This window comes from Oncorhynchus kisutch, linkage group LG15, assembly GCF_002021735.2.
Source record: "Oncorhynchus kisutch isolate 150728-3 linkage group LG15, Okis_V2, whole genome shotgun sequence".
Taxonomy (NCBI): Eukaryota; Metazoa; Chordata; class Actinopteri; order Salmoniformes; family Salmonidae; genus Oncorhynchus; species Oncorhynchus kisutch.
Window position 1 is genome coordinate 60,520,839 of NC_034188.2, and position 72,089 is coordinate 60,592,927.

At 43.3% G+C, this 72,089-nt stretch overlaps 4 protein-coding genes and 1 pseudogene across 4 annotated transcripts in view; all 5 read right to left on the minus strand.

Annotated features, from left to right (window-relative positions):
* LOC116353733 (olfactory receptor 11A1-like) overlaps positions 1 to 579 on the minus strand; it is a 1,173-nt gene extending 594 nt beyond the window's left edge. Inside the window, exon 1 of the mRNA XM_031791471.1 lies at positions 1 to 579. This exon is cut by the window's left edge and continues 594 nt beyond it. Coding sequence (XP_031647331.1) covers positions 1 to 463 — 463 coding nt within the window. The 5' untranslated portion in view covers positions 464 to 579.
* A 16,519-nt stretch (positions 580 to 17,098) lies between these two features.
* On the minus strand, positions 17,099 to 25,397 carry LOC116353705 (olfactory receptor 6N1-like; annotated as a pseudogene).
* Positions 25,398 to 35,366: 9,969 nt separating this feature from the next.
* LOC109904808 (olfactory receptor 11A1-like) lies at positions 35,367 to 36,969 on the minus strand. Its single transcript, XM_031791472.1, has one exon. The coding sequence runs from the start codon at positions 36,325 to 36,327 to the stop codon at positions 35,377 to 35,379; it is 951 nt and encodes a 316-aa protein (XP_031647332.1). The 5' UTR covers positions 36,328 to 36,969; the 3' UTR covers positions 35,367 to 35,376.
* Positions 36,970 to 43,159: 6,190 nt separating this feature from the next.
* LOC116353734 (olfactory receptor 11A1-like) lies at positions 43,160 to 44,332 on the minus strand. Its single transcript, XM_031791473.1, has one exon. The coding sequence runs from the start codon at positions 44,214 to 44,216 to the stop codon at positions 43,266 to 43,268; it is 951 nt and encodes a 316-aa protein (XP_031647333.1). The 5' UTR covers positions 44,217 to 44,332; the 3' UTR covers positions 43,160 to 43,265.
* Positions 44,333 to 64,079: 19,747 nt separating this feature from the next.
* LOC116353735 (olfactory receptor 6N1-like) lies at positions 64,080 to 65,752 on the minus strand. The gene has a single exon (XM_031791474.1). The coding sequence runs from the start codon at positions 65,482 to 65,484 to the stop codon at positions 64,549 to 64,551; it is 936 nt and encodes a 311-aa protein (XP_031647334.1). The 5' UTR covers positions 65,485 to 65,752; the 3' UTR covers positions 64,080 to 64,548.
* Between the last annotated feature and the right edge of the window lie 6,337 nt (positions 65,753 to 72,089).

A 72,089-nucleotide genomic window follows, 5' to 3' on the forward strand; every position in this document is an offset into this window, starting at 1 on the left:
TGAATTTGACAAAAGAGTACAACCATATTACACAAATTAAAATACACACCCTGCTGGGTGTCATGATGACGTTATACTGTAGTGGATAACATATAGCAAGGTACCTGTCGTAGGACATGACTGCTAAATTGCTGAATTCAGTAGATCCATATGTGTACAAGACAAATATCTGTATGTAACAGCACACAGTGGAAACTGTATGGTCATCTGAAACCAAATGAGTCATGAGAGCAGGAAACAAACCAGTGGTACCATACAAGTCATTTACAAACAAACTGCACAGAAACAGATACATGGGTTCATGAAGGCTCCTCTCCATACATATTACCACAATAAGCACTGTGTTCGCAAAAACTATGGAGACGTATAAGACAGTTAATATAATGAAATACAAGTACTTTAAGTGTCCAATGTCACTATATCCAGCTAGGATAAATGACGTGAGTTGTGTTGAGTTCATCATTTTCCCAATAGTACCTATAGATGTATTTGGAGATATAGTTAGTTCACAATACAAGTACAACAGTGTCTATCAGGTGAAACAATCTATCTCTTATTGACATCTCATAATTGCTTCATTCTTATAATTACCACTGATTATCAAGATTCATTGCATCATTGCCACAGCATTACTCTTCAAAGGGATTCCATGGAAAAAACATTGTTACCTGTGGTTGTAATGGACATTGAGTAGAACATACGGCAAACGTCATTCATCGTGTAAGTTCAATAATATTCACATTTTGTATAACAAATACAATTGACACACTCTCAGCTTACAATTTGTTGCTTTACTATTAAACTTGCATACACTCCAACTATAATGTGAGAATGAAACAGGATGCTAGTCTTGCAGAGCTGTGGTGCGGTAATTCTCCCTGGCAAAAGTCACATATAACTCACCAGACACCAGGATTCAATCCCTGTGCCCACCTTTCTCACTGATTCTCCCACTTGCCTGTCTCCTCCTCTGAATGAAGAGTCAAAACATCAATAAAGATACGTACATATATATCTTTAAAACAGGATTTAAGTCTAGATCACCTTGTATCTTTCTCCAGACTGCCGTTGTGTGGACATAGATCTACTGTATGTTCTGTGTCAGTGGACTATTCCACACTAAACTACTGTCACATCACTGACCTTTTATACCTTTTAAAGCAAAAAAACAAACAGTATACAGCAGTGTGTTTACTTGAACTCCAATGACACAAATAATTTAATTGTCATGGTGTGACTCTCAGTGTCCCATGGGTGGTTAGGTCAGTGCAGTGCCAGCTCAGCCAATAAGAAAAATAAGTAGCCTGCAAGATTTTCTCTCCGCTGCCAAATCCCGCTTAGGGCCCACTAAAGGCAAGAGCTGACCCTGGACCAAGTTATGTTGGAAGGTCCACCCTCATTTTCATTTAATCTGGAACAGTTAAATTGATAATAGAGTGTGTGTGAGTGTATATGTGTGTGTGTGTGTGTGTGTGTGTGTGTGTGTGTGTGTGTGTGTGTGTGTGTGTGTGTGTGTGTGTGTTAGTGATGTGCGGGTTGACTCATTCGCTGTGGTTATATCAGTGGGACAGGCGGGTTTAAAGTGAGGAAATAGAAAACAATAGCATTAAACATGTATAATTCCTGTGCAATTTATATCTATCTATAGGTGACATTTTTTTTTTTTTTTTTTTTTACTAGGCAAGTCAGTTAAGAACAAATTCTTATTTTCAATGACGGCCTAGGAACAGTGGGTTAACTGCCTGTTCAGGAGCAGAACGACAGATTTGTACCTTGTCAGCTCGGGGATTTGAACACTTGCAACCTTTCGGTTACTAGTCCTACGCTCTAACCGCTAGGCTACCCTGCCGCCCCACATTGAGGTTTTCCATTCCTTATTTTAGGCTACATCGCATGTATGTAAGCCTAAGCTTTAGGGCCAAACATTAGGTACACCAAATAGGCTACAAGCCAATCACCAAATGCTTTTGGGAACGGGCAGAGAAAGTAAAGAGAAAATAAAGAGAAGTGAGGGCCAGAAAATTAATGTTTGGGAAATATTTGGTGAAGTGGTAAAAGAGGATTATAGCAGTATTAGCTATGTTATGTGTAAGGATTGTGAGGTGATATACAAATTTGACAGTCACAAGATGGGGAATTGTAGCCTACTGTTCAGATGGGTTAAATGAAAACTGGAATCTATTACCTCTCACATAGCCTTAATATTAACTTAACCCTTGTGTGGTTTTCGGGTCTGTGGGACCCATTTTCAATGTTTACTAAAATTTAAAAAAAGAAACATTTCATCCTGATACTCACTGGCCTTGGCTCATTTTCTGTGAAGAACATGTCAAATAACACATTTCCATTGAGTGTACACTGTACACCCCCCTACACATTTATATTGAGTGTACACTGTGCACCCCCCTACACATTTCCATTGAGTGTACACTGTGCACCCCCCTACACATTTATATTGCATATGTGGTGTTCGGGTCCACCCGAGGGTAATAAAAGTGTGGGAAAGTATGTGTGTAGGTGAAAACAAGTAAAAAATTTAACAAAAAGGTTTGCTGTGTGCCTTCACTCTGTCTTCCTCCTCCCTGGGCCTGCTGTTTCAACAAAGCACTTGTCTGTCTCCCTCCCTGTCTGTCTGTCTCCCTCCCTGTCTGTCTGTCTCCCTCCCTGTCTGCCAGACTCCCGCTTTTCTCCCACTCTTTACCCTTTGTAGTGTGTGAAACAACATTATTTCGATACGATCTGTATTTTCCCACACTCTACCCCAGACACCAGACACCATCCAGAAAATCATTCTGGACTGAACTCATTTGGAGGGCGTGTTTTTGGAGAGTGATGGAAGGTGATGGACAAAACTAGGTTTCATGCATACTTTGGGGTTTGCATCCATCAGTAGCACACTACGCCGCCAGGGACTCAAATCCTGCAGTGCCAGACGTGTCCCCCTGCTTAAGCCAGTACATGTCCAGGACCGTCTGAAGTTTGCTAGAGAGCATTTGGATGATCCAGAAGAAGATTGGGAGAATGTCATATGGTCAGATGAAACCAAAATATAACTTTTTGGTAAAAACTCAACTCGTCGTGTTTGGAGGACAAAGAATGCTGAGTTCCATCCTAAGAACACCATACCTACTGTGAAGCATGGGGGTGGAAACATCATGCTTTAGGGCTGTTTTTCTGCAAAGGGACCAGGACGACTGATCCGTGTAAAGGAAAGAATGAATGGGGCCATGTATTGTGAGATTTTGAGTGAAAACCTCCTTCCATCAGCAAGGGCATTGAAGATGAAACGTGGCTGGGACTTTCAGCATGACAATGATCCCAAACACACCGCCCGGGTAACGAAGGAGTGGCTTCGTAAGAAGCATTTCAAGGTCCTGGAGTGGCCTAGCCAGTCTCCAGATCTCAACCCCATAGAAAATCTTTGGAGGGAGTTGAAAGTCCGTGTTGCCCAGCAACAGCCCCAAAACATCACTGCTCTAGAGGAGATCTGCATGGAGGAATGGGCCAAAATACCAGCAACAGTGTGTGAAAACCTTGTGAAGACTTACAGAAAACGTTTGACCTCTGTCATTGCCAACAAAGTATTGAGATAAACTTGTGTTATTGACCAAATACTTATTTTCCACCATAATTTGCAAATAAATTCCTTAAAAATCCTACACTGTGATTTTCTGGATTTTTTTTCTCATTTTGTCTGTCATAGTTGAAGTGTACCTGTGATGAAAATGACAGGCCTCTCTCATCTTTTTAAGAGGGAGAACTTGCACAATTGGTGGCTGACTAAATACTTTTTTGCCCCACTGTACCTACACGTACGCTACGGTCACAAGACGCAGGCCTCCTAATTGTCCCTAGAATTTCTAAGCAAACAGCTGGAGGCAGGGCTTTCTCCTATAGAGCTCAATTTTTATGGAATGGTCTGCCTACCCATGTGAGAGACGCAAACTCGGTCTCAACCTTTAAGTCTTTACTGAAGACTCATCTCTTCAGTGGGTCATATGATTGAGTGTAGTCTGGCCTAGGAGTGTGAAGGTGAACGGAAAGACTCTGGAGCAACGAACCGCTCTTGCTGTCTCTGCCTGGCCGGTTCCCCTCTTTCCACTAGGATTCTCTGCCTCTAACCCTATTACAGGGGCTGAGTCACTGGCTTACTGGTGCTCTTTCATGCCGTCCCTAGGAGGGGTGCATCACTTTAGTGGGTTGAGTCACTGATGTGATCTTCCTGTCTGGGTTGGCGCCCCCCCTTGGGTTGTGCCATGGCGGAGATCTTTGTGGGCTATACTCGGCCTTGTCTCAGGATGGTAAGTTGGTGGTTGAAGATATCCCTCTAGTGGTGTGGGTGCTGTGCTTTGGCAAAGTGGGTGGGGTTTTATCCTTCCTGTTTGGCCCTGTCCGGGGGTATCATCAAATGGGGCCACAGTGTCTCCTGACCCCTCCTGTCTCAGCCTCCAGTATTTATGCTGCAGTAGTTTATGTGTCGGGGGGCTAGGGTCAGTTTGTTATATCTGGAGTACTTCTCCTGTCTTATCCGGTGTCCTGTGTGAATTTAAGTATGCTCTCTCTAATTCTCTCTTTCTCTCTTTCTTTCTCTCTCTCAGGGGACCTGAGCCCTAGGACCATGCCTCAGGTCTACCTGGCATGATGACCCCTTGCTGTCCCCAGTCCACCTGGCCGTGCTGCTGCTCCAGTTTCAACTGTTCTGCCTTATTATTATTCGACCATGCTGGTCATTTATGAACATTTGAACATCTTGGCCATGTTCTGTTATAATCTCCACCCGGCACAGCCAGAAGAGGACTGGCCACCCCACATATGCTCTCTCTAATTCTCTCTTTCTTTCTCTCTCTCGGAGGACCTGAGCCCTAGGACCGTGCCCCAGGACTACCTGACATGATGACTCCTTGCTGTCCCCAGTCCACCTGACTGTGCTGCTGCTCCAGTTTCAACTGTTCTGCCTTATTATTATTATTTATGAACATTTGAACATCTTGGCCATGTTCTGTTATAATCTCCACCCGGCACAGCCAGAAGAGGACTGGCCACCCCACATAGCCTGGTTCCTCTCTAGGTTTCTAGGGAGTTTTTCCTAGCCACCGTGCTTCTACACCTGCATTGCTTGCTGTTTGGGGTTTTAGGCTGGGTTTCTGTACAGCACTTTGAGATATCAGCTGATGTACGAAGGGCTATATAAATACATTTGATTTGATTTGATTTGTACAGACAGATTATTTCACTTTTATTCACTATCACAATTCCAGTGTGTCAGAAGTGTACATACACTAAGTTGACTGTGCCTTTAAACAGCTTGTAAAATTCCAGAAAATGATGTCATGCTTTAGAAGCTTCTGATAGCCTAATTTACATAATTTGAGTCAATTGGAGGTGTACCTGTGGATGTATTTCAAGGCCTACCTTCAAACTCAGTGCCTCTTTGCTTGACATCATGGGAAAATCAAAAGAAAACAGCCAAGACCTCAGAAAAACCATTGTAGACCTCCAACAGCAAAGGACCTTGTGAAGATGCTGGAGGAAACAAGTACAAAAGTATCTATATCCAAAGTAAAACGAGTCCTATATCGACATAACCTGAAAGGCCGCTCAGAAAGGAAGAAGCCACTGCTCCAAAACCGCCATAAAAAAGACAGACTTCGGTTTGCAATTGCACATTAGGACAAAGATCACACTTTTTTGAGAAATATCCTCTGTTCTGATGAAACAAAAATAGAATTGTTTGGCCATAATGACCATTGTTATGTTTGAAGGAAAAAGGGGGAGGCTTGCAATCCGAAAAACACCATCCCAACCGTGAAGCACGGGGCTGGCAGCATCATGTTGTGTGGGTGCTTTGCTGCAGGAGGCACTGGTGCACTTCACAAAATAGATGGCTTCATGAGGGAGGAAAATTGTATTGATATATTGAAGCAACGTCTCAAGACATCAGTTAAAGCTTGGTCGCAAATGGGTCTTCCAAAAGGACAATGACCCCAAGCATACTTCCAAAGTTGTGGCAAAATGGCTTAAGGATAACAAAGTCAAGGTATTGGAGTGGTCATCACAAAGCCCTGACCTCAATCATATGGAAAATTTGTGGGAAAAACTGAAAAAGCGTGTTTGAGCAAGGAAGCCTACAAACATGACTCAGTTACACCAGCTCTGTAAGGAGGAATGTGCCAAAATTCACCCAACTTATTGTGTGGATGCTTGTGGAAGGCTACCCGAAATGTTTGACCCAAGTTAAACAATTCTTAGGCAATGCTACCAAATACTAATTGAGTGTATGTAAACTTCTGACCCACTGGGAATGTGATGAAAGAAATAAAAGCTGAAAGAAATAATTCTCTCTACTATTATTCTAACATTTCACATTCTTAAAATAAAGTGGTTATGTCACACCCTGGCAATAGAGAGGCTTTTATTCTCTATTTTGGTTAGGCCAGGGTGTGACTAGGGTGGGCATTCAATGTTCCTTTTTCTATGTTTTTGTATTTCTTTGTTTTTGGCTGGGTATGGTTCTCAATCAGGGACAGCTGTCTATCGTTGTCTCTGATTGAGAACCATACTTAGGTGGCTCTTGCCCACATGGGTTTTGTGGGTAGTTGTTTTCTGTTGAGTGTTTGTATTGAACTATTTCGGTTTTGTTCGTTCACTGTTGTTTTTTTTTGTATTTTCAGTGTTCTATTCCTATTAAACAATATGAACACGTACCACGCTGCACCTTGGTCCTCACCTTCTTCCACCAACAGCCGTTACAGGTGATCCTAACTGACCTAAAACAGGGAATTTTTACTAGGATTAAATGTCAGGAATTGTGAAAAACTGAGTTCAAATGTATTTGGCAAAGGTGTATGTAAACTTCCGACTTCAACTGTACATTAGGTTAGGGTGACACAAATGAGAGAACACCTCACTCGGGCCATTTTATTCCCCGTGGCAGAGCTGTTTAGACTAGTTTTCAAGTTATCTAGACAGGTTAGTGACTATAACCGTTTTACTGTTTTGTATGTACAAACGCTTCCAATTTGCAAAGACACGCACAAGAAACACCCACACCAAAGCACGCCTCCAATACACTAACCTCTTTGGCTGTTAACTAACATGCTATTTGACATTCACAAATAACTTTGTGGTTGAAAGTATTTTCTCAAAGCCACACTGCCCCCACAAGACAAAGTTACACTTTCAAAATTGGTGAACTTGGTAACCATGCATGGCAGGTGAGCATTTTACATATAGAATGAAGTCTTTGATGGAGGATCTTGCCATTCAAGGTTAGATCCTCCAGTGGAGGCTGAATACAGGTGAATTACTACAAAATGTTAAACTTTAACAACAAACTCAATGCAGAGAACTGGCAACCTTTTTCTTGCACTTGTACTGTATTTGCTACTCTAATTGTTGCAAAACAAACATAGCTATCCCTGCCACTGAAATAAAATGCTTGTGCAAAATGTAGATCTGTATAGTAGGATATTTTTTGTCCTCCTAACCTAATAGAAAAATCATAACACTTCCACAGAGGGAAGGAACAGAAAAGCTACAATCTATGGTTGGCTAGTCAATATGTCAATCCAACTCAAAATGCAAGGTATATCCAATCACAAGTGTAAATCATTTGACTCTGCCTATTTTGAGGTTAGTCCCTCATATTTGGAAGTTCCTCTGTTTCTGTTTCTGTTACTGCCTGAAGCTATACACGGTCTATAAGACAGTACAAATACACATTTTGAATTGTCAGAATGTTATTATAGACAATCCTTTTGTCAGAATATGAATAGAGAATATATCTTCAAATTTGAGAAACATTTGTGTGGTGATTCAATTAAATTGAAATTCTGAATAAGATATTTCTATTCAGTATTCCTGTATCTTCTTTATGTAATTTATATCACAAAAAATGTGTAGGCTACATTCAACCATACTTTCTTGTTACATACATATTCTTGTTTTTGCATCAATGAAATAATGAATTGCCTTCAAATGCGATTGTGATGATCCATTTATTTTGAGAAATGCACTAAGGAAGAGGCCTGCTTAAGAACATAGATGCGTTATAACTCTATAACCCCCTAAAATGTAAATGCTTTTACAGTACTGTAACCAAAAGCATTATTGACATCATTTTATTTTCAGAGTATTTAGAATAAAGCACCCAGTGGGGGAAAATACAATATATATACATAAGTATGTGGACACCCCTTCAAATTAGTGTATTGGGCTTATTTCAGCCACACCCTTTGCTGACAGGTGTATAAAATTGAGCACACAGCCATTCAATCTCCATATACAAAAATTGGCAGTAGAATGGCCTTACTGAAGAGCTCAGTAACTTCAACGTTGAACCATCATAGGATGGTTCCAACACGTCAGTTTGTCAAATTTCTGCCCTGCTAGAGCTTCCCTGGTCAGCTGTAAGTGCTGTTATTGTGAAGTGGAAACGTCTAGGAACAACAACGGCTCCGCTGTAAAGTGGTCGGTCACTAAAGCTCACAGAACGAGACCAGCCCTTAGCGAGTAAAAATCGCCTGTCCTCGGTTGCAACACTCACTACCGAGATTCTAACTGCCTCTGGAAGCAACGTCAGCACAATTACTGTTAGTTGGGAGCTTCACTAAATGGGTTTCCATGGCCGAGCAGCCGCACACAAGCTTAACATTACACTGCGCAATGGATTGAGTTGTGTTAAGCTCTCTAACATTGGAATCTGGAGCAGTGGAAACGCACTCTTTGGAGTGATGAATCATGCTTCACCATCTGTCAGTCCGACGGACAAATGTGGGTTGGTGGGTGCCAGGAGAACGCTACCTGCCCGAATGCAGAGTGCCAACTGTAAAGTTTGGTGGAGGAGGAATAATGGTCTGGGGCTGTTTTTCATGGTTCAGGCTAGGCCCCTTAGTTCCAGTGAAGGGAAATATTAACGCTACAGCATACAATGAAATTCTAGATTATTCTTTGCTTCTATCTTTGTGACAACAGTTTGGGGAAGGCCCTTTCCTAATTCAGCATGACAAGTTTTTAAATAAAAAAATATTTTTATTTTATTTAACTAGGCAAGTCAGTTAAGACCAAATTATTATTTACAATGACGGCATACCCCGGCCAAACCCAGACGATGCTGGGCCAACTGTGCACCACCCTATGGGACTCCCAATCACAGCCGGATGTAAAGCAGCCTGGATTTTAACCAGATACTGCAGTGACACCCCTTGCACTGAGATGCCGTGTCTTAGACCACTGCGCCAAACGGGAGAACAACGCCCCTCGCACAACATAATGTCCATACTAAAATTGTTTGGCGAGATCGGTGTGGAAGAACTTGACTGGCCTGCATAGAGCCCTGACCTCAGCCCCATCGAACAACTTTGTGATGAATTGGAACGCCGACTGTGAGCCAGGCCTAATCACCCAACATCAGTGCCCGACCTCACTAATGCTCTTGTGGCTGAATGGAAGCAAGTCCCCGCAGCAATGTTCCAACAGCTAGTGGAAAGCCTTCCCAGAAGGCTGGAGGCTGTTATAGAAGAAAAGAGATGAGAAACTCCATGTTAATGTCCTTGATTTTGAATGAGATGTTCGACGAGCAGATGTCCACATACTTTTGATTATGTAGTGCGTATATTGAAGAGGAGCGTTGCATATTGCTGTTCTTCATTGGAAAGTAAATACCTCCATAAGGAGTCACAAAATTGCACTATTGACTACACCCTTTTCCCTTTACAGTATAGTGCACTACTGGCTCTGGTCAGAAATAGTGCACTAAATAGGGAATATGGTGCAATTTGGGATGTTCCCAAGCATTTTTTTGCTCAAGAAGTGTGCTACAATTAATCTATTCTTGATATATTTGTGAATCACTTTACCAGAAGAGGGTGATATACAAAAGTTTGGACGCACCTACTCATTCAAGGGTTTTATTTATTTTCACTATTTTATACATATTTGAACAGAAAAGTGTTAAACAAATCAAAATATAATTTAGATTTTAGATTTTCAAAGTTGCCACCCTTTGCCTTGATGACAATCACTTTACCAGAAGAGGGTGATATACAAAAGTATATCACCCTCTTTGCACACTCTTGGCATTCTCTTAACCAGTTTAACCTGGAATGCTTTTACCAAAAGTCTTGAAGGAGTTCCCACATATGCTGAGCACTTGTTGGCTGCTTTCCCTTCTCTGCAGTCCAACTCAGCCAAAACCTTCTCAATTGGGTTGAGGTCAAGTGATTGTGGAGGCCAGGTTATCTGATGCAGCACTCCATCACTCTCCTTCTTGGTCAAATAGCCCTTACACTGCCTGGAGGTGTGTTGGGTCATTGTCCTGTTGAAAAACAAACGATAGTCCTACTAAGTGATAACAGGATGGGATGGTGTATCGCTGCAGAATACTGTGGTAACCATACTGGATAAGTGTGCCTTGAATTCTATATAAATCACAGACACCAGCAAAGCACCCTCACACCATCACACCTCTTCCTCATCATCCATTAATTCTGCATCTCACAAAGACGGTTGGAACCAAAAATCTCAAATTTGGACCAAAGGACAGATTTCCACCGGTCTCATGTCCATTGCTCATGTTTCTTGACCCAAGCAAGTCTCTTCTTCTTTTAGGTGTCCTTTAGTAGTAGTTTATTTGCAGCATAAAGGTCTCCTCTGAACAGTGTATGTTGAGATGTCTGTTGAACTCTGTGAAGCATTTATTTTGGCTGCAATATGAGGTGCAGTTAACTCTAATGAACGTATCCTCTGCAGCAGAGGTAACTCTGGGTCATCCTTTACTGTGGCGGTCCTCATGAGAGCCAGTTTCATCATCGTGCTTGATAGTGCTTCTGGGAAATTTTCCATATTGTCTGACATTCACATCTTGCGGCGGCAGGTAGCCAGTGGTTAGATCGTTGGGTAACCTGTAACTGAAAGATTGCTAGATCAAATCCCCAAGCTGACAAGACAAAAATCTGTTGTTCTTCCCCTGAACAAGGTAGTTAACCCATTGTTCCCCGGTAATAAGAATTAGTTATTAACTGACATGCCTAGTTAAAAAAATATAATGTTTTTTTTGTTTAAAAAAAAGAAATGATGGACTGTCGCTTCTCTTTGCTTATTTGGGCTAACATGGACTTGGTCTTTTACCAAATCTTCTGTATACCACCCCTACCTTGTCACAACACAACTGATTAGCTCAAACGCATTAAGAAGAAAAGAAATCCTGGCACACCTGTTAATTGAAATACATTCCAAGTGACTACTTCATGAAACTGGTTGAGAGAATGCCAAGAGATTGCAAAGCTGTCATCAAGGCAAAGGTTGGCTACTTTGAAGAATCTCTCTTTGATTTGTTTAACACTTTTTTGTTTACTACATGATTGTCACGAACCTCGCTGAAGAGGGTGCCTCTTCCTGTTCGGTCGGGGCTCGGCGGTCGTCGTCGCCGGCCTATTAGCTGCCATCGATTCCCTTTCCGTTTGTTTTGGTTATTGGTTAATTGGGTACACCTGTTTTGTATTAGGGTTTGTTTGTAGGGTATTTACGGGCACTAGGCCCGCTGGGTATTTGTGCTGGCTTGTTAATTGTTACTCTGTGTTTGAGGGTGTGATTTATTTTTGTGTCTTTATTCTCCGGTCTATTTTGTCCTGTTGTTTTGGACTGGCAACTTATATGCGCCCTGTGTGTTGGCGTGATCGTTTTGTTGCACCGGTGAAGACAGAACCCTGCTCTCTGCGCCTGATTCCACCCACCACTCCTAGTTAATCGTAACAGAAGCCCGCACCGAAGAAATGGAGTCAGCAGGAGCAGCGACCACCCCTCTCCCCACTATGGAGGAGCGTGTCCATCACCACACAGCTGTCCTCCATCGGATTGGTACGGCGATGGACCAGATGATGGAGAGGATGGAACGATGGGAGAGGAGTGGTCTACCGACGTCTACCTCAGCTCTCCCACTGGCGACACCACCTACACCACCTACTCCACCTACGTCGTCCTCTGGGTCCGGCGCACTGCGTCTCTCCCCCCCGAGGGAGTACGATGGAGCGGCGGCTGGGTGCCAGGGATTTTTGCTCCAGCTAGAGCTCTACCTGGCTACCGTGCGTCCGGCTCCCTCGGGTGAGGAGAGTGTGAGCCTCCTCGTCTCCTGTTTAACGGGCAGGGCCCTGGACTGGGCTAACGCGGTCTGGAACAGTCCAGACTCGGCTCGGGACAACTACCTGGAGTTCACCCGCCGTTTCCGAGCTGTGTTCGATCATCCACCAGAGGGTAAAGCGGCGGGTGAGCGACTGTTCCACCTCAGACAGGAGATGAGGAGCGCGCAGGACTTCGCGTTGGAGTTTAGGACCCTAGCTGCTGGTGCTGGGTGGAATGACAGGGCCCTGATGGACCATTACCGGTGTAGTCTCCGGGAGGATGTCCGCCGGGAGCTAGCTTGCAGAGACACAACTCTCTCCCTGGATGAACTAATAGACATGTCTATTCGATTGGACAACCTGCTAGCTGCCCGCGGGCGTTCAGAAGGGGTCCTGTTAATTCCACCTTCCAGCTCTCCCACTCCCACTCCGATGGAGTTGGGAGGAGCTGCATCTAGGGGGACCAGAGGGGGCTCCTCCTGCTCCTATTGTGGACAGAGAGGACACACTTCGGACCGGTGTTGGAGGAGTCCCTCTGGGAGTCGAGATGGTCGGCGGAACACTCCTCGGCCACCCCAGGTGAGTAAGCACCAAACTTACTCAGAGCTCCCTGTTGGTCACATGTTTTGTAAAAAAAAAATCCCTGCGTTTTTCCCCTCTCTTCAGCACAAGGCGCTAGTCGATTCAGGCGCAGCTGGGAGTTTTATGGATCGTGGACTCGCCCGTAAATTGGGTATTCCGTTAGTGCAGATAGACCCACCTGTCCCCGTGCACTCCTTAGATAGCCGACCGTTAGGGTCAGGGCTGGTCAGGGAGGCCACGATTCCGCTGGACATGGTAACGCAGGTGAATCATAGGGAGAGGATCAGTTTCTACCTTATTGATTCACCTGGGTTCCCGGTGGTGTTGGGGGTTCCCTGGCTGGCTATTCACAATCCCTTTATTTCCTGGAAACAGGGGGCTCTTAAGGGGTGGTCAGACGAGTGTTCAGAGAGGTGTAGCGGAGTTTCCATCGGTGCCACGACGGTGGAGAGTCCAGACCAGGTTTCCACCGTGCGCATTCCCCCAGAATATGCCGATTTGGCTATCGCTTTTAGTAAGAAGAAAGCGACCAAATTACCACCCCCATCGACGGTGGGATTGCGTGATAAACCTCCAGGAGAACGCTGCACTTCCCCGGAGTCATGTGTACCCACTGTCACAGGAGGAGACGTTGGCTATGGAGACATATGTCACGGAAGCTCTGAGACAGGGGTACATTCGGCCCTCCATGTCACCCGTCTCCTCGAGTTTCTTTTTTGTGATGAAAAAGGAGGGAGGTCTGCGTCCGTGCATTGATTATCGAGGTCTCAATTCGATCACAGTGGGTTTTAGTTATCCGCTACCTCTCACCGCTACGGCGGTGGAATCATTCCACTGAGCGTGTTTCTTCACAAAACTGGACCTCAGGAGCGCGTATAATCTGGTGCGTATTCGGGGAGGAGACGAGTGGAAAACAGCATTTAGTACCACATCAGGCCACTATGAGTACCTCGTCATGCCGTATGGGTTGAAGAATGCTCCAGCCATTTTCCAATCCTTTGTAGATGAGATTCTCAGGGACTTGCACGGGCAGGGTGTGGTAGTCTATATTAATGACATCTTGATTTATTCTACCACACGTGCCGCGCATGTTTCCCTGGTGCGCAAGGTTCTTGGGCGACTGCTGGAGCATGACCTATATGTCAAGGCTGAGAAATGTGTGTTCTCCAAACCAGCCGTTTCCTTCCTGGGTTATCGCATTTCCAGCTCGGGGATGATGATGGAGTGTGACCGCGTTAACGCCGTGCGTAATTGGCCGACTCCGACCACGTTAAAGGAGGTGCAGCGGTTTTTAGGGTTTGCCAATTACTACCGGAGGTTTATCCGGGGTTTTGGCCAAGTAGCGGCGCCCATTACCTCACTGCTGAAGGGGGGGCCGGTGCGTCTGCGGTGGTCAGCAAAGGCTGATGGAGACTTCAACCAGTTGAAGGTACTGTTCACTGGAGTTCCCGTGTTGGCGCATCTGGACCCTTCGTTAGCATTCATAGTGGAGGTGGATGCGTCCGAGGCTGGGGTTGGAGCCGTGCTGTCTCAGCGAAGCTCCGTCCCTGCGCTTTTTTTTCTAAGAAGCTGGGTCCGGCGGAGCGGAACTATGATGTGGGGGACCGGGAGTTACTAGCTATGGTAAAGGCCCTGAAGGTGTGGAGACACTGGCTAGAGGGGGCTAAACACCCTTTTCTCATCTGGATTGACCACCGTAATCTGGAGTATATTCGAGAAGCGAGGAGACTGAATCCGCGTCAGGCTAGGTGGGCCATGTTCTTTACACGTTTTAGATTTACGATCTCTTACAGACCAGGTTCCCTCAACACTAAGGCCGACGCGGTGTCCCGTCTCTATGACACCGAGGACCGGTCCATCGAACCCACTCCCATCCGTCCAGCCTCTCGGCTGGTGGCCCCAGTGGTATGGGAGGTGGACGCGGACATCGAGCGGGCGTTGAGGGTTGAACCTGCGCCTATACAGTGTCCGACTGGTCGAAGTTACGTACCGCTTGGTGTCCGTGATAAATTGATTCGGTGGGCTCACACACTACCGTCTGCGGGTCATCCGGGGATTGATAGGACAGTGCGGGGTCTTAGGGGGAAATACTGGTGGCCCACCTTAGCTAGGGATGTGAGGCTGTATGTCTCCTCCTGTTCGGTATGCACCCAGAGTAAGGCTCCTAGGCACCTTCCTAGAGGGAAGTTACAGCCCCTCCCGGTTCCACAACGGCCATGGTCCCATCTCTCGGTAGATTTCCTTACTGATCTTCCCCCATCTCAGGGGAACACTACCGTTCTGGTCGTTGTGGATCGGTTCTCTAAGTCCTGCCATCTCCTCCCATTGCCTGGTCTTCCTACGGCCCTACAGACTGCAGAGGCTCTATTTACCCACGTCTTCCGGCACTATGGGGTTCCAGAGGATATAGTCTCCGATCGGGGTCCCCATTTCACGTCCCGGGTTTGGAAGGCGTTTATGGAGCGTCTGGGGACCTCGGTCAGCCTTACCTCTGGTTATCACCCCGAAAGTAATGGGCAGGTGGAGAGAGTAAACCAGGAAGTGGGTAGGTTTCTGAGGTCGTATTGCCAGGAGCGGCCAGGAGAATGGGCGAGGTACGGCCTGTTCGGCAGAATTGGCCCAGAACTCTCTTCGGCATTCGTCCACGAATATGTCGTGAGTGAGGCCCCGGTGTTCGCACCAGGGGACAGGGTCTGGCTCTCGACCCGAAACCTGCCTCTCCGCCTGCCCTGCCGGAAGCTGGGGCCGCAGTGTGTGGGGCCATTTATAGTCCTGAGGAGGATAAACAAGGTTTGTTATAGATTGCAACTTCCCTCTTATTATCGCATTAACCCCTCGTTTCATGTGTCTCTCCTCAGGCCGGTGGTAGCTGGTCCCCTACAAGACAGTGAGGTACCGGAGGTCCCTCCAGCCCCCTCTGGACATCGAGGGGTCCCCGGCGTACACATTACGAGCTATTCTGGACTCGAGACGCCGGGTGAGGGGCCTGCAGTAGCTTGTGGACTTGGAGGGGTACGGTCCGGAGGAGAGGTGCTGGGTACCGGGGAGGGACATTTTAGATCCTTCCCTCTTGAGGGTTTTCCACCGCCTCCACACGGATCGCCCCGCGCCTCGTCCTCCGGGTCGTCCTCGAGGCCGGGGTCGGCGCGCTGCGGGAGCCGCGCGTCAGGGGGGGGGGGGGGTACTGTCACGAACCTCGCCGAAGAGGGTGCCTCTTCCTGTTCGGGCGGGGCTTGGCGGTCGTCGTCGCCGGCCTATTAGCTGCCATCGATTCCCTTTCCGTTTGTTTTGGTTATTGGTTAATTGGGTACACCTGTTTTGTATTAGGGTTTGTTTGTAGGGTATTTAAGGGCACTAGGCTTGATGTCTTCACTATTATTATACAATATGGTGGTGAAATAAATGGTAAAACAATTGTAAAAATAAAGTAAAAACACTTGAATGAGTAGGTGTTCTAAAACTTTTGACCAGAAGTGTAAATATACATTAAAAAAATTACGGAAATATCACATTCACATAAGTATTCAGACCGTTTACTCAGTACTTTGTTGAAACACATTTGGCAGCGATTACAGCCTCGAGTCTTCTTTGGTATGACGCTACATGCGTTGCACAGCTGTATTTGGGGAGATTCTCCCATTCTTCTCAGGTTGGATGGGGAGCATCGCTGCACAGGTACTTTCAGGTCTCTCCAGAGATGTTCGATCGGGTTCAAGTCCCGGCTCTGGCTGGGTCACTCAATGACATTCAGAGACTTGTCCCGAAGCCACTCCTGCGTTGTCTTGCCTGTGTGCTTAGGGTCGTTGTCCTGTTGAAAGGTGAACCTTTGCCCAAGTCTGAGTAGGTTTTCATCAAGGATCCTTTGTTATTATGGAGAATTGTGTGTAGATTGAGGACATTTAAAAAGAAAAATCCATTTTAGAATTTGGCTGTAACGTAACAAAACGTGGAAAAAGGGAAGGGGTCTGAATACTTTCCTAATGCACTGTATAAATCATATTTATGCTCCAGACACCGACATTGCTCGTCCTAATATTTCTGTATTTCTTAATTCCATTATTTTACTATTTTAGATTTGTGTGTATTGTTAGATATTACTGCACTGTTGGAGCTAGGAACACAAGCATTTTTCTACACCAGCAATAACATCTGCTAAATATGTGTATGTGAGCAATACATTTTGATTTGCTACAATTACTCTATTCTTGGAATATTTGTAAATCATTTTCACAGAAGAGTGTGATAGATTAAACAAATGAGGGGCCATTTAACCTTGCAACAGTTTTGCCAGGTTTTAACTTGATTTTTGTTGACTTCTGATATCAATCAGGAAGTCTCCCTGTTGTGTAAGATCATGTAACTAACCTCTCATATCAATGCTTTTATGTGTATTTCACTTTCTAAAAACTGCCCACTCCAATCTGATTAAGTCCGCATGTGACAGGGTTAAAGACAGGTGGTATATATAACAAGGAATTGTACAGCCATTACACTACGCTTATTGAGAGTAATATTTACATTACTAATCCATCCTTGCAAAGTGTCACAAAGGGTCACTGTGATGAAAATAACCATTGTCAATAAATGTGGCACACATGTCTGTGTGAACTTAATCCTTCCCTTAGCTGACTTTATACAAGTCCTTACAATCTGACAATAAGAAAATGTAACGAGAAGTATCTGTAAAACATGAACCACTATTATACAAAAGCTCAAATTCTGATTGATGGTAATGGGTAAACATGCATGTTTCAGTATAGACGGAATGTCACAGAAGATCTTATCAATGCGAGATCCACACAGGGATCGGCAGGGTAGCCTAGTGGTTAGTGTGTTGGACTAGTAACTGAAAGGTTGCAAGTTCAAATCCCAGAGCTGACAAGGTACAAATCTGTCGTTCTGCCCCCGAACAACCCACTGTTCCTAGGCCGTCATTGAAAACAAGAATTTGTTCTTAACTGACTTGCCTAGTTAAATAAAGGTTAAAAAAATATATACAAAAATAAACAAAGGAAGTCTGACTGTTAAACTAACTACTATGAGTGCTATAAATAAAGGATAACAGCAAGAAAATAAGAGTAAATTTCTAACAGTTAAAGATGTCACTATGATATAGTAGTGGTCTGCATATTGCCACATACCTGTCGTATGACATCACTGTTAGAGTAGACATTTCATACAGGACAGATGTGTATATGACATAGGTTTGAGTCAAACATCCACCATAAGATATCACCTGAACTTCTGACTGAAGGTCCAGTAACAACTTGGGGTAGAAACCAGCAGTTCCATACAATCCATTGACACATAGACTACACAGAAAGATATACATGGGCTCATGGAGACCTTTCTCCTGAATTATTGTTATGATCAGAGTTAGATTCACAGTGATGATGAGAAGGTATGTGATAAGAGACAAGGTAAAATAGACCGATTTGTTGTTAAATGTCTCTTGTAAACCAAATGATGAATTAACTTGACTTGGGTTGAGTTCTCCATAGATTTTGTTGATTTGCTTTCTCTGGTCAATGCAGCAATTCTTAGTCCTTAAATGGCTTGAGTGTGTATGGAGGTGAATGAATGTGTGTGAATTATTTGATTATGTGTCCACAATAGTTTTAACAAAACAAATTCATATCATCCATCAAACTCTTATTTTTTAAAATAAAATAAAAGATCCCGATAATATATATTCTCAGATTTCTGAGGTGTGAAAGATATAAAGAAACGTGTGCCTGTGAAATGTGTTCTTGCTTGACACAGAGATACAGCTCCAATAACTTGTATATTAATACCACCACAGGACAGTCAAATTACATGATTTGAAATTGTCCGAAAATTAATATAGAATATGTATACGCTGGAGAAAAATCTACGTCTAGCAAATAAATTCAATGGGAATTCAGAATGTGATATTTCTGTTCACTATTTATTGTATCTTGTTAATGCCATTTATAATCACTCCAAATGTGTAGCCTACATTCATCCTTACTTTCTAGTTTCATGCATATTTGTGTTATTACACCAATTAAACAATGAATTGCCTTCCAAAGTGGTTGTGAACACACATTTATTTTGAGAGATACACTGTGGACGCCTGTTTATAAGCACATATATACATTATCACAACTCAAGAACCTAAAAAAAAGCTATATATTTACTGTGTTGTAACCACAACCATTAATGACATAATTTATTTTTGTTAACAGTATTATGAATAAAGCACCCAGTGGGGAAAATATAGATCGAAGGAGTAGCTTTGCATATTGCTGTTCTTTAAAAAAAAGTTCTTAACTGTATAAGGAGTCACATATTGTGCTATCCATTGGACCCCATTTCCTAAATAGTGCACTACTTTGGTTCTGGTCAAAAGCAGTGCACCATAAAGGGAATAGGGTGCCATGTGGGACCCAGACAAGCATTTTCATGCTCAGGAGGTGTGCTACAATTACTTTATTCTTTTAATATTTGTAAATCACTTTCCCAGAAGAGGGCGATAGACATCAACAAATTAGGGGCCATTTAACCTTGCAGCAGTTTTGGTAGATTTTACCTTCATTTTGTTGACTTCTGATATCAGTAAGTCTCCCTGTTGTTTAAGATGTAACTAACGTCTAATATCAATGATTTTATGCGTATTACACTTTCTAAAAACTGCTCTTCGAATCTGCTGGAGATTAAGTCCATATATGAGAGGGTTTAAGACAGGTGGTATAATAAGGAATTGTACGGCCATTGCATTACGCATATTTAGTGTAATATTTACATTATTCCACCCTTGCAAATTGTCAAACAGGGTCACTGTGATGAAAATAACAATTGTTATTAAATGTGGCACACATGTCTGTGTGAACTTAATCCTTCCCTTAGACGACTTTACACAAGTCCTGATAATCATACAGTAAGAAAATACAATGTAAAGTAACTGTAAAACATGAACCACTATTAAACATCGGCTCCAATTCTGATTAATGGTTATGGGTAAACATGCATGTTTCAGTATAGATGGATTGTCACAGAAGATCTTATCAATGCGAGATCCACACAAAGGAAGTCTGACTGTTAAACTAAGTGCTATTAGTGATATGAATAAAGGATAACACCAAGACAATAAGAGTAACTTTCTAACAGTTAAAGATGTCACAATGGTATGATATAGTAGTGGTCTACATATTGCCACATACCTGTCGTAAGACATCACTGTTAGAATAGACATTTCACACGTGACAGATGTGTATATGACATAGGCTTGAGTGAAACATCCACCATAAGATATCACCTGAACATCTGACTGAAGGTCCAGTAAGAACTTGGGGTAGAAACCAGCAGTTCCATACAATCCATTGATACATAAACTACACAGAAAGATATACATGGGCTCATGGAGACCTTTCTCCTGAATGATTGTTATGATCAGAGTCAAATTCACAGTGATGATGAGAAGGTATGTGATAAGAGACAAGGTAAAATAGACCGATTTGTTGTTAAATGTCTCTTGTAAGCCAAAGAGATAAAAGAACTTGACTTGGGTTGAGTTCTCCATAGCTTTTGTTAATTTTCTTCCTCTGGTCAATGCAGCAATTCTTAGTCCTTACAAGGCTTGAGTGTGTATGGAGGTGAATGAATTCAAGAGTGAATCATATGATTCTGTTTAGGCTCAGACTAAACACAATAGTTTTAACAAAACATATTCTCATCCTCCCTCAAACTCGTACAATTTTTATTTTTTAAATATCCCGATAATATCTGTACCTTATCAGACTTCGGAGGTGTGAAAGAAATAAAGAAACTTGTGTCCATAAAATGTCTTCTTGTTTGATAGAGGAGACTGCTCCAATATCTTGTCCTGGTAGCCTCTAAATATACCATAGTGTATGCTCACATGGGATTGTAGTTTCAGTGTCAACATGTAACTACTCCATAGAGATGGAACTACAGTATATAGAGTGTATGACAAGCAACTCATTTAATTATATTTACTCAGTCTATTTATGTTTTAACCAGGAAAACTGAGGATGTCCTAAGGACATTCAGTGATGTTCTCATCAGGTCCCTTTAAGACAGCATTTCCCAAACTCGGTCCTGGGGACCCCAAGGCTGCATGTTTTATTTCTTGCCCTAGACTTAGATAGCTGATTCAAATAATCAAAGGTTGATGATTAGTTGATGATTTGAATCACCTGTGCAATGCTAGGGCAAAAACGAAAATGTGCAACCATTGGGGTCCCCAGGACCGAGTTTGGGAAATGCTGTCTTAAAGGGACCTGATGAGAACATCACAGAATGTCCCCAGGACTGATGTTCTGAGACTACTCTACAAACATTAAAACATAATGTTAACCTTGGGACCATAAGAGGACATTCAGTACAGATTCCAGTTTGGTCCGAGTATAACGATATAATAAGGTATTTTAATGTCCCTTAGGGAACATTATGAAAAGGTTCCTATTTGTGTCATACCCTGATCTATTTCACCTGTCTTTGTGCTTGTCTCCACCCACCTCCAGGTGTCGCCCGTCTTCCCCATTATCCCCAGTGTATTTATACCTGTGTTCTCTTTTTGTCTGTTCCAGTTCGTTTTGTTCGTGAAGCCTACCAGCGTTTTCCCCCTTGCTCCTGTCTTTTTCTTGTTCCTGTTTTCTAGGTTTCCCGGTTTTGACCATTCTGCCTGCCCTGACCCTGAGCCTGCCTACCGTTCTGTACCTTGTCACACCACCCTGGATTATTGACCTCTGCCTTCCCTGACCGCGAGACTGCCTGCCGTTCTGTACAGTGTGGCCAAAAAGTATTTAGTCAGCCACCAATTGTGCAAGTTCTCCCACTTAAAAAGATGAGAGAGGCCTGTAATTTTCATCATAGGTACACTTCAACTATGACAGACAAAATGAGGAAAAAAAATCCAGAAATAACATTGTAGGATTTTTTATGAATTGATTTGCATATTATGGTGGGAAATAAGTATTTATTGTACGTCCAATGTTCTGGCAAAATTACTATCATGGCATTGTCTCTAATGCCATATCTGGGGGTTTCCTACTTGGTGTGTTGCTTAGGCACTATCCTAAGTTGATAACTATATGATAAGTCAACAGCTGTAAGGCACTAGTTTTGGGCATTCTACAGGGATGACCTATGGACTTCTGGGAAGAAAACTGGTGAGTGCTGTAAAGTCAAAGGCCTAGAAGTAAATGTTCAACTTTACTAAGGCTGATATTTTGCTTGGACCCTTAAGTGATCCTAGCATAAATCCTAATTGGATGTTCCGTTGTGCATGTGCGTTTATGCTTACACAAGCGCGCATGTCAAGGGAAGAAAACCAAGTATCCTGGCAGATTACAACTTGTTCAGAATGAGTTTGATGTAGTCAGGTAATTTTCAGGTCAATGCCTGGAGGTCAGTCAGAATTGGTGTCGAGGGAGTCTGTAGTAGTTTTTTCCTACAAGTCACTGTGTCTTCCACTATTGTAGTGGTGATAGGTATGAAGTCTATTTCACGGACGAGTTAACCTCACGACGGAAGTACTCTTTAAGTAATGGACCAGTCGTACGTGGTGTGATCATGGTTCATGACTTCTAATTTCATGACTTTTCATGACTTCTAATTTCCCTCCTGAATGGAGGATTCTATTTATTATTAACATGAGTGTTAACCATTGGAAGAGAGCACTGGAGATTCCATTCCACGTGTTGCACTCTGCGTGACTCCTATGTCGCTGTTGTCAAGGGTAATTTGATTGGTTAGGTCTCTAACCTTCTTACTGATTGTAGCTGGTATTGTACTGGTGCTCAAAGGGACCAGTTATCTTACCGATTTATTCTGAAATATTATACTACCGGAACACATGATTGGAGCATTTTACTAGTTGTATTGTAGTTGAACCTACACATGGCAAGGACTGATTATTGTTGCCATTTGTTTTGGAGGTGGACAAGTCCACTGGACTTCCTTTACGACCAGTGTGGTACACCTCAGTACTATCTTAGATGTGTTCTAAGATAATCCCCGTCTAGAGGCCTGTCTGCTCCTCACTGTTCTCATAGGGGAGTTTACAACTAGATTTGATTTATGCTCTGGCGGCCTCGTATGGTGTTGTCCGTAGTCTCGACCCCCCCACCGGCCCCGATGAGGCTCATCATGGGTCTGGGCTACTATTCCCCCCTTTGTTTCTCGGGACCCCCCCACCAGCGGGTGGTGTTGGTGTCCGAGGCGCAAACGAAAAGGTCAGACCCTATGTACGAGTTGTCAGTGGCTGCGTTGTTATGAGAATGGCTGTAACCTTTCAATCAAATCTCCTGGTGTTTGTGCTTCAAAACACTCAGTGGCTGTCGAGGCATGTCAGTTTAAGCTTAGCAGAGGTAGACATGCTAATGTTATTTATGTTAGTGCAGGGTGAGCTGCACACAGTGGACTTCCTACTAGGGCTCACCGCCTACTAGGATATCTGAATATTGCTGTATAACTGAACATGCACAATGTAATCATGTACTGTATGCCAAAGCATGTCAAATATGTACGTTGAAAAAATTGTATGGTAAAAGCAAAGTGTTTGGGTGTCCCTAACATTGCCAAAAAACAAAGAGCTGTGAATGGACCAGTGGTTCACTAATCAGGGACTTGATGAGCTTGGCAACAGTAACAAGGGTTGATGTGTAATGCTACTAGGGTATGCGTGCCCTGTGTAGAAAACGTTTCTTTGCGACTATCAAGTGACATCCCCATGACAAACCAGGAACTACAAAAAAACATCCAAGGGACCATGAAACAACGTCCCAGGATTGTCCTAAAACTGTCCTCTGGGACATCCTGGGACAAAAATGGAACTAGTCAAAACATCCAGGGGACCATAACGCAACATCTGAAGAATGTGCTAAAAACTCAGTGGCAAGCCATGACTATCAAACGTAGGCCTTAAGAGAGACCAAAAACCTTCAATAGCCTCAAACTAAAAAAGTCACAAAAAGAACAGAACCGGCACAGACACAACATGTGACACAAAGCATTTAATAATAAGACCAGCAAAACAAAAACGCTATTTACACAATAACCAAATGAGGCAGTCTGGGTATTGTGATCACGGCGCCCTGCCTAGTGACTATCCCCTTTCCCAGCCGTAAGCACACAGTGTGCTATACTGGGAGCAGTGACATTCAAGTAATAAACCCTCACAAAAGTGTGTGGTGATGCCCAACTCGCCGCAGAACAAATATCTCCTATAGTCAACCCTTTAAACAAGACACCGCCAGACCCCTGGTGGAGTGGACGCATACACCGCTAGGTAACCCCTGCCCCTTGCTGCTACACGCCAGGGAGATAAGTCTCTACAATCCAGTTGGAGAGACGCTGCTTAGAGAGCGCCCTGCCACGAGCTGGATTAGCAAAACAGACAAAAAGCTGTTCACATAACCGGATATCAAGGGTCCATTCAATGTATGTGCGTAAAGCTTGCACCGGACACAAGGTATTTAACCTCTGTTGCTCCTCAGAAGCAAATGGACGAGGTGAAAAGGGAAATAGCTCAAAAGCTAAGGACCTGTAGGACATAGCCATGACTTTCGGGGAGAAGGCCGCATTTGGACGCAATGTTGCCCGGGGAAAACTGAATACAGGAATACAGGAAGGGTGAACTCTTGAAGGTCCACAACATGTTTAGCCGAGGCCATAGCTGCACACAGCTCTTCAAAAACCAGCGCCAAGTCCCATGTGGGCACAATAGGTTTAGATACTGGTCTGAGACAATGTAATCCTTTCAGGAACCGCACCACCAGAGGGCGAGCCCCCAGGGAGGCTCCATTAATCCCCACATGACATGCTGAGCTAGCGGCCATGTATACTTTTAACGTGGAGAATGCGTGTTCCTGCTATAAAAGCTCCTGTAAAAACATAAGGATGTCACAGAGCACTGAAAAGGAACAAGTCCTTTATCTTGGCACCAAAGCTCAAACGGTTATCACTTATACGCATACAGCCCTTTCGTGGAGGGCATCCTTGCAGACTGAATGGTAGCAATAACATTCAGAAGTAAACCCCTAGCCAGCAGATTGGCCCTCTCAGGGGCCAGGCCAATAGGAACCAAATCTCCGGCCTCTCGTGCCAAACCTGTCCATGCACCTTGGTCAACAGGGTGCTGTGCAATGGGAGTTGCCACGGGCCCTACCTAAAAGGCGAATGATCTCCACTAACCAAGGCTACTTGAGCCAACGGAGCCACAATAATTAATGATAATGAGTCAGAGCGACTGGCGCAAACGCGTAAAAGAGTGTCAGAGGACACTGTTGCACCAAAGCTTCCATTCCCATCGGGGCAATCGGGACACTCATCGAGAAAAATAGATGACAGTGTGTGTTTTCGCGCGATGGGTAAAGATCTACGTCGGCCCTTCTGAACCTCTCCCATATCTGGGCTACCACCCAGGGGTGTAGTCTCCAATCCTGTGGAAGAGGGCCCCTCTGGATAGCATCTCTGCACCAGAGTTGAGGCAACTGTGAACATGCACCGCCCAAAGTGAGAACGAATGTGTATGGCTCCACAGTAGAAGGGAGAGTGTCCCCCTTTCTGTTGATGTATGCCACCGTCGTCATGTTGTTGGATCTGACCAGCACATGCCGGCCCGACAAATGCGAGAGGAGGAGCCTGAGCGCTAAGTACACGGTCATGAGTTCCAGGCAATTGATATTCTAGGGACCCTGTGACATCGTCCATACTCCCCAAACTCAGATAAGAGGACCCACCTGGTCACAAAGTATGCCACTGTCTTGATAATTGACACAGATAACACACCACATCATTGCGGACACCCACTCCACTTTGTTGGTGATATGACGAGAAAAAAACTACTCAAACAGGCCATACCTCAAAAAAGTCTTAGAGGACTGATTAACCTGTGATGCGCTGAACGATTCAGGCTCGACAATCTCCCTCTTATCTCAAACTTTCTCAAAAGGGCAGTGGACCCAGTTGGTTAAAAATGGAACAATACGACACTAAACTTTGAGGTTTCACTCAGGCTACCTCGCCTCTCACCAGGCATCTCCTCCAACTTCCAGAGTATGTCACTTATCCACCCTGTGTACGTGAATAGCATTGACACCCAGCAGATGCTGATTGGGATATATTTAATAGACCTTTTGGTACCACTAATGGATTGGAAAAACAACCAAGTATCAGAACTCAGGATGAGACCCAGATGCAGACAGCTAGAGTCACAGATGTTTATTATCTCAGGGCAAGAGGAGTGGGAGGTTCCTGGTAGAGAGCCAGACGCGGTTCCCAGGATGGAACACAGGGTCTCACTGTGATAGATTTTTTTTACGTTTAATAAAATAACAAAACCAGGAACGATACAAATCCATGTGGCTAAACGCCGGTACACAAGGACAATACCAACTGGTGAGAAAACATAAGAGAGTGACATATAAAGGCGAGGAAATTATGAAGGTAATGAAGTCCAGGTGTAAATCATAATGATTGACAGGTGCGCGTAATGACGAATCCCAGGACCGGAGGTTAGTATTCTGTTAGTATTCTGGCGACATCGTACACCGGAGGGAAGGAGCAGGAAAAGATGTAACATGTAGGCCATCTATCTGATGCTGTCCGGTCCAAACTAGTATGACATTGTTGCCACCCGCAGCAGGGATTGCAAGGGATGCCAGCAAGCATTTGGCCTCCCTTGATAAAAAAATTGCCAATCAGCATTGAGCTAAACTGAGTGAACTTAACTGTGAATGGTCCTGGCGCACCAAAAAAAGTGTCAATGGAAGCCAGCTTGTATTTTGGCATCACTCCTGTCAAATTGCATTGAAAGCATATGTCATTGACACAAACAACTGGAATTGTTGCATCTCTTTGTGTAGTTGTCCACCGGTGGCTAGCTAGGTAGCTAAAATTGTACCTTTCCTAAATTAGCCGTGGATGGAGATAGGGATTTGGACTTCTGGTTTTACTTAGTTATCCATACTGGTCAATGATTATAACGGGGATTCTGATCCAACCATTAATTCATACATTGTTTTGCTCCTGGCCTTAGAGGATGGAAGTTAAACATGTACAGTTGAAGTCGGAAGTTTACATAAAACTTAGCCAAATACATTTAAACTCAGTTTTTCACAATTCCTGACATTTAATCCCAGTAAAAATTCCCTGTTTTAGGTCAGTTAGGATCATCACTTTATTTTAAAATGTGAAATGTCAGAATAATAGCAGAGAGAATTATTTATTTCAGCTTTTATTTCTTTCATCACATTCCCAGTGGGTCAGAAGTTTACATACACTCAATTAGTATTTGGTAGCATTGCCTTTAAATTGTTTAACTTGGGTCAAACGTGTCGGGTAGCCTTCCACAAGCTTCCCACAATAAGTTGGGTGATTTTTGGCACATTTGTCCTTACTGAGCAGGTGTATCTGAGTCAAGTTTGTGGGTCTCTTTGCTCACACACGCCTTTTCAGTTCTGCCTACAAATTGTCTATGGGATTTGGGTCAGGGCTTTGTGATGGCCACTCCAATACCTTGACTTTGTTGTCCTTAAGCCATTTTGCCACAACTTTGGAAGTATGCTTGGGGTCATTCTCCATTTGGAAGTCCCATTTGCAACCAGGCTTTAACTTCCTTACTGATGTTTTGAGATGTTGCGACCCTCCCACTCTGGAGGGTGACGACCCTCCCACTCTGTCTGCCTAATTCTTTCTCTTTGCTCTTGTTTTCCTTAATAGGATGTCGGTGGGAGGAGCCGGGAGGGTCGCCAGCGAAATGGGACACACCTGGGCTCGTGTGTGTCCCGGGATAAATACACCTCTTTCTCATTCATTGAGGAGACTATAGTTCTGGGCTGATCCCTCACCTTCCTCATGATCATTGATGCCCCACGAGGTGAGATCTTGCATGGAGCCCCAGACCGAGGGTGATTGACCGTCATCTTGAACTTCTTCCATTTTCTAATAATTGCGCCAACAGTTGTTGCCTTCTCACCAAGCTGCTTGCCTATTGTCCTGTAGCCCATCCCAGCATTGTGCAGGTCTACAATTTAACCCTGATGTCCTTACACAGCTCTCTGGTCTTGGCCATTGTGGAGAGGTTGGAGTCTGTTCGATTGAGTGTGTGGACAGGTGCCTTTCATACAGGTAACGAGGTCAAACAGGTGCAGTTAATACAGGTAATGAGTGGAGAACAGGAGGGCTTCTTAAAGAAAAACTAACAGGTCTGTGAGAGCCGGAATTCTTACTGGTTGGTAGGTGATCAAATACTTATGTATCAAATACTTATGTCTCGAAACAGGGGCAGCGGGAAAAAATACATGTCATCTGTGCACTTAAATAGAAAATGGAGGACGCTTTTCCTTTGGTTCATTTCACTCCTGTTGTAAAGTTAAGCAATGTGCTAAATATTATAATATAATATAAAATAATATATTGCGCCTAGCCTATAGAAAGGTGATGGGATCCTCCTCTTTTTAGTAGAGGCCATCACTCTGTTTTCTCCCGCAATTCCATAGCCTATAGCAATGTTGCGCAACATGAGCTCATGGGCTCTCATTAAATTTTTGATTAAATTTTTGATTACATTTGCATTGATGTCAGAGTGATTAGAGGGACAATATATTGGTACCAGGCAGATAGCAAGTTTGGTAGGCTACTAATGACCATCAACAGCATCAGAGCTTGGAGAAGCCAAATTACCGTGACTCGTGACCTCCAGTGTGGTGGTAATAAGTTCACTGCAACAGCCCTAACGATGGCGTTGATGAAAAATAATACAACCAGGACAACAGAATTAAGCCACAAATGATTTTAGGTGTCATAATATTGTTATACCGTAGAGGATAACAAATATAAATGTACCTGTCACAGGACAAAACTGCTGAATTACTCAATTCTGTTATAGCGTTTGTGTACAACACATAAATCTGGAGATAACAATAAAGAAGGGAAATCAGAGAGTAAGAGATCAGAGAGTAAGTAAAGAGAGTGTGTCAGAGAGTAAGTAAAACATGAGAGCAGGAAACAAACCAGTGCTCCCATTAAACTGTTTAACAAACAAAGCACATACGGCTGGCCCTTAAATGTACACGGAGAGCTAATGTTAATAATATGCATGTCAATCTTTCATGGCTCAAAGTGGAAGAGAGATTGACTTCATCACAACTTGTTTTTGTAAGAAGTGTTGACATGCTGAATGCACCAAGGTGTTTGTATAAACCACTAGCAGACAGCTTGGACACCCATGCATACCCCACAACACATGCCACCAAAGGTCTCTTCACAATCCCCAAGTCAAGAACAGACTATGGGAGACGCACAGTACTACATAGAGCCAATGGGTACGTGAAACTCAATTTCACATCAGGTAACTGATGCAAGCAGTAGAATCAGATTTTAAAAACAGATACAAATGTTATGGAACAGCGGGGACTGTGAAGAGACACAGGCACAGACACACATACACATGATAAGACACACTCTACACACACGTACACATGGATGTGGTATTGAAAATATGTGGTAGTGGAGTAGAGGCCTGAGGGAACACACCTAATATATTGGGTAAAGTGTTATAGAATTTAATGTCATTTAACATTTTAAATTGTATATAACTCATTTAATTTTGCAGGACCCAGGGAAGAGTAGCTTATGCCTTGGTCTTGGGAGTTGGTAAAGATGTGCTGTCCATTTTTGAAGAGTAGCCAATCCTCTATAGTAATGTAGCTTACATATACTGTAAATTAAAACGATATCACAAGGCCAACATAAATTGATAATTCCTTAACTTGTTCTTGATTCAGTGATAGATTTGCCCACATCTATACTCACTAATATAGATGCCTTTACATTTCTCCTTATAACATAATTCATAGCCTAAATCAAACAATATTATACTTTGCATCCTGCAGTCATATGATTTATTACTTTCAAATGCAAAATAATTGATTACATGTAAAGTATGTTAAATCCAAAATGAAGACTGACCATTTCTAATACATGATGACCTGCTTAGACTAAGCTCCTCACTTGATTATTATACTTGTGAGATTGAATTTAAAAATTGCCTACCATGGTGTGATATGCGAATGGTCACCTATACATGTCAAGGAAACAATATAGAGAAAAACAGATACCATTTTTGTAACAGGCCCTCCAGGGGGTTGAAATGCCTTTCTTATGTTCTATAGAAATACAGTAATTAATAGAGAAGAGTAGATTAAACAGAGCATGTCTAGCCAATGTTAAATGGCTAGCTATTTGGCAGCTAGGAACATACTCTTAGGGAGTGCGTAACTGGCGGCAGGGAAGTCAGGCGCAGGAGAGAAAACTGGGTAATCAACAGAGCAGTTTTATTCATAAAACCACCTGTAACCAGAACCACAAACAAATGGGTACGAAACCTGTCGCGCACCAGAGAAAACGTGCACATGCACTTACAATAAACAATTCCGCACAAAGACATGGGGGGAACAGAGGGTTAAATATACAGCATGTAATGAGGGAAATTGAGACCAGGTGTGTGAGAAGACAAGACAAAACAAATGGAAAATGAAAAGTGGATCGATGATGGCTAGAAGACCGGCGACGACGAGTGCCGAGCGCCGCTCGAACAAGGTGAGAAACCGACTTCGGCGGAAGTCGTGACACATACAGAGACGCATCATAATAGCATGGAAGTAACACCGCACTGGAGCCGAATTGTAAATGGAATACATTGAACACATGGAACAGGGTGGATCTTTTTTGCATTAAAACACAATTTAAATGTATTTTCGGAAGGACTGTAATACATTAAATATACACTGAGCACAAAACGTTAAGAACAACTTACTGATATTGAGTTGCACCCCCTTTTGCCCTCAGAACAGCTTAAATTTGTCAGGGCATGGACTCTACAAGGTAAAAAGCGTTCCACATAGATGCTGGCCCATGTTGACTCCAACGCTTCCCACAATTGTGTCTTTGCCACTTTGTCAAGTTGGATGGATGTTCTTTGGGTGGTGGACCATTCTTGACTGTTATGGGCAGAGCAGACCATTCGATATGCCCTTAAATACTTTGATATGCAACCTGGAATTAAAATTGAAGAGGACCAGTGCAATATAGCGAACACATCTGTGCCATTTGTGAGTGATGTTGTTAGGCTACTTTGCATGTTGTTTCCTCATCAGAGAGCACTGGTGAACAACAAAGAAATTTCACTTCACTGAGACAACCACAAGTTCTTCAAGATGATGACTAGGCCTATATCCACACGCTTGAATGATCTGAATGATGATGATAATGATGGTGGTAGTGGTGGTGAAGGGTGTGATTTAATTTACAATATACAACAGGGGTTGGCAACTAGGTTTGGCCTCCAGCAAATTTGTTCCTCAGCTTGTAGCTAGTCGGCGTGCCAGAACATAGTTAGCCTATTAGCAAAGAGCCTACTAGCTGCCCAATTCATAGCCCTACACAGTGTGTGCTACACTACACATTTAACACATGTGGTTAGTGGGCTAATAAATTCAATTATAGTAACATAATAATTTCGATCTGATTATAGAAGTAAAATCCCAATGTTAATAGGCCTACCAAATCGATTAAAAGATAGCCTATTCATCGTAGCATATGTCTCCAATGCCAAACCAGTGTGTCTTGTTTACAACAAAATTGTCGCTGTTTGCAAAGAATTCAATCTGAAATGTCATTATGAATCCATGCATGGTACTTTCAGAAGATAATTTTCCACACCAGACATGAGGCCCGAGTCCAACACAGAAAGGAGGTAGGCCTATTTAAGGAGTGCATGATGACAGTATTGAAGGAAATAGCCATAGGCCTACTGACAAGTATATGGATAAAATCATTGCGTCTGCCAGTAAGCCTACTGTACCTCTTATTTCTTAAATAGTGCCCCAACAAAGCCCTCTTGTTTGTTAATATGCCTAATCAATTTTCAGCACCGGGCACTGTCCATATTGACTTTAGAAATGAAAGTGGTGTAGCGAACACATACCAGCATATTTTTTAAGAATCAATGGGTATATATTATTATTTATTCATTATTATAATTTTTGCTCCCCAATTTCATGATATCCAATTGGTAGTTACAGTCTTGTCCTATCGCTGCAACTCCCGTACGGACTCAGGAGAGGCGAAGGTTGAGAGCCATGCGTCCTCCGAAACACGACTCCGCCAAGCCACACTGCTTCTTGACACACTGCTCGCTTATCCCGGAAGCCAGCCTCACCAATGTGTCGGAGGAAACACTGCACAGCTAGCGACCGAAGTCAGCGTGCATGAGCCTGGCCCGCCACAAGGAGTCGCTAGAGTGCAATGGGACAAGGACATCCTAGCTGGCCAAATCCTCCCCTAGCCCGGACGACGCTGGGCTAATTGAGACCTCATGGGTCTCCCAGTTGTGGCTGGCACAGCCCTGGACACAGCCCGGGATTGAACCCGGATCTGTAGTGACGCCTCTAACACTGAGATGTTGTGCCTTAGACCACTTTGCCACTCGGGAGGCCCTGGGTATATATTATTAATTTGTAAGTCCAAAAATGCATATAGCAACAGGCTGTGTTAGTGGCCTATGATCCTGTTATAACAATGTATGTGTGTGGACTCTGGCCTGGCACTCTACACTATAGAAGAAGTATGCAACATCACCAATGGGCTGGACAGGCAACAATAGCAGATATCTTATTTATGTGCACCATGTACAATAAAAACATGGTTCATTGAAACCAATCAAAAGCCTCTGACAAAGGGACAGTTTCCTGACCCCAGATTAAGTATAGTCCTGATACCACTGACAGGTATCTGGGTATTGTTGAGGGGCTACCTTATTAGCTTCAGTCTGAATGAGGGTGCAACACAAAAGTCTGAGGAGAGGTCATCGTTGGAAGCCTGGCCCCAGATATGTTTGTACTATCATTCCAACTCCTTGTCATGTATGGAATGACAAGGAGTGTAATGTTAGCACAAGCAATCTGGTACCCAGGCTACATAGTTAGTCCTCTGTAGTTTTTCCTGGACATGTGATCTAACCAGGGAAAATAGAGGAGCCTTAGTCCCAGCTGTAGTGTAAAATCTAGGCCCAGAACTTTTCCTGCTCAGGTAAAAGTGAGGACCCTTATTGTCACTCTGGGCTTCCTTAGGCAGGAGAGAATATAGTAGACGGTTGCTGTCAAACAGTGATTGATGGGTTTTCTGTGTCCTTTGGTTTTGGTTGTGCTCTCGTTGACCACTTAAGGACATCCACTCCGGATGTTCACACAATATTTAGTGTGTCCACTTGTAACCTGACACCACCCCATGTAACCAAGCCCCACACACCCACCCAAGGGGAAAGACAGAGGGAGAGAAATATTTATTTAATTGAAGGTCAATTAAATGTTCCTTCAAAAGTTTTATTTTCTACAAAACCTTTAGTACAGACATTTAAACAATTAATAAAGTTTACTCTGCAAGTTTACTAAAGTTTACTAATATTAAACTCTGATACTAATGTTTATTACTAAACCTCTATATAGATCATACATGTTATTATTACACAATACTACACATTACTACCTAATACATGTTTATATTTATTTTTTGGAAAGTGTTTTATCTTCCTTCCTTGTAAAATAGTATCATGAGCATGGCCCTTGTCTCCTTGTAACCTCCCACAAGTTATCTGTGGTTTATCTCTCGAGGTTTCTTCTCGCTCATGGTGTTCACAGGACAAAGCTAACACCATGCCCAAACCGGACACGCGTGTGCATCAGCGTGTGCCATTGTGCGCAAATTGATTTTGTTACCCCAACCCAAACGTGATCACGACAAGCAGGTTGAAATATCAAAACAAACTCTGAACCAATTATAATAATTTTGGGATAGGTCGAAAAGCATGAAACATTTATGGCAATTTGGCTAGCTTGCAGTTGTTATATACATATTGAGTTGTTATTTTATCTGAAATGCTCAAGGTCCTCTAATCCAACAATTAATCTACACATAAAACGGTCAACTGAATTGTTTCTAGTCATCTCTCCTCCTTCCAGGCTTTCCAGAAATGACTTTTTCCTGTTCATTCTATAATGGGTCACAAGCTCACTACACAGCAGTTCCACAAGCTCACTACACAGCAGTTCCACAAGTTCACTATAAAACTTCCCAACTGTTTGAACTGTTCAAAAGTTAAAACTCAGGCCTCCCCGGAAAATACTTTTGACATATTTTACTTCAAACACATTTCTTTAAGTTCAACAAGGTCACTACACATCAATCACCAGGCCATTACTTTAGACTTCAACATGTGTTTTACTTCAAACACATTTCTTTAAGTTCAACAAGGTCACTACACATCAATCACCAGGCCATTACTTTAGACTTCAACATGTGTTTTACTTCAAACACATTTCTTTAAGTTCAACAAGGTCACTACACATCAATCACCAGGCCATTACTTTAGACTTCAACATGTGTTTTACTTCAAAGAAACAGGTGCACTATCAAGTTACATAATGACACACTAAATATCGTGACCACGGAGAGGATGTCATTAAGAGATCAACGAGAGGACAATCAAAGGACAGCAACCGTCTACTATATTCTCTCAAGTACACTCTCAGGTCCTACCCTCCCAGAGGGGATGACAGAAGGTGTCCCCCCCCCAAGTTGCACCCTATTCCCTTTATCCGGGGTATTATATACTTACCATATGAGCTCCGGAGCGTGCTGGTCTTCTGTTCTACCTGAGAATTAATTGCACTCACCTGGTGTTGCAGGTCTAAATCAGTCCCTGATTAGAGGGGAACAACGAAAAAAAGCAGTGGAAGTGGCTTCAAGGTCCAGAGTTGAATAGGGTACCATTTGGGATACAGTCAAGACCAGCCATGCCTCTACAGGAGCCCCCCAGGTCTCTACAGGTTACTAGCTGCATTAATTGGTTCCCAGGGAACGAGGCAGTACAGTGGACTAACGACCTGTTACCTAATGACTCAATTAAAATGTTTTTTACGGTCTTATTATTGGCGCCTGCTTTCCCCATGGTAAAGTGTGGATGGAGTACATTAACCAATGTGTTTTATACATACATCCTCATAAGCCTTATTGGATTATTACATTCTGTAGGTCAAACATATCTCACTGTGACCCTGGAAAAACAAGATGCCTTATCTCAATAAAGGTATCTGGTCCAGAAAGAAAATAGTTTGTTTTCATGCTGAAGTATTTTGCTAGATTTCTCTCCCAAAATGTACCCACTGAGCCCATTTTCCATTAGTGATGAACCTAATGGTGTGCTATAAGGTGGGCTTACCTTTTACACATTTACATCAATTTATTCACTGTTGTTGATTGATCCAGACAGTTTTGCATATCCAGATATATTTGGCTGTCTAATTCAAGCCCAATTCTGATCATTTGCCAATAATTTGTCTTTTGACCAACCAGATCAGATCATATGCCAATAACAAAGATCAGAATTGGGCTTGCTATGTAAAAGCAGCCTTACATACTTACATTTAAGTAAGGAATTCAAAGTCATGAACTTCTTCTTCTTTATTTTTTTTTATGTGACATTATTTCGTAAATTAGCAAATGTTTTACACATCTGATTTGCCATCCTCTGCCCAATTCATTATAGCGACAAGCCTATCAGTAACAAAACACAAGTCAATATCACAAATATCGAACAATCAGGACGGAAAAGGTCACACTAATGTCTAGCTTATGTTTTAGGGTACAGACCTACAGGTAGTATGTATTTACAAGCCTGTCTGATTTTAGCCATCCTAACTCCATACACAATAGGATTTAAAAGTGGCTGGCACATCAGATAGTACACTGATAAAATAGTGTGAAGTACAGTTGGAACATTTCTCATAGGGCTATCAAATCTACTCTGGAGCAGAGTTAAGAAACAGCCGAAAGAGAAGTTGAGCAGCGAGGCCAGATGAGGAGAACAGGTGCTGAAAGCTTTCTGTCTGGTCTCGATCGAAGATTTCAAACAAATGGTCAGAATCTTAATATACGACAACACAATAGTAATTAAAGGGACAGTGACAGACAAAACAATACCACAGAGTCCATAGATCTTATTAACTGCCACGTCTGAAGTTGAACAGGCAAGTTTAACTACCAGGTAGTTGTCACAATACACTTTGTCTATGACGTTTCCACACAATTGCAAACGAATAGTTAAAGACAGTTGTATGCTGAATTTTGCAAAAGAGTACAACCATATTACACAAATTAAAATACACACCATGCTGGGTGTCATGATGACGTTATACTGTAGTGGATGACATATAGCAAGGTACCTGTCGTAGGACATGACTGCTAAATTGCTGAATTCAATAGATCCATATGTGTACAAGACAAATATCTGTATGTAACAGCACACAGTGGAAACTGTATGGTCATCTGAAACCAAATGAGTCATGAGAGCAGGAAACAAACCAGTGGTACCATACAAGTCATTTACAAACAAACTGCACAGAAACAGATACATGGGTTCATGAAGGCTCCTCTCCATACATATTACCACAATAAGCACTGTGTTCGCAAAAACTATGGAGACGTATAAGACAGTTAATATAATGAAATACAAGTACTTTAAGTGTCCAATGTCACTATATCCAGCTAGGATAAATGACGTGAGTTGTGTTGTGTTCATCATTTTCCCAATAGTATAGAAGTATTTGTAGATATATTTAGTTCACAAGTGAAGAAAAACTGTGTCTATCAGGTGAAATTATTAATCTCTTATTGATTCAACATTTCTTAATTCTTAGAATTGCCATCAATTATCTACTTTTTGCATTATTGCCACAGTGTTACTATTCAAAGTGATTACCCCCATAGGCATCATCATGGAAAAACATTGTTACCTGTGGCTGTGATGGACACGGAGTAGAACATAAAGCAAACATCATTCATCCCTACTGTAGTTCAATAATATTTATATTTTGAATAACAAACGCAATTGACACAGTTACAGTTTACCGGTCTTTGCTTTACTGTTACACTTACAAACACTGCAGTCATAGTGTGTGAATCAAAACAGGATGCTAGTCATGCAGAGCTGTGGTGTGGTAATGCTCCACATCATAAGTCACATACATCTTACCATTAGAGGGTTCAATCCCTGTCCACCTTTCTCACTGATTCTCCCACTTGCCTGTCTCCTCCTCTAATTTCCTTACTGTCTGAATGAAGAGTCAAAACATCAATAAAGATACGTACATATATATCTTTAAAACAGGATTTAAGTCTAGATCACCTTGTATCTTTCTCCAGACTGCCGTTGTGTGGACATAGATCTACTGTTTGTTCTGTGTCAGTGGACTATTCCACACTAAAGTACTGTCACATCACTGACCTTTTATACCTTTTAAAGGAAGAAAAAAACAGTGTACAGCAGTGAGTTTACTTGAACTCCAATGACACCAATAATTTAATTGTCATGGTGTGACTCTCAGTGTCCCATGGGTGGTTAGGTCAGTGCAGTGGCTGCTCAGCCAATAAGAAAAATAAGTAGCCTGCAAGATTTTCTCTCCGCTGCCAAATCCTGCTTAGGTCATCCAAAAGGCTAGAGCTGGCCCTGGACCAGAGAGTGTTGCATGGTTCATCCCAATTTTCATTTGATCTGGAGCAGTTACATCGATAATAGAGAGAGAGCGAGTGTGTGTTTTAGTGATTGCGGTTATATCCGAGAGGCAGACGGATTTAAAATGAGGAAATAGGAAACAATAGCCTACCTTAAAACATCAAAACATTTATAATTCCTGTGCAATTGGCTGTTAACTAACATGCTATTTGACATTCACAATTAACTTTGTGGTTGAAAGTATTTTCTCAAAGCCATACTGCCCCCACAAGACAAAGTTACACTTTAAACTTGATGAACTTGGTAACCATGCATGGCAGGTGAGCATTTTACATATAGAATGAAGTCTTTGTTGGAGGATCTTGCCATTCAAGGTTAGATCCTCCAGTGGAGGCTGAATACAGGTGAATTACTACAAAATGTGTAACTTAAACAAGAAACTCAATGCAGAGAACTGGCAACCTTTTTCTTCCACTTTTATGTGATACTCTTGTTGCCAAACAAACATTGTTGCAAAACAGATGTAGCTACCCATGGCATTGAAATAGAATAGTTAAAACTATTTTGAGGTGTCTGTTAACAAATGTTGCATATGGAGCCAGATAGCTGCCAAAACATTGAACGTACATATCGTTAGGATCATAACAAAATCCACATGTAAATTGTTAAACTCGTAAGAAAAGCCATGCATGAAACATGAAACGTAAACGTGAAATTTAATCTATAATGAAAGTATATTTATAGTAATTTAATTTGAATTTGGCGCAATTTCACCAGATGTTGGCCAGGTGGGACGGTAGCGTCCCACACCCCCTAGAGAGGTTAAACATAGCCTAAGTTTGGAATAAACCTATTCCCACACTTTAAAATAAGTCTGTTGCAGTGGTCTTAGTTAGTCATCCCATAGGCTATTCTCTTCATCATGTCACTGCTGCCCAGTTGAAGAACTTGTGATCTCCATGCAGCACCACAGCGCCATGCGCCTTTGGAAAATAACCCCTCAGCCTCAGAAGATGCAATGGTGGCCCTCTTGAAGCATGTGGGAACATCAGACTGGGATAGGGATTGATTGAATATGTCCAGAAACACACCAGCCAGCTGGTCTGCGCATGCTCTGAAGACGTGGCTAGGGATCAAGTCTGGGCCGGAAGAATTGCGAGGGTTAACACGTTTAAATGTTTTACTCACGTTGGCCGCGTTGAAGGAGAGCCCGAAGGTTTTGGTAGTGGCACTGTATTGTCCTCAAAGCGAGCAAAGGAGTTGTTTAATTTGCCTGGGAGCAAGACGTCGGTGTCTACGACGGGGCTGGTCTTATTTTTGTAATCCGTGATTGACTGTAGACCCTGCCACATACGTCTCGTGTCTGAGCCGTTGAATTGCAACTCTACCTTGTCTCTATACTGACGCTTCGCTTGTTTGATTGCCTTGTGGAGGGAATAGCTACGCTCTTTGTATTCGGTCATGTTTCCAGTCACCTTGCCGTGACTGATTATAAGCAGTGGCTCGCGCTTTCAGTTTTGCGCTGCCATCAATCCACGGTTTCTGGTTGGGGAAGGTTTTAATAGTCACCGTGGGTACAACATCACCGATGCACTTGCTAATTAACTCGCTCACCGAATCAGCATATACTGTACATCAATGTTGTTGTCTGAGGCTATCTGGAACATATTCCAGTCCATGTGAACGAAGCAATCTTGAATCTGATTGGTCGGACCAGCATTGAACAGACCATAGCACGGGCGGTTCCTGTTTTAGTTTCTGTCTATAGGCTGGGAGCAGCAAAATGGAGTCGTTGTCAGATTTGTCGAAAGGAGGGCTAGGGAGGGCTTTGTATGCGTCACAGAAGTTAGAGTAGCAATGATCCAGAATGCTGCCAGCCCAGGTCGCACATTCGATATGCTGATAAAATTTAGGGAGCCTTGATTTCAGATTAGCTTTGTTAAAATCCCCAGCTACAATAAATGCAGCCTCAGGATATGTTGTTTCCAGTTTACATAGAGTCCAATGAAGTTCTTTCAGGTGTCTGCTTGGGGGGGATATACACGGCTGTGATTATAATCGAAGAGAATTCTCTTGGAAGATAATCAAGTCGGCATTTGATTGTAAGGAATTCTAGGTCAGGAGAGCAAAAGGACTTGAGTTCCTGTATGTTGTTATGATCACACCATGACTAGTTAATCATATGGCATACAACTCGTCCTTCTTCTTACCAGAGAGATAATTTGTTTCTGTCGGCTTGATATGCGAAGAAACCGGGTGGCTGTACTGACTCTGATAACATATCCCGAGTGAGGCATGTTTCCGTGAAACAGAGAATGTTACAATCTCTGATGTCTCTCTGGAAGGCAACCCTTGCTCAAATTTCGTCTACCTTGTTGTCAAGAGACTGGACATTGGCGAGAAGTATACTCGGGAGTAGTGAGCGATGTGCTCGTCTACAGAGCCTGACCAGAAAACCGCTCCATCTGCCCCTTCTGCGTCACCGTTCTTTTGGGTCGCCTACTGGGATCTGATCCATTGTCCTATGTGGTGGTCCAAACAGAGAATCCGCTTCGGGAAAGTCGTATTCCTGGTTGTAATGTTGGCAAGTTGATGTTGCTCTTATATCCAATAGTTCTTCCTGGCTGTATGTAATAAGACTTAAGATTTCCTGGGGTAACAATGTAAGAAATAATACAAAATACTGCATAGTTTCCTATGAACGCGAAGAGAGGCGACCATCTCTGTCTGCGCCATCTTCAATAGGGCTGCTGTCGGCGCCATCTTCAGATAGGGCTGCTGTTCTCATACCAGACTGAATTGAATAAAAAAATCTAATAGGGTCCCAAAATATTGGGACTTTACATTTAAGAGTTTAAGAATCAATGGGTATACATTATTAATTTATAAGTGAAAAAAATGTGTGTAATTTGTTAGTGGCCTATGATCCTGTTAAAACAATGTATGTGTGAGGACTCTGGCCTAGCACTAAAATGTAGAAGTAGTATGTGAACTCACCAATAGGCTGGGCAGGCAACAATATCAGCAGAGGTGGGACCAAGTCATTGTTTTACAAGTCACAAGTAAGTCTCAAGTCTTAGCACTGAAGTCCCAACTCAAGTTCTAAGTCAAGACAGGCAAATCCGAGTCAAGTCTCAAGTAAAGACCATCAAGTATCAAGTCAAGTCTCAAGTCAAGTCTCAAGTCCTAAACTTTGAGTTTCGAGTCCTAAACAAGTCATAATGTGCTCTTCACCAAATGTAATACCATTTCATATTTTTAACAAGAGTAATAGTTAGTATATTACATTTACACAAATCATGAATGCTTTTAACATTATATTTCCATGGAAATACATGGATAGCCATGAGAAAGACCCCCCCCCCCCCATAGAGATTGAGGCGCAATCTGGCGCAATCGGGCGATGTAGGCCTGTACACAATCGCCCAACCTTAACACACACACTCGCACACACACACACACACACACACACACACACACACACACACACACACACACACACACACACACACACACACACACACACACACGCACACACACACACACACACACACACACACACACACACACACACACACACACACACACACACACACACACACACACACACACACACACACACGCTCTCTCTACAGTAGGCTAAAGTATGTCAATGGTAGTAACATTAGGCAGGATTTAGGCTACCAACTGCCTAGCCAGCTGTAGCTCAATCTTGAGTGCAATGATCACGTTCCCGCACTGACTGACTATATGGAGGCTCATTGATGTAACGTTACGTTAGCCTACATGATACACTAGTAAAGTAATAAAATATATAGCTGTTGGCTATATTAGCCACGAATTACCGTTCTTCGTGCAGCTTCAAATGTCGAACAAAGTTGGAAATTGCTGTGCCTCTGTCTATAATTTTCTTCCCGCATGTTTTGCAAGTTGCAATCCGTTTTTTGTTGATACAGCATCGTCTTTATATCCAAAAATAATAATTTTGCATATCATCTTTCCAAGGGCTCCATCTGAATTCACCCGCCGACGTTCCTCTGCACTGCCACGCACAACTTTTTCTCAGCTGGCACAATTTGATTGGCTGCTGTCCAATTGTAACTGTAATCCGTTAAATGAAGAGTTGATGCCCTGCACACTTTTTTTCATAGTATAATTTTTAATATTTGGGGAGGGTATCAAGTCAGGTCGAGTCATAAGGCTGAAGTCCAAGTCAAGTCACGAGTCATTGGTGTTAAAGTCAAAATCGAGTTGCAAGTCATCATATTTGTGACTTGATTCTGACTCGAGTCCAAGTCATGTGACTCGAGTCCACACCTCTGAATATCAGATCTCTTATTTATGTGCACCATGTACAATGAAGACACAGTTTAGTGCGGTGGCAGGTAGCATAGTGGTTAGCGCATTAACAGTAACAGTAACAGAAAGGATGCTGGATCAAATCCCCGAGCTGACAAGGTAAAAATCTATCCTTCTGAACAAGGCAGTTAACTATTTTTCAATAAAAAAATAAAAAAGTTAAACTAATTGAAAGCCTCTGACAAAGGAATGGTTTCCCAGACCCAGATTAAGTATAGTCCTGGACCAACCACTGGCAGGTATTGTTGACAGGCTATCTTGGTAGCTTCATTCTGAATGAGGGTGTAACACAACAGTCTGAGGAGAGGTCATTGTTGGTAGCCTGGCCCCGATCTGTTTGTGCTATCGTTCTAACTCCTTGTCATGTATGGAATGACAAGGAGCTGAATGTTAGCACAAACAGACTAGGACCCAGGCTATGTAGTTAGGGCTCTGTTGTTTTTCCTGACCATATAATCTAACCAGGGAAAACAGAGAATAACTCAGGATGCCAAGTCCTAGCTATAGTCTAAAACCTAGGCCCAGAGCTTTTTCTGTTCAGGTAAAAGTGAGGGCCCTTATTTTCTCTCGGGGCTTCCTTAGGCTTACAGTACACTTTCCCCCCCCAAAATGGCATCATATTCCCTATATCAGGGCTATTAAACTCTTACCCTACGAAGTCTGGGTCCTGCTGCTTTTCTTTTCTGTTCTACAGGACCTGATAATTAGTCCCTGATTAGAGGGGAACAATGAAAAAAGCAGTGGAAGTGGCTCCGGGGTCCAGAGTTGAATAGGGTACCATTTGGGATACAGTCAAGACCAGCCGTGCCTCTACAGGAGCCCCCCAGGTCTCTACAGGTTACTAGCTGCATTAATTGGTTCCCAGGGAACGAGGTGATAGAGTGGACTAATGACATGGTACCTAATTACTCAATAAACATGTTTCTTACAGTTTTATTATTGGCTTCTGCTTTCCCCGTGGCAAAGTGTGGATGGAGTACATTAACCAACGTGTCTTATTGGATTGTTATATTCTGTAGGTCAAACATATATCACTGTGACCCCGGAAAAACAAGATACCTTTTATCTCAGTAAAGGTATCTGGTCCAGACAGAATATAGTTTGATTTCATACTAAAGTATTTCCCAAGATTTCTCTCTGAAAATGTCAAACAATCATGTACCCACTGGGCCCATTTTCCATTAGTGATGGACCTAATGGTGGGCTATAAGGTGGGCTTACCTTTCACACATTTAAATCCATTTATTCACTGTTTTTGATTGATCCAGACAGTTTTGCATATCTTGATTTATTTGTGTTTACACAAAGATTTTATGTGTTTACACAGGTGGTCTAATTCTAATTCTGATATTTGCCAATAATTTGTCTTTTGACCAACCAGATCAGATATTTTGCCAATAATAAAGATCAGAATTGGACTTGCTTTGTGAATGCAGCCTTAGAAACTTCAATTTAAGAGAGAAATTCAATGTCATGAACTTCTCCTGTTTATATTTGATTTCTATGACAATATTTCATAAATTAGCAAATGTTTTACATTTACCATCCTCACCCCCATTCATTTTTGCAACTAGCCTAAGTAACAAAACACAAGTCAACATCACAAATATCGAACAATCAGGATGGAAAAGGTCACACTAATGTCTAGCTTATGTTTTAGGGTACAGACCTACAGGTAGTATGTATTTACAAGCCTGTCTGATTTTAGCCATCCTAACTCCATACACAATAGGATTTAAAAGTGGCTGGCACATCAGATAGTACACTGATAAAATAGTGTGAAGTACAGTTGGAACTTTTCTCATAGGGCTATCAAATCTACTCTGGAGCAGAGTTAAGAAACAGCCGAAAGAGAAGTTGAGCAGCGAGGCCAGATGAGGAGAACAGGTGCTGAAAGCTTTCTGTCTGGTCTCGATGGAAGATTTCAAACAAATGGTCAGAATCTTAATATAAGAGAACACAATAGTAATTAAAGGGACAGCGACAGTCAAAACAATACCACAGAGTCCAGAGATGTTATTAACTGTCGCGTCTGAAGTTGAACAGGCAAGTTTAACTACCAGGTAGTTGTCACAATACACTTTGTCTATGACGTTTCCACACAATCGCAAACGAATGGTTAAAGACAGTTGTATGGTGAATTTGACAAAAGAGTACAACCATATTACACAAATTAAAATACACACCCTGTTGGGTGTCATGATGACGTTATACTGTAGTGGATGACATATAGCAAGGTACCTGTCGTAGGACATGACTGCTAAATTGATGAATTCAGTAGATCCATATGTGTACAAGACAAATATCTGTAGGTAACAGCACACAGTGGAAACTGTATGGTCATCTGAAACCAAATGAGTCATGAGAGCAGGAAACAAACCAGTGGTACCATACAAGTCATTTACAAACAAACTGCACAGAAACAGATACATGGGTTCATGAAGGCTCCTCTCCATACATATTACCACAATAAGCACTGTGTTCGCAAAAACTATGGAGACGTATAAGACAGTTAATATAATGAAATACAAGTACTTTAAGTGTCCAATGTCACTATATCCAGCTAGGATAAATGACGTGAATTGTGTTGAGTTCATCATTTTCCCAATAGTACCTATAGATGTATTTGGAGATATAGTTAGTTCACAATACAAGTACAACAGTGTCTATCAGGTGAAACAATCTATCTCTTATTGACATCTCATAATTGCTTCATTCTTATAATTACCACTGATTATCAAGATTCATTGCATCATTGCCACAGCATTACTCTTCAAAGGGATTCCATGGAAAAAACATTGTTACCTGTGGTTGTAATGGACATTGAGTAGAACATACGGCAAACGTCATTCATCGTGTAAGTTCAATAATATTCACATTTTGTATAACAAATACAATTGACACACTCTCAGCTTACAATTTGTTGCTTTACTATTAAACTTGCATACACTCCAACTATAATGTGAGAATGAAACAGGATGCTAGTCTTGCAGAGCTGTGGTGCGGTAATTCTCCCTGGCAAAAGTCACATATAACTCACCAGACACCAGGATTCAATCCCTGTGCCCACCTTTCTCACTGATTCTCCCACTTGCCTGTCTCCTCCTCTAATTTCCTTACTGTCTGAATGAAGAGTCAAAACATCAATAAAGATACGTACATATATATCTTTAAAACAGGATTTAAGTCTAGATCACCTTGTATCTTTCTCCAGACTGCCGTTGTGTGGACATAGATCTACTGTATGTTCTGTGTCAGTGGACTATTCCACACTAAACTACTGTCACATCACTGACCTTTTATACCTTTTAAAGCAAAAAAACAAACAGTATACAGCAGTGTGTTTACTTGAACTCCAATGACACAAATAATTTAATTGTCATGGTGTGACTCTCAGTGTCCCATGGGTGGTTAGGTCAGTGCAGTGCCAGCTCAGCCAATAAGAAAAATAAGTAGCCTGCAAGATTTTCTCTCCGCTGCCAAATCCCGCTTAGGGCCCACTAAAGGCAAGAGCTGACCCTGGACCAAGTTATGTTGGAAGGTCCATCCTCATTTTCATTTAATCTGGATCAGTTAAATTGATAATAGAGTGTGTGTGAGTGTATGTGTGTGTGTGTGTGTGTGTGTGTGTGTGTGTGTGTGTGTGTGTGTGTGTGTGTGTGTGTGTGTGTGTGTGTGTGTGTGTGTGTGTGTGTGTGTGTGTGTGTGTGTGTGTGTGTGTGTGTGTGTGTGTGTGTGTTAGTGATGTGCGGGTTGACTCATTCGCTGTGGTTATATCAGTGGGACAGGCGGGTTTAAAGTGAGGAAATAGAAAACAATAGCCTACCTTAAAACATTAAAACATGTATAATTCCTGTGCAATTTATATCTATCTATAGGTGACATTGAGGTTTTTCATTCCTTATTTTAGGCTATATCGCATGTATGTAAGCCTAAGCTTTAGGGCCAAACATTAGGTACACCAAATAGGCTAACAGCCAATCACCAAATGCTTTTGGGAACGGGCAGAGAAAGTAAAGAGAAAATAAAGAGAAGTGAGGGCCAGAAAATTAATGTTTGGGAAATATTTGGTGAAGTGGTAAAAGAGGATTATAGCAGTATTAGCTATGTTATGTGTAAGGATTGTGAGGTGATATACAAATTTGACAGTCACAAGATGGGGAATTGTAGCCTACTGTTCAGATGGGTTAAATGAAAACTGGAATCTATTACCTCTCACATAGCCTTAATATTAACTTAACCCTTGTGTGGTTTTCGGGTCTGTGGGACCCATTTTCAATGTTTACTAAAATTTTAAAAAAGAAACATTTCATCCTGATACTCATTGGCCTTGGCTCATTTTCTGTGAAGAACATGTCAAATAACACATTTCCATTGAGTGTACACTGTACACCCCCCTACACATTTATATTGAGTGTACACTGTGCACCCCCCTACACATTTCCATTGAGTGTACACTGTGCACCCCCCTACACATTTATATTGAGTGTACACTGTGCACCCCCCTACACATTTATATTGCATATGTTGTGTTCGGGTCCACCCGAGGGTAATAAAAGTGTGGGAAAGTATGTGTGTAGGTGAAAACAAGTAAAAAATTTAACAAAAAGGTTTGCTGTGTGCCTTCACTCTGTCTTCCTCCTCCCTGGGCCTGCTGTTTCAACAAAGCACTTGTCTGTCTCCCTCCCTGTCTGTCTGTCTCCCTCCCTGTCTGTCTGTCTCCCTCCCTGTCTGCCAGACTCCCGCTTTTCTCCCACTCTTTACCCTTTGTAGTGTGTGAAACCACATTATTTCGATACGATCTGTATTTTCCCACACTCTACCCCAGACACCAGACACCATCCAGAAAATCATTCTGGACTGAACTCATTTGGAGGGCGTGTTTTTGGAGAGAGATGGAAGGTGATGGACAAAACTAGGTTTCATGCATACTTTGGGGTTTGCATCCATCAGTAGCACACTACGCCGCCAGGGACTCAAATCCTGCAGTGCCAGACGTGTCCCCCTGCTTAAGCCAGTACATGTCCAGGACCGTCTGAAGTTTGCTAGAGAGCATTTGGATGATCCAGAAGAAGATTGGGAGAATGTCATATGGTCAGATGAAACCAAAATATAACTTTTTGGTAAAAACTCAACTCGTCGTGTTTGGAGGACAAAGAATGCTGAGTTCCATCCAAAGAACACCATACCTACTGTGAAGCATGGGGGTGGAAACATCATGCTTTGGGGCTGTTTTTCTGCAAAGGGACCAGGACGACTGATCCGTGTAAAGGAAAGAATGAATGGGGCCATGTATCGTGAGATTTTGAGTGAAAACCTCCTTCCATCAGCAAGGGCATTGAAGATGAAACGTGGCTGGGACTTTCAGCATGACAATGATCCCAAACACACCGCCCGGGTAACGAAGGAGTGGCTTCGTAAGAAGCATTTCAAGGTCCTGGAGTGGCCTAGCCAGTCTCCAGATCTCAACCCCATAGAAAATCTTTGGAGGGAGTTGAAAGTCCGTGTTGCCCAGCAACAGCCCCAAAACATCACTGCTCTAGAGGAGATCTGCATGGAGGAATGGGCCAAAATACCAGCAACAGTGTGTGAAAACCTTGTGAAGACTTACAGAAAACGTTTGACCTCTGTCATTGCCAACAAAGTATTGAGATAAACTTGTGTTATTGACCAAATACTTATTTTCCACCATAATTTGCAAATAAATTCCTTAAAAATCCTACACTGTGATTTTCTGGATTTTTTTTCTCATTTTGTCTGTCATAGTTGAAGTGTACCTGTGATGAAAATGACAGGCCTCTCTCATCTTTTTAAGAGGGAGAACTTGCACAATTGGTGGCTGACTAAATACTTTTTTGCCCCACTGTACCTACACGTACGCTACGGTCACAAGACGCAGGCCTCCTAATTGTCCCTAGAATTTCTAAGCAAACAGCTGGAGGCAGGGCTTTCTCCTATAGAGCTCAATTTTTATGGAATGGTCTGCCTACCCATGTGAGAGACGCAAACTCGGTCTCAACCTTTAAGTCTTTACTGAAGACTCATCTCTTCAGTGGGTCATATGATTGAGTGTAGTCTGGCCTAGGAGTGTGAAGGTGAACGGAAAGACTCTGGAGCAACGAACCGCTCTTGCTGTCTCTGCCTGGCCGGTTCCCCTCTTTCCACTAGGATTCTCTGCCTCTAACCCTATTACAGGGGCTGAGTCACTGGCTTACTGGTGCTCTTTCATGCCGTCCCTAGGAGGGGTGCATCACTTTAGTGGGTTGAGTCACTGATGTGATCTTCCTGTCTGGGTTGGCGCCCCCCCTTGGGTTGTGCCATGGCGGAGATCTTTGTGGGCTATACTCGGCCTTGTCTCAGGATGGTAAGTTGGTGGTTGAAGATATCCCTCTAGTGGTGTGGGTGCTGTGCTTTGGCAAAGTGGGTGGGGTTTTATCCTTCCTGTTTGGCCCTGTCCGGGGGTATCATCAAATGGGGCCACAGTGTCTCCTGACCCCTCCTGTCTCAGCCTCCAGTATTTATGCTGCAGTAGTTTATGTGTCGGGGGGCTAGGGTCAGTTTGTTATATCTGGAGTACTTCTCCTGTCTTATCCGGTGTCCTGTGTGAATTTAAGTATGCTCTCTCTAATTCTCTCTTTCTCTCTTTCTTTCTCTCTCTCAGGGGACCTGAGCCCTAGGACCATGCCTCAGGTCTACCTGGCATGATGACCCCTTGCTGTCCCCAGTCCACCTGGCCGTGCTGCTGCTCCAGTTTCAACTGTTCTGCCTGCGGCTATGGAATCCTGACCTGTTCACCAGACGTGCTACCTGTCCTAGACCTATTATTTGACCATGCTGGTCATTTATAAACATTTGAACATCTTGGCCATGTTCTGTTATAATCTCCACCCGGCACAGCCAGAAGAGGACTGGCCACCCCTCATAGTCTGGTTCCTCTCTAGGTTCCTTCCTAGGTTTTGGCCTTTCTAGGGAGTTTTTCCTAGCCAACGAGCTTCAACACCTGCATTGCTAGCTGTTTGGGATTTTAGGCTGGGTTTCTGTACAGCACTTGTACAAATTTGATTTGATTTGGTATGGCAACTGCTCTGCCTCCGACCGCAAGGCACTACAGAGGTTAGTGTGTATGGCCCAGTACATCACTGGGGCCAAGCTTCCTGCCATCCAGGACCTCTATAAGGCCCAAAACGTTGTCAAAGACTCCAGCCACCCTAGTCATAGACTGTTCTCTCTGCTACCGGAGCGCCAAGTTTAGGTCCAAGAGGCTTCTAAACAGCTTCTACCCCCAAGCCATAAGACTCTTGAACATTTAATCAAATGGCTACCCAGACTATTTGCATTGCACCCCCCCCCCCCCCTTTACACTGCTGCTACTCTCTGTTTTTATCTAGGCATAGTTACTTTAATAACTCTACCTACATGTATATATTACCTCAATTACGTCGACTAACCGGTGCCCCTGCACATTGACTCTGACCCGGTACCCCCCCTATATAGCCTCACTATTGTTATTTTACTACTGCTCTTTAATTACTTGTTACCTTTAAAAAAATAAGAAAAATAAATAAAAGTATTTTTATAGATTTTGTTTACTGCATTGTTTTGTTGTTTTGATTTGATTTGGATTACTCTACCTTTATTTAGCCCTCAGTAGCCTCAGTCATAATGCAGTGTTGGTTTTGATCACGTTCCATATGCTTCTCCTGTTTTGTTAATCTGCCTTATTCTTATCATTAAACTCACCTTTTTCACCTGCTTCATGACTCCCAGCAAATACGTTACACCGCTGCCTGGAAAAATGTATTAGCTTGTATTTACTTTGAGCCACAATAATGTGTTTGTATTTTGTTCCATACAGGTCATTGGTCACTTTGAATATTTCCCCAGCCATGTTAACTCTTCCACCACATTTGCTGGATTGGTTGAACAGTGCAGAAGAGAACCTCCCCCAACAGCCTTTTTCACTCTCGTCAGGACCAGAATGAAAGAAACGCCACTCAGCCGTTTTTTTTACACCTGCAACAGTTGAAGTCGGAAGTTTACATATACTTAGGCTGGAGTCATTAAAAATCATTTTTCAATCACTCCACAAATGTCTTGTTTAACAAACTATAGTTTTGGTAAGTCGGTGAGGACATCTACTTTGTGCATGACACAAATAATTTTTCCAACAATTGTGTACAGTGGGGTGTGGGGGCTGTGCTTTGGCAAAGTGGGTGGGGTTATATCCTTCCTGTTTGGCCCTGTCCGGGGGTGTCCCTGGATGGGGCAACAGTGTCTCCTGACCCCTCCTGTCTCAGCCTCCAGTATTTATGCTGCAGTAGTTTGTATTGTGGGGCTAGGGTCAGTTTGTTATATCTGGAGTACTTCTCCTGTCCTATTCGGTGTCCTGTGTGAATCTAAGTGTGCGTTCTCTAATTCTCTCCTTCTCTCTTTCTTTCTCTCTCTCGGAGGACCTGAGCCCTAGGACCATGCCCCAGGACTACCTGACATGATGACTCCTTGCTGTCCCCAGTCCACCTGGCCATGCTGCTGCTCCAGTTTCAACTGTTCTGCCTTCTTATTATTCGACCATGCTGGTCATTTATGAACATTTGAACATCTTGGCCATGTTCTGTTATAATCTCCACCCGGCACAGCCAGAAGAGGACTGGCCACCCCACATATGCTCTCTCTAATTCTCTCTTTCTTTCTCTCTCTCGGAGGACCTGAGCCCTAGGACCGTGCCCCAGGACTACCTGACATGATGACTCCTTGCTGTCCCCAGTCCACCTGACTGTGCTGCTGCTCCAGTTTCAACTGTTCTGCCTTATTATTATTATTTATGAACATTTGAACATCTTGGCCATGTTCTGTTATAATCTCCACCCGGCACAGCCAGAAGAGGACTGGCCACCCCACATAGCCTGGTTCCTCTCTAGGTTTCTTCCTAGGTTTTGGCCTTTCTAGGGAGTTTTTCCTAGCCACCGTGCTTCTACACCTGCATTGCTTGCTGTTTGGGGTTTTAGGCTGGGTTTCTGTACAGCACTTTGAGATATCAGCTGATGTACGAAGGGCTATATAAATACATTTGATTTGATTTGATTTGTACAGACAGATTATTTCACTTTTATTCACTATCACAATTCCAGTGGGTCAGAAGTGTACATACACTAAGTTGACTGTGCCTTTAAACAGCTTGTAAAATTCCAGAAAATGATGTCATGCTTTAGAAGCTTCTGATAGCCTAATTTACATAATTTGAGTCAATTGGAGGTGTACCTGTGGATGTATTTCAAGGCCTACCTTCAAACTCAGTGCCTCTTTGCTTGACATCATGGGAAAATCAAAAGAAAACAGCCAAGACCTCAGAAAAACCATTGTAGACCTCCAACAGCAAAGGACCTTGTGAAGATGCTGGAGGAAACAAGTACAAAAGTATCTATATCCAAAGTAAAACGAGTCCTATATCGACATAACCTGAAAGGCCGCTCAGAAAGGAAGAAGCCACTGCTCCAAAACCGCCATAAAAAAGACAGACTTCGGTTTGCAATTGCACATTAGGACAAAGATCACACTTTTTTGAGAAATATCCTCTGTTCTGATGAAACAAAAATAGAATTGTTTGGCCATAATGACCATTGTTATGTTTGAAGGAAAAAGGGGGAGGCTTGCAATCCGAAAAACACCATCCCAACCGTGAAGCACGGGGCTGGCAGCATCATGTTGTGTGGGTGCTTTGCTGCAGGAGGCACTGGTGCACTTCACAAAATAGATGGCTTCATGAGGGAGGAAAATTGTATTGATATATTGAAGCAACGTCTCAAGACATCAGTTAAAGCTTGGTCGCAAATGGGTCTTCCAAAAGGACAATGACCCCAAGCATACTTCCAAAGTTGTGGCAAAATGGCTTAAGGATAACAAAGTCAAGGTATTGGAGTGGTCATCACAAAGCCCTGACCTCAATCCTATGGAAAATTTGTGGGAAAAACTGAAAAAGCGTGTTTGAGCAAGGAAGCCTACAAACATGACTCAGTTACACCAGCTCTGTAAGGAGGAATGTGCCAAAATTCACCCAACTTATTGTGTGGATGCTTGTGGAAGGCTACCCGAAATGTTTGACCCAAGTTAAACAATTCTTAGGCAATGCTACCAAATACTAATTGAGTGTATGTAAACTTCTGACCCACTGGGAATGTGATGAAAGAAATAAAAGCTGAAAGAAATAATTCTCTCTACTATTATTCTAACATTTCACATTCTTAAAATAAAGTGGTTATGTCACACCCTGGCAATAGAGAGGCTTTTATTCTCTATTTTGGTTAGGCCAGGGTGTGACTAGGGTGGGCATTCTATGTTCCTTTTTCTATGTTTTTGTATTTCTTTGTTTTTGGCTGGGTATGGTTCTCAATCAGGGACAGCTGTCTATCGTTGTCTCTGATTGAGAACCATACTTAGGTGGCTCTTGCCCACATGGGTTTTGTGGGTAGTTGTTTTCTGTTGAGTGTTTGTATTGAACTATTTCGGTTTTGTTCGTTCACTGTTGTTTTTTTTTGTATTTTCAGTGTTCTATTCCTATTAAACAATATGAACACGTACCACGCTGCACCTTGGTCCTCACCTTCTTCCACCAACAGCCGTTACAGGTGATCCTAACTGACCTAAAACAGGGAATTTTTACTAGGATTAAATGTCAGGAATTGTGAAAAACTGAGTTCAAATGTATTTGGCAAAGGTGTATGTAAACTTCCGACTTCAACTGTACATTAGGTTAGGGTGACACAAATGAGAGAACACCTCACTCGGGCCATTTTATTCCCCGTGGCAGAGCTGTTTAGACTAGTTTTCAAGTTATCTAGACAGGTTAGTGACTATAACCGTTTTACTGTTTTGTATGTACAAACGCTTCCAATTTGCAAAGACACGCACAAGAAACACCCACACCAAAGCACGCCTCCAATACACTAACCTCTTTGGCTGTTAACTAACATGCTATTTGACATTCACAAATAACTTTGTGGTTGAAAGTATTTTCTCAAAGCCACACTGCCCCCACAAGACAAAGTTACACTTTCAAAATTGGTGAACTTGGTAACCATGCATGGCAGGTGAGCATTTTACATATAGAATGAAGTCTTTGATGGAGGATCTTGCCATTCAAGGTTAGATCCTCCAGTGGAGGCTGAATACAGGTGAATTACTACAAAATGTTAAACTTTAACAACAAACTCAATGCAGAGAACTGGCAACCTTTTTCTTGCACTTGTACTGTATTTGCTACTCTAATTGTTGCAAAACAAACATAGCTATCCCTGCCACTGAAATAAAATGCTTGTGCAAAATGTAGATCTGTATAGTAGGATATTTTTTGTCCTCCTAACCTAATAGAAAAATCATAACACTTCCACAGAGGGAAGGAACAGAAAAGCTACAATCTATGGTTGGCTAGTCAATATGTCAATCCAACTCAAAATGCAAGGTATATCCAATCACAAGTGTAAATCATTTGACTCTGCCTATTTTGAGGTTAGTCCCTCATATTTGGAAGTTCCTCTGTTTCTGTTTCTGTTACTGCCTGAAGCTATACACGGTCTATAAGACAGTACAAATACACATTTTGAATTGTCAGAATGTTATTATAGACAATCCTTTTGTCAGAATATGAATAGAGAATATATCTTCAAATTTGAGAAACATTTGTGTGGTGATTCAATTAAATTGAAATTCTGAATAAGATATTTCTGTTCAGTATTCCTGTATCTTCTTTATGTAATTTATATCACAAAAAATGTGTAGGCTACATTCAACCATACTTTCTTGTTACATACATATTCTTGTTTTTGCATCAATGAAATAATGAATTGCCTTCAAATGCGATTGTGATGATCCATTTATTTTGAGAAATGCACTAAGGAAGAGGCCTGCTTAAGAACATAGATGCGTTATAACTCTATAACCCCCTAAAATGTAAATGCTTTTACAGTACTGTAACCAAAAGCATTATTGACATCATTTTATTTTCAGAGTATTTAGAATAAAGCACCCAGTGGGGGAAAATACAATATATATACATAAGTATGTGGACACCCCTTCAAATTAGTGTATTGGGCTTATTTCAGCCACACCCTTTGCTGACAGGTGTATAAAATTGAGCACACAGCCATTCAATCTCCATATACAAAAATTGGCAGTAGAATGGCCTTACTGAAGAGCTCAGTAACTTCAACGTTGAACCATCATAGGATGCCACCTTTCCAACACGTCAGTTTGTCAAATTTCTGCCCTGCTAGAGCTTCCCTGGTCAGCTGTAAGTGCTGTTATTGTGAAGTGGAAACGTCTAGGAACAACAACGGCTCCGCTGTAAAGTGGTCGGTCACTAAAGCTCACAGAACGAGACCAGCCCTTAGCGAGTAAAAATCGCCTGTCCTCGGTTGCAACACTCACTACCGAGTTTCTAACTGCCTCTGGAAGCAACGTCAGCACAATTACTGTTAGTTGGGAGCTTCACTAAATGGGTTTCCATGGCCGAGCAGCCGCACACAAGCTTAACATTACACTGCGCAATGGATTGAGTTGTGTTAAGCTCTCTAACATTGGAATCTGGAGCAGTGGAAACGCACTCTCTGGAGTGATGAATCATGCTTCACCATCTGTCAGTCCGACGGACAAATGTGGGTTGGTGGGTGCCAGGAGAACGCTACCTGCCCGAATGCAGAGTGCCAACTGTAAAGTTTGGTGGAGGAGGAATAATGGTCTGGGGCTGTTTTTCATGGTTCAGGCTAGGCCCCTTAGTTCCAGTGAAGGGAAATATTAACGCTACAGCATACAATGAAATTCTAGATTATTCTTTGCTTCTATCTTTGTGACAACAGTTTGGGGAAGGCCCTTTCCTAATTCAGCATGACAAGTTTTTAAATAAAAAAATATTTTTATTTTATTTAACTAGGCAAGTCAGTTAAGACCAAATTATTATTTACAATGACGGCATACCCCGGCCAAACCCAGACGATGCTGGGCCAACTGTGCACCACCCTATGGGACTCCCAATCACAGCCGGATGTAAAGCAGCCTGGATTTTAACCAGATACTGCAGTGACACCCCTTGCACTGAGATGCCGTGTCTTAGACCACTGCGCCAAACGGGAGAACAACGCTCCTCGCACAACATAATGTCCATACTAAAATTGTTTGTCGAGATCGGTGTGGAAGAACTTGACTGGCCTGCATAGAGCCCTGACCTCAACCCCATCGAACAACTTTGTGATGAATTGGAACGCCGACTGTGAGCCAGGCCTAATCACCCAACATCAGTGCCCGACCTCACTAATGCTCTTGTGGCTGAATGGAAGCAAGTCCCCGCAGCAATGTTCCAACAGCTAGTGGAAAGCCTTCCCAGAAGGCTGGAGGCTGTTATAGCAGAAAAGAGATGAGAAACTCCATGTTAATGTCCTTGATTTTGAATGAGATGTTCGACGAGCAGATGTCCACATACTTTTGATTATGTAGTGCGTATATTGAAGAGGAGCGTTGCATATTGCTGTTCTTCATTGGAAAGTAAATACCTCCATAAGGAGTCACAAAATTGCACTATTGACTACACCCTTTTCCCTTTACAGTATAGTGCACTACTGGCTCTGGTCAGAAATAGTGCACTAAATAGGGAATATGGTGCAATTTGGGATGTTCCCAAGCATTTTTTTGCTCAAGAAGTGTGCTACAATTAATCTATTCTTGATATATTTGTGAATCACTTTACCAGAAGAGGGTGATATACAAAAGTTTGGACGCACCTACTCATTCAAGGGTTTTATTTATTTTCACTATTTTATACATATTTGAACAGAAAAGTGTTAAACAAATCAAAATATAATTTAGATTTTAGATTTTCAAAGTTGCCACCCTTTGCCTTGATGACAGCTTTGCACACTCTTGGCATTCTCTTAACCAGTTTAACCTGGAATGCTTTTACCAAAAGTCTTGAAGGAGTTCCAACATATGCTGAGCACTTGTTGGCTGCTTTCCCTTCTCTGCAGTCCAACTCAGCCAAAACCTTCTCAATTGGGTTGAGGTCAAGTGATTGTGGAGGCCAGGTTATCTGATGCAGCACTCCATCACTCTCCTTCTTGGTCAAATAGCCCTTACACTGCCTGGAGGTGTGTTGGGTCATTGTCCTGTTGAAAAACAAACGATAGTCCTACTAAGTGATAACAGGATGGGATGGTGTATCGCTGCAGAATACTGTGGTAACCATACTGGATAAGTGTGCCTTGAATTCTATATAAATCACAGACACCAGCAAAGCACCCTCACACCATCACACCTCTTCCTCCATGCTTCACAGTGGGACCTCCCATGCGGAGATCATCCATTAATTCTGCATCTCACAAAGACGGTTGGAACCAAAAATCTCAAATTTGGACCAAAGGACAGATTTCCACCGGTCTCATGTCCATTGCTCATGTCTCTTGACCCAAGCAAGTCTCTTCTTCTTTTAGGTGTCCTTTAGTAGTAGTTTATTTGCAGCATAAAGGCCTAATTATCGCAGTCTCCTCTGAACAGTGTATGTTGAGATGTCTGTTACTTGAACTCTGTGAAGCATTTATTTTGGCTGCAATATGAGGTGCAGTTAACTCTAATGAACGTATCCTCTGCAGCAGAGGTAACTCTGGGTCATCCTTTACTGTGGCGGTCCTCATGAGAGCCAGTTTCATCATCGTGCTCGATAGTGCTTCTGGGAAACTTTCCATATTGTCTGACATTCACATCTTGCGGCGGCAGGTAGCCAGTGGTTAGATCGTTGGGTAACCTGTAACTGAAAGATTGCTAGATCAAATCCCCAAGCTGACAAGACTAAAATCTGTTGTTCTTCCCCTGAACAAGGTAGTTAACCCATTGTTCCCCGGTAATAAGAATTAGTTATTAACTGACATGCCTAGTTAAAAAAATATAATGTTTTTTTTGTTTAAAAAAAAGAAATGATGGACTGTCGCTTCTCTTTGCTTATTTGGGCTAACATGGACTTGGTCTTTTACCAAATCTTCTGTATACCACCCCTACCTTGTCACAACACAACTGATTAGCTCAAACGCATTAAGAAGGAAAGAAATCCTGGCACACCTGTTAATTGAAATACATTCCAAGTGACTACTTCATGAAACTGGTTGAGAGAATGCCAAGAGATTGCAAAGCTGTCATCAAGGCAAAGGGTGGCTACTTTGAAGAATCTCTCTTTGATTTGTTTAACACTTTTTTGTTTACTACATGATTGTCACGAACCTCGCTGAAGAGGGTGCCTCTTCCTGTTCGGTCGGGGCTCGGCGGTCGTCGTCGCCGGCCTATTAGCTGCCATCGATTCCCTTTCCGTTTGTTTTGGTTATTGGTTAATTGGGTACACCTGTTTTGTATTAGGGTTTGTTTGTAGGGTATTTACGGGCACTAGGCCCGCTGGGTATTTGTGCTGGCTTGTTAATTGTTACTCTGTGTTTGAGGGTGTGATTTATTTTTGTGTCTTTATTCTCCGGTCTATTTTGTCCTGTTGTTTTGGACTGGCAACTTATATGCGCCCTGTGTGTTGGCGTGATCGTTTTGTTGCACCGGTGAAGACAGAACCCTGCTCTCTGCGCCTGATTCCACCCACCACTCCTAGTTAATTGTAACAGAAGCCCGCACCGAAGAAATGGAGTCAACAGGAGCAGCGACCACCCCTCTCCCCACTATGGAGGAGCGTGTCCATCACCACACAGCTGTCCTCCATCGGATTGGTACGGCGATGGACCAGATGATGGAGAGGATGGAACGATGGGAGAGGAGTGGTCTACCGACGTCTACCTCAGCTCTCCCACTGCCGACACCACCTACACCACCTACTCCACCTACGTCGTCCTCTGGGTCCGGCGCACTGCGTCTCTCCCCCCCGAGGGAGTACGATGGAGCGGCGGCTGGGTGCCAGGGATTTTTGCTCCAGCTAGAGCTCTACCTGGCTACCGTGCGTCCGGCTCCCTCGGGTGAGGAGAGTGTGAGCCTCCTCGTCTCCTGTTTAACGGGCAGGGCCCTGGACTGGGCTAACGCGGTCTGGAACAGTCCAGACTCGGCTCGGGACAACTACCTGGAGTTCACCCGCCGTTTCCGAGCTGTGTTCGATCATCCACCAGAGGGTAAAGCGGCGGGTGAGCGACTGTTCCACCTCAGACAGGAGATGAGGAGCGCGCAGGACTTCGCGTTGGAGTTTAGGACCCTAGCTGCTGGTGCTGGGTGGAATGACAGGGCCCTGATGGACCATTACCGGTGTAGTCTCCGGGAGGATGTCCGCCGGGAGCTAGCTTGCAGAGACACAACTCTCTCCCTGGATGAACTAATAGACATGTCTATTCGATTGGACAACCTGCTAGCTGCCCGCGGGCGTTCAGAAGGGGTCCTGTTAGGGTCAGGGCTGGTCAGGGAGGCCACGATTCCGCTGGACATGGTAACGCAGGTGAATCATAGGGAGAGGATCAGTTTCTACCTTATTGATTCACCTGGGTTCCCGGTGGTGTTGGGGGTTCCCTGGCTGGCTATTCACAATCCCTTTATTTCCTGGAAACAGGGGGCTCTTAAGGGGTGGTCAGACGAGTGTTCAGAGAGGTGTAGCGGAGTTTCCATCGGTGCCACGACGGTGGAGAGTCCAGACCAGGTTTCCACCGTGCGCATTCCCCCAGAATATGCCGATTTGGCTATCGCTTTTAGTAAGAAGAAAGCGACCAAATTACCACCCCATCGACGGTGGGATTGCGTGATAAACCTCCAGGAGAACGCTGCACTTCCCCGGAGTCCTGTGTACCCACTGTCACAGGAGGAGACGTTGGCTATGGAGACATATGTCACGGAAGCTCTGAGACAGGGGTACATTCGGCCCTCCATGTCACCCGTCTCCTCGAGTTTCTTTTTTGTGAGGAAAAAGGAGGGAGGTCTGCGTCCGTGCATTGATTATCGAGGTCTCAATTCGATCACAGTGGGTTTTAGTTATCCGCTACCTCTCACCGCTACGGCGGTGGAATCATTCCACTGAGCGTGTTTCTTCACAAAACTGGACCTCAGGAGCGCGTATAATCTGGTGCGTATTCGGGGAGGAGACGAGTGGAAAACAGCGTTTAGTACCACATCAGGCCACTATGAGTACCTCGTCATGCCGTATGGGTTGAAGAATGCTCCAGCCGTTTTCCAATCCTTTGTAGATGAGATTCTCAGGGACTTGCACGGGCAGGGTGTGGTAGTCTATATTAATGACATCTTGATTTATTCTACCACACGTGCCGCGCATGTTTCCCTGGTGCGCAAGGTTCTTGGGCGACTGCTGGAGCATGACCTATACGTCAAGGCTGAGAAATGTGTGTTCTCCAAACCAGCCGTTTCCTTCCTGGGTTATCGCATTTCCAGCTCGGGGATGATGATGGAGTGTGACCGCGTTAACGCCGTGCGTAATTGGCCGACTCCGACCACGTTAAAGGAGGTGCAGTGGTTTTTAGGGTTTGCCAATTACTACCGGAGATTTATCCGGGGTTTTGGCCAAGTAGCGGCGCCCATTACCTCACTGCTGAAGGGGGGGCCGGTGCGTCTGCGGTGGTCAGCAAAGGCTGATGGAGACTTCAACCAGTTGAAGGTACTGTTCACTGGAGCTCCCGTGTTGGCGCATCTGGACCCTTCGTTAGCATTCATAGTGGAGGTGGATGCGTCCGAGGCTGGGGTTGGAGCCGTGCTGTCTCAGCGAAGCTCCGTCCCTGCGCTTTTTTTTCTAAGAAGCTGGGTCCGGCGGAGCGGAACTATGATGTGGGGGACCGGGAGTTACTAGCTATGGTAAAGGCCCTGAAGGTGTGGAGACACTGGCTAGAGGGGGCTAAACACCCTTTTCTCATCTGGATTGACCACCGTAATCTGGAGTATATTCGAGAAGCGAGGAGACTGAATCCGCGTCAGGCTAGGTGGGCCATGTTCTTTACACGTTTTAGATTTACGATCTCTTACAGACCAGGTTCCCTCAACACTAAGGCCGACGCGGTGTCCCGTCTCTCTGACACCGAGGACCGGTCCATCGAACCCACTCCCATCCTTCCAGCCTCTCGGCTGGTGGCCCCAGTGGTATGGGAGGTGGACGCGGACATCGAGCGGGCGTTGAGGGTTGAACCTGCGCCTATACAGTGTCCGACTGGTCGAAGTTACGTACCGCTTGGTGTCCGTGATAAATTGATTCGGTGGGCTCACACACTACCGTCTGCGGGTCATCCGGGGATTGATAGGACAGTGCGGGGTCTTAGGGGGAAATACTGGTGGCCCACCTTAGCTAGGGATGTGAGGCTGTATGTCTCCTCCTGTTCGGTATGCACCCAGAGTAAGGCTCCTAGGCACCTTCCTAGAGGGAAGTTACAGCCCCTCCCGGTTCCACAACGGCCATGGTCCCATCTCTCGGTAGATTTCCTTACTGATCTTCCCCCATCTCAGGGGAACACTACCGTTCTGGTCGTTGTGGATCGGTTCTCTAAGTCCTGCCATCTCCTCCCATTGCCTGGTCTTCCTACGGCCCTACAGACTGCAGAGGCTCTATTTACCCACGTCTTCCGGCACTATGGGGTTCCAGAGGATATAGTCTCCGATCGGGGTCCCCAGTTCACGTCCCGGGTTTGGGAGGCGTTTATGGAGCGTCTGGGGACCTCGGTCAGCCTTACCTCTGGTTATCACCCCGAAAGTAATGGGCAGGTGGAGAGAGTAAACCAGGAAGTGGGTAGGTTTCTGAGGTCGTATTGCCAGGAGCGGCCAGGAGAATGGGCGAGGTACGGCCTGTTCGGCAGAATTGGCCCAGAACTCTCTTCGGCATTCGTCCACGAATATGTCGCCATTCGAATGCGTACTGGGCTACCAGCCGGTCCTGACTCCGTGGCATCAGAGTCAGACCGAGGCTCCTGCGGTGGAGGAATGGATACAGCGCTCTAGAGAGACCTGGCGGGCAGTCCAGGATTCTCTCAGGCAGGCCAGTGAACGGCAGAAGAGAGATGCTGACCGCCACCGCAGTGAGGCCCCGGTGTTCGCACCAGGGGACAGGGTCTGGCTCTCGACCCGAAACCTGCCCCTCCGCCTGCCCTGCCGGAAGCTGGGGCCGCAGTGTGTGGGGCCATTTATAGTCCTGAGGAGGATAAACAAGGTTTGTTATAGATTGCAACTTCCCTCTTATTATCGCATTAACCCCTCGTTTCATGTGTCTCTCCTCAGGCCGGTGGTAGCTGGTCCCCTACAAGACAGTGAGGTACCGGAGGTCCCTCCACCCCCTCTGGACATCGAGGGGTCCCCGGCATACACAGTACGAGCTATTCTGGACTCGAGACGCCGGGTGAGGGGCCTGCAGGAGCTTGTGGACTTGGAGGGGTACGGTCCGGAGGAGAGGTGCTGGGTACCGGGGAGGGACATTTTAGATCCTTCCCTCTTGAGGGTTTTCCACCGCCTCCACACGGATCGCCCCGCGCCTCGTCCTCCGGGTCGTCCTCGAGGCCGGGGTCGGCGCGCTGCGGGAGCCGCGCGTCAGGGGGGGGGGGGTACTGTCACGAACCTCGCCGAAGAGGGTGCCTCTTCCTGTTCGGGCGGGGCTTGGCGGTCGTCGTAGCCGGCCTATTGTTTTGGTTATTGGTTAATTGGGTACACCTGTTTTGTATTAGGGTTTGTTTGTAGGGTATTTAAGGGCACTAGGCTTGATGTCTTCACTATTATTATACAATATGGTGGTGAAATAAATGGTAAAACTATTGTAAAAATAAAGTAAAAACACTTGAATGAGTAGGTGTTCTAAAACTTTTGACCAGAAGTGTAAATATACATAAAAAGATTAACGGAAATATCACATTCACATAAGTATTCAGACCGTTTACTCAGTACTTTGTTGAAACACATTTGGCAGCGATTACAGCCTCGAGTCTTCTTTGGTATGACGCTACATGCGTTGCACAGCTGTATTTGGGGAGATTCTCCCATTCTTCTCAGGTTGGATGGGGAGCATCGCTGCACAGGTACTTTCAGGTCTCTCCAGAGATGTTCGATCGGGTTCAAGTCCCGGCTCTGGCTGGGTCACTCAATGACATTCAGAGACTTGTCCCGAAGCCACTCCTGCGTTGTCTTGCCTGTGTGCTTAGGGTCGTTGTCCTGTTGAAAGGTGAACCTTTGCCCAAGTCTGAGTAGGTTTTCATCAAGGATCCTTTGTTATTATGGAGAATTGTGTGTAGATTGAGGACATTTAAAAAGAAAAATCCATTTTAGAATTTGGCTGTAACGTAACAAAACGTGGAAAAAGGGAAGGGGTCTGAATACTTTCCTAATGCACTGTATAAATCATATTTATGCTCCAGACACCGACATTGCTCGTCCTAATATTTCTGTATTTCTTAATTCCATTATTTTACTATTTTAGATTTGTGTGTATTGTTAGATATTACTGCACTGTTGGAGCTAGGAACACAAGCATTTTTCTACACCAGCAATAACATCTGCTAAATATGTGTATGTGAGCAATACATTTTGATTTGCTACAATTACTCTATTCTTGGAATATTTGTAAATCATTTTCACAGAAGAGTGTGATAGATTAAACAAATGAGGGGCCATTTAACCTTGCAACAGTTTTGCCAGGTTTTAACTTGATTTTTGTTGACTTCTGATATCAATCAGGAAGTCTCCCTGTTGTGTAAGATCATGTAACTAACCTCTCATATCAATGCTTTTATGTGTATTTCACTTTCTAAAAACTGCCCACTCCAATCTGATTAAGTCCGCATGTGACAGGGTTAAAGACAGGTGGTATATATAACAAGGAATTGTACAGCCATTACACTACGCTTATTGAGAGTAATATTTACATTACTAATCCATCCTTGCAAAGTGTCACAAAGGGTCACTGTGATGAAAATAACCATTGTCAATAAATGTGGCACACATGTCTGTGTGAACTTAATCCTTCCCTTAGCTGACTTTATACAAGTCCTTACAATCTGACAATAAGAAAATGTAACGAGAAGTATCTGTAAAACATGAACCACTATTATACAAAAGCTCAAATTCTGATTGATGGTAATGGGTAAACATGCATGTTTCAGTATAGCCGGAATGTCACAGAAGATCTTATCAATGCGAGATCCACACAGGGATCGGCAGGGTAGCCTAGTGGTTAGTGTGTTGGACTAGTAACTGAAAGGTTGCAAGTTCAACTCCCAGAGCTGACAAGGTACAAATCTGTCGTTCTGCCCCCGAACAACCCACTGTTCCTAGGCCGTCATTGAAAACAAGAATTTGTTCTTAACTGACTTGCCTAGTTAAATAAAGGTTAAAAAAATATATACAAAAATAAACAAAGGAAGCCTGACTGTAAAACTAACTACTATGAGTGCTATAAATAAAGGATAACAGCAAGAAAATAAGAGTACATTTCTAACAGTTAAAGATGTCACTATGATATAGTAGTGGTCTGCATATTGCCACATACCTGTCGTATGACATCACTGTTAGAGTAGACATTTCACACAGGACAGATGTGTATATGACATAGGTTTGAGTCAAACATCCACCATAAGATATCACCTGAACATCTGACTGAAGGTCCAGTAACAACTTGGGGTAGAAACCAGCAGTTCCATACAATCCATTGACACATAGACTACACAGAAAGATATACATGGGCTCATGGAGACCTTTCTCCTGAATTATTGTTATGATCAGAGTCAGATTCACAGTGATGATGAGAAGGTATGTGATAAGAGACAAGGTAAAATAGACCGATTTGTTGTTAAATGTCTCTTGTAAACCAAATGATGAATTAACTTGACTTGGGTTGAGTTCTCCATAGATTTTGTTGATTTGCTTTCTCTGGTCAATGCAGCAATTCTTAGTCCTTAAATGGCTTGAGTGTGTATGGAGGTGAATGAATGTGTGTGAATTATTTGATTATGTGTCCACAATAGTTTTAACAAAACAAATTCATATCCTCCATCAAACTCTTATTTTTTAAAATAAAATAAAAGATCCCGATAATATATATTCTCAGATTTCTGAGGTGTGAAAGATATAAAGAAACGTGTGCCTGTGAAATGTGTTCTTGCTTGACACAGAGATACTGCTCCAAGAACTTGTATATTAATACCACCACAGGACAGTCAAATGACATGATTTGAAATTGTCCAAAAATTAATATAGAATATGTATACGCTGGAGAAAAATCTACGTCTAGCAAATAAATTCAATGGGAATTCAGAATGTGATATTTCTGTTCACTATTTATTGTATCTTGTTAATGCCATTTATAATCACTCCAAATGTGTAGCCTACATTCATCCTTACTTTCTAGTTTCATGCATATTTGTGTTATTACACCAATTAAACAATGAATTGCCTTCCAAAGTGGTTGTGAACACACATTTATTTTGAGAGATACACTGTGGACGCCTGTTTATAAGCACATATATACATTATCACAACTCAAGAACCTAAAAAAAAGCTATATATTTACTGTGTTGTAACCACAACCATTAATGACATAATTTATTTTTGTTAACAGTATTATGAATAAAGCACCCAGTGGGGAAAATATAGATCGAAGGAGTAGCTTTGCATATTGCTGTTCTTTAAAAAAAAGTTCTTAACTGTATAAGGAGTCATATATTGTGCTATCCATTGGACCCCATTTCCTAAATAGTGCACTACTTTGGTTCTGGTCAAAAGCAGTGCACCATAAAGGGAATAGGGTGCCATTTGGGACCCAGACAAGCATTTTCATGCTCAGGAGGTGTGCTACAATTACTTTATTATTTTAATATTTGTAAATCACTTTCCCAGAAGAGGGCGATAGACATCAACAAATTAGGGGCCATTTAACCTTGCAGCAGTTTTGGTAGATTTTACCTTCATTTTGTTGACTTCTGATATCAGTAAGTCTCCCTGTTGTTTAAGATGTAACTAACGTCTAATATCAATGATTTTATGCGTATTACACTTTCTAAAAACTGCTCTTCGAATCTGCTGGAGATTAAGTCCATATATGAGAGGGTTAAAGACAGGTGGTATAACAAGGAATTGTACAGCCATTGCATTACGCATATTTAGTGTAATATTTACATTATTCCACCCTTGCAAATTGTCAAACAGGGTCACTGTGATGAAAATAACAATTGTTAATAAATGTGGCACACATGTCTGTGTGAACTTAATCCTTCCCTTAGACGACTTTACACAAGTCCTGACAATCATACAGTAAGAAAATACAATGTAAAGTAACTGTAAAACATGAACCACTATTAAACATCGGCTCCAAATCTTATTGATGGTTATGGGTAAACATGCATGTTTCAATATAGACGGATTGTCACAGAAGATCTTATCAATGCGAGATCCACACAAAGGAATTCTGACTGTTAAACTAAGTGCTATGAGTGCTATAAATAAAGGATAACACCAAGAAAATAGGAGTAACTTTCTAACAGTTAAAGATGTCACAATGGTATGATATAGTAGTGGTCTGCATATCGCCACATACCTGTCGTAAGACATCACTGTTAGAGTAGAAATTTCACACGTGATAGATGTGTATATTACACAGGCTTGAGTCAAACATCCACCATAAGATATCACCTGAACATCTGACTGAAGGTCCAGTAAGAACTTGGGGTAGAAACCAGCAGTTCCATACAATCCATTGATACATAAACTACACAGAAAGATATACATGGGCTCATGGAGACCTTTCTCCTGAATGATTGTTATGATCAGAGTCAAATTCACAGTGATGATGAGAAGGTATGTGATAAGAGACAAGGTAAAATAGACCGATTTGTTGTTAAATGTCTCTTGTAAGCCAAAGAGATAAAAGAACTTGACTTGGGTTGAGTTCTCCATAGCTTTTGTTAATTTTCTTCCTCTGGTCAATGCAGCAATTCTTAGTCCTTACAAGGCTTGAGTGTGTATGGAGGTGAATGAATTCAAGAGTGAATCATATGATTCTGTTTCGGCTCAGACTAAACACAATAGTTTTAACAAAACATATTCTCATCCTCCCTCAAACTCGTACAATTTTTATTTTTTAAATATCCCGATAATATCTGTACCTTATCAGACTTCGGAGGTGTGAAAGAAATAAAGAAACTTGTGTCCATAAAATGTCTTCTTGTTTGATAGAGGAGACTGCTCCAATATCTTGTCCTGGTAGCCTCTAAATATACCATAGTGTATGCTCACATGGGATTGTAGTTTCAGTGTCAACATGTAACTACTCCATAGAGATGGAACTACAGTATATAGAGTGTATGACAAGCAACTCATTTAATTATATTTACTCAGTCTATTTATGTTTTAACCAGGAAAACTGAGGATGTCCTAAGGACATTCGGTGATGTTCTCATCAGGTCCCTTTAAGACAGCATTTCCCAAACTCGGTCCTGGGGACCCCAAGGCTGCATGTTTTATTTCTTGCCCTAGACTTAGATAGCTGATTCAAATAATCAAAGGTTGATGATTAGTTGATGATTTGAATCACCTGTGCAGTGCTAGGGCAAAAACGAAAATGTGCAACCATTGGGGTCCCCAGGACCGAGTTTGGGAAATGCTGTCTTAAAGGGACCTGATGAGAACATCACCGAATGTCCCCAGGACTGATGTTCTGAGACTACTCTACAAACATTAAAACATAATGTTAACCTTGGGACCATAAGAGGACATTCAGTACAGATTCCAGTTTGGTCCGAGTATAACGATATAATAAGGTATTTTAATGTCCCTTAGGGAACATTATGAAAAGGTTCCTATTTGTGTCATACCCTGATCTATTTCACCTGTCTTTGTGCTTGTCTCCACCCACCTCCAGGTGTCGCCCGTCTTCCCCATTATCCCCAGTGTATTTATACCTGTGTTCTCTTTTTGTCTGTTCCAGTTCGTTTTGTTCGTGAAGCCTACCAGCGTTTTCCCCCTTGCTCCTGTCTTTTTCTTGTTCCTGTTTTCTAGGTTTCCCGGTTTTGACCATTCTGCCTGCCCTGACCCTGAGCCTGCCTACCGTTCTGTACCTTGTCACACCACCCTGGATTATTGACCTCTGCCTTCCCTGACCGCGAGACTGCCTGCCGTTCTGTACAGTGTGGCAAAAAAGTATTTAGTCAGCCACCAATTGTGCAAGTTCTCCCACTTAAAAAGATGAGAGAGGCCTGTAATTTTCATCATAGGTACACTTCAACTATGACAGACAAAATGAGGAAAAAAAATCCAGAAATAACATTGTAGGATTTTTTATGAATTGATTTGCATATTATGGTGGGAAATAAGTATTTATTGTACGTCCAATGTTCTGGCAAAATTACTATCATGGCATTGTCTCTAATGCCATATCTGGGGTTTTCCTACTTGGTGTGTTGCTTAGGCACTATCCTAAGTTGATAACTATATGATAAGTCAACAGCTGTAAGGCACTAGTTTTGGGCATTCTACAGGGATGACCTATGGACTTCTGGGAAGAAAACTGGTGAGTGCTGTAAAGTCAAAGGCCTAGAAGTAAATGTTCAACTTTACTAAGGCTGATATTTTGCTTGGACCCTTAAGTGATCCTAGCATAAATCCTAATTGGATGTTCCGTTGTGCATGTGCGTTTATGCTTACACAAGCGCGCATGTCAAGGGAAGAAAACCAAGTATCCTGGCAGATTACAACTTGTTCAGAATGAGTTTGATGTAGTCAGGTAATTTTCAGGTCAATGCCTGGAGGTCAGTCAGAATTGGTGTCGAGGGAGTCTGTAGTAGTTTTTTCCTACAAGTCACTGTGTCTTCCACTATTGTAGTGGTGATAGGTATGAAGTCTATTTCACGGACGAGTTAACCTCACGACGGAAGTACTCTTTAAGTAATGGACCAGTCGTACGTGGTGTGATCATGGTTCATGACTTCTAATTTCATGACTTTTCATGACTTCTAATTTCCCTCCTGAATGGAGGATTCTATTTATTATTAACATGAGTGTTAACCATTGGAAGAGAGCACTGGAGATTCCATTCCACGTGTTGCACTCTGCGTGACTCCTATGTCGCTGTTGTCAAGGGTAATTTGATTGGTTAGGTCTCTAACCTTCTTACTGATTGTAGCTAGACTGACTGTTGCTGGTATTGGTACTGGTGCTCAAAGGGACCAGTTATCTTACCGATTTATTCTGAAATATTATACTACCGGAACACATGATTGGAGCATTTTACTAGTTGTATTGTAGTTGAACCTACACATGGCAAGGACTGATTATTGTTGCCATTTGTTTTGGAGGTGGACAAGTCCACTGGACTTCCTTTACGACCAGTGTGGTACACCTCAGTACTATCTTAGATGTGTTCTAAGATAATCCCCGTCTAGAGGCCTGTCTGCTCCTCACTGTTCTCATAGGGGAGTTTACAACTAGATTTGATTTATGCTCTGGCGGCCTCGTATGGTGTTGTCCGTAGTCTCGACCCCCCCACCGGCCCCGATGAGGCTCATCATGGGTCTGGGCTACTATTCCCCCCTTTGTTTCTCGGGACCCACCCACCAGCGGGTGGTGTTGGTGTCCGAGGCGCAAACGAAAAGGTCAGACCCTATGTACGAGTTGTCAGCGGCTGCGTTGTTATGAGAATGGCTGTAACCTTTCAATCAAATCTCCTGGTGTTTGTGCTTCAAAACACTCAGTGGCTGTCGAGGCATGTCAGTTTAAGCTTAGCAGAGGTAGACATGCTAATGTTATTTATGTTAGTGCAGGGGGAGCTGCACACAGTGGACTTCCTACTAGGGCTCGCCACCTACTAGGATATCTGAATATTGCTGTATAACTGAACATGCACAATGTAATCATGTACTGTATGTCAAAGCGTGTCAAATATGTACGTTGAAAAAATTGTATGGTAAAAGCAATGTGTTTGGGTGTCCCTAACATTGCCAAAAACAAAGAGCTGTGAATGGACCAGTGGTTCACTAATCAGGGACTTGATGAGCTTGGCAACAGTAACAAGGGTTGATGTGTAATGCTACTAGGGTATGCGTGCCCTGTGTAGAAAACGTTTCTTTGCGACTATCAAGTGACATCCCCATGACAAACCAGGAACTACAAAAAAACATCCAAGGGACCATGAAACAACGTCCCAGGATTGTCCTAAAACTGTCCTCTGGGACATCCTGGGACAAAAATGGAACTAGTCAAAACATCCAGAACGCAACATCTGAAGAATGTGCTAAAAACTCAGTGGCAAGCCATGACTATCAAACGTAGGCCTTAAGAGAGACCAAAAACCTTCAATAGCCTCAAACTAAAAAAGTCACAAAAAGAACAGAACCGGCACAGACACAACATGTGACACAAAGCATTTAATAATAAGACCAGCAAAACAAAAACGCTATTTACACAATAACCAAATGAGGCAGTCTGGGTATTGTGATCACGGCGCGCTGCCTAGTGACTATCCCCTTTCCCAGCCGTAAGCACACAGTGTGCAGTGACATTCAAGTAATAAACCCTCACAAAAGTGTGTGGTGATTCCCAACTCGCCGCAGCACAAATATTTCCTATAGTCAACCCTTTAAACAAGACACCGCCAGACCCCTGGTGGAGTGGACGCATACACCGCTAGGTAACCCCTGCCCCTTGCTGCTACACGCCAGGGAGATAGTCTCTACAATCCAGTTGGAGAGACGCTGCTTAGAGAGCGCCCTGCCACGAGCTGGATTAGCAAAACAGACAAAAAGCTGTTCACATAACCGGATATCAAGGGTCCATTCAATGTATGTGCGTAAAGCTTGCACCGGACACAAGGTATTTAACCTCTGTTGCTCTCCAGAAGCAAATGGACGAGGTGAAAAAGGAAATAGCTCAAAAGCTAAGGACCTGTAGGACATAGCCATGACTTTCGGGGAGAAGGCCGCATTTGGACGCAATGTTGCCCGGGGAAAACTGAATACAGGAATACAGGAAGGGTGAACTCTTGAAGGTCCACAACATGTTTAGCCGAGGCCATAACTGCACACAGCTCTTCAAAAACCAGCGCCAAGTCCCATGTGGGCACAATAGGTTTAGATACTGGTCTGAGACAATGTAATCCTTTCAGGAACCGCACCACCAGAGGGCGAGCCCCCAGGGAGGCTCCATTAATCCCCACATGACATGCTGAGCTAGCGGCCATGTATACTTTTAACGTGGAGAATGCGTGTTCCTGCTATAAAAGCTCCTGTAGAAACATAAGGATGTCACAGAGCACTGAAAAGGAACAAGTCCTTTATCTTGGCACCAAAGCCTAAACGGTTATCACTTATACGCATACAGCCCTTTCGTGGAGGGCATCCTTGCAGACTGAATGGTAGCAATAACATTCAGAAGTAAACCCCTAGCCAGCAGATTGGCCCTCTCAGGGGCCAGGCCAATAGGAACCAAATCTCCGGCCTCTCGTGCCAAACCTGTCCATGCACCTTGGTCAACAGGGTGCTGTGCAATGGGAGTTGCCACGGGCCCTACCTAAAAGGCTAATGATCTCCACTAACCAAGGCTACTTGAGCCAACGGAGCCACAATAATTAATGATAATGAGTCAGAGCGACTGGCGCAAATGCGTAAAAGAGTGTCAGAGGACACTGTTGCACCAAAGCTTCCATTCCCATGGGGGCAATCGGGACACTCATCGAGAAAAATAGATGACAGTGTGTTTTCGCGCGATGGGTAAAGATCTACGTTGGCCCTTCTGAACCTCTCCCATATCTGGGCTACCACCCAGGGGTGTAGTCTCCAATCTTGTGGAAGAGGGCCCCTCTGGATAGCATCTCTGCACCAGAGTTGAGGCAACTGTGAACATGCACCGCCCAAAGTGAGAACGAATGTGTATGGCTCCACAGTAGGAGGGAGAGTGACCGAGTCACCCCCTTTCTGTTGATGTATGCCACCGTCGTCATGTTGTTGGATCTGACCAGCACATGCCGGCCCGACAAATGCGAGAGGAGGAGCCTGAGCGCTAAGTACACGGTCATGAGTTCCAGGCAATTGATATTCTAGGGACCCTGTGACATCGTCCATACTCCCCAAACTCAGATAAGAGGACCCACCTGGTCACAAAGTATGCCACTGTCTTGATAAGTGACACAGATAACACACCACATCATTGCGGACACCCACTCCACTTTGTTGGTGATATGACGAGAAAAAAACTACTCAAACAGGCCATACCTCAAAAAAGTCTTAGAGGACTGATTAACCTGTGATGCGCTGAACGATTCAGGCTCGACAATCTCCCTCTTATCTCAAACTTTCTCAAAAGGGCAGTGGACCCAGTTGGTTAAAAATGGAACAATACGACACTAAACTTTGAGGTTTCACTCAGGCTACCTCGCCTCTCACCAGGCATCTCCTCCAACTTCCAGAGTATGTCACTTATCCACCCTGTGTACGTGAATAGCATTGACACCCAGCAGATGCTGATTGGGATATATTTAATAGACCTTTTGGTACCACTAATGGATTGGAAAAACAACCAAGTATCAGAACTCAGGATGAGACCCAGATGCAGACAGCTAGAGTCACAGATGTTTATTATCTCAAACAACGGGCATGCAAAAGACAGGTCAAAGGCAGGCAGAGGTCCGTAATCCAGGGCAGAGTCAGGCAGGTATAGAACGGCAGGCAGGCTCGGGTCAAGGCAGGCCCCAGGGAACCTAGGAAACAGAACTAAAGAAACCAGGGAGACGGGAAAACACCCTGGTAAGATGTGACAAGTCAAGACGAACAGGCAACAGACAAACAGAGAACACAGGTATAAATTATAAATACAGTGGGGATAATGAGGAAGATGGGCAGGCATAAAGACAGGTGAAAACAGATCAGGGTGTGACACCAAGTATGGTCACAAATAACCATGCCACCTCCACTGACACCACCGCCTTCATCGAAGGCTACATGCAAAACATTACGCAATGAAGAAGGAACGGCGACATCAACAGGGAAACCCCTGGTGAACTTGGTCATGACTCTGCCATCAGTGTCAGATGACAGTGTGACAAGTTCAATTCTAAAGTTGACCGAACATGAGGTTTTTCCTGTGTGGCATGGGTGAATCTCCAGCCGACACATACCGCCCTCCATGCACATATGCGCATGTGCCTAAATGGCACAATGGTTGAGGATACCATACTTGTCAGAAAAATCTGCAAACAGTTTGGAAATGTTCAACAACATTTCAAAAGCAGCTAACTGCCACCTCCTTTTCCCGAAAACGTTCAGATTTCCACTGGGAATGACTCACCAGACAAATTTCACTGCTTTAGGGGTGTGTGCACTATCACTCCGCATAGGCCCCAAGGAAGTATCTCACTACCTACTGGTTGTCGCGGACATTTTCGTGAGAATGGGTGTTAAACTCGATAGCATAAATCAAGTTCTGTGGTCTTTGGCGCAGCCAGCTCAACACACCTTTTCTTTTGACCCTGTGCGGATGGAGTACAGGCCAAAGTGGTAACTGAGTCCGCTGTG

Excerpts from the sequence above, each read along its gene's own strand:
- LOC109904808 (XM_031791472.1), bottom strand. The coding sequence starts at position 36,327 with ATGATGAACACAACACAACTCACGTCATTTATCCTAGCTGGATATAGT.
- LOC116353734 (XM_031791473.1), bottom strand. The coding sequence starts at position 44,216 with ATGATGAACTCAACACAATTCACGTCATTTATCCTAGCTGGATATAGT.
- LOC116353735 (XM_031791474.1), bottom strand. The coding sequence starts at position 65,484 with ATGGAGAACTCAACCCAAGTCAAGTTCTTTTATCTCTTTGGCTTACAA.